Genomic DNA, 72,089 nt, shown 5'->3' on the forward strand with positions numbered 1-72,089 from the left:
TTTCCTACACATCCTGCGTGTTGAATTTTTGCAAGATCTTCCAGCACAGCGCCTTCTTTTGTCGTTTGGAATTTTATCCACTAGGTGTTCCATCCTATTATATCTAATTCCATCGACTGCTCTTTGCGCATTAGAAGATGGAGATGGACTTCTGCCCGTGCATTTGGGCGGTGACGAATATTTCTTCAAATAAACTGGGACGATAGCCTTTCAAATGTCTATTTGGGACATCTGAGAGTTGTTTGATTTTCGATACAAACACCACGCGTTATTGACTGAAACATCAAGAAGCCATGTAAACATTGCCCAGTACCATTTCCTGTTTCTAATTTGAATCCTGTACTGTCCAACGTTCTGATCCATTCGATCACTAACACCCATTTTTTTGTTATATTCTGCAAGTACTGCTGGTCTACTAACTTGTATGTGTTTTTTTTTCTTTTGCGAATAACGTCTAACATTTGTTATTGGATTGATACCATATCTATTGGAAGCAATGCAAACTACGGAATTATCGACCCACTTGGCTACTAGCACAGCATCTGTCTTACTAATAGCACTTTCATAGTATCCCCTTTCCAATTTTGTGAAGATCTTTTTTAGCCAATAAAGGACAGCTCCTAGGTAAACGATTTTCTCTTATAGACCCCGTGCCTCCGTATCCTTTCAAACGTAAATAAGACAATAAACTGAATGTAGTAAATAAATTGTCAAAGTATATTACTTCCTCTATAGAGTCATCTATCCCTTCGTATTCTCCAAAGGCTATATCGATCGCTTCTTGAACAGTCAGGCCTCTTTGCAAGGCCTCTGAAATAAAAAAAAACAACTTAGTAGGTACATACTGCATTTTTTTAAGTTCTATAACACTCTGTATACTAATATTTCGAAAAAAGTTACTAAAAATACCATACAATGAAAACAAAACACATAATTCATCGGTACAAAATAACTGTAGAATGTGCTTACATTACATCCTAGCGTTACAAATATGTAACAGTCAACTTTCTAACTTAGCAACTTTTTTATTTGAAAAAATATCAAAGCTTTTTTACACAAAAAATATGTATTTATATTTACTTTTACTATTTGTTTTCTAATATTAACTTTATTATACAAAATGCGATTTATATATCTCTTTATCGACGAAGTTCATTATTTGAAGCTTTATTTATTTTGTTATACTTTATCGAGGCACAGATTCACAACGAAGTTCTAATGAAATAGCAGACTTCAAACAGTGTAAACACTACAACCTTCTGACAAGAACTGACCTGTTTTCAACTGAAAATTTGCGACGTATGCGACAGAGGATCTATTTAGATGGAACCACTTTACCGTTACATAATTGTAACGCTAGGCACTAATGGGTTAAATAAAGTAGCAATGTAATAGTTATTTGCTAAGCGATTCTATTAATTAATTAATTAGTTAACAAAGAATATTGACTTAAGGAATTGATGCGTGGCAACTACGCGTTATTCCCCTCAATTCGTAGCAAAATAAGCCACGCCCGCCTCCGTATTCTGCCAAAATTAAACTTCAGTTCAGTCCGATGTCCTCTGCCGGTGCGATATGTGACTTAAGGGTCCGCATCGCGAAAAGGGAACTGAATGAAACTAACTACTTGCACGATTGCAGATCCTTCTAGCTTTCTATGCATACGTGGTATTTACTAATGGATTATTATTTTTATAAGTATATGGATACGTATTTAAAACATATTTCACCTAAAACATTGTTCTATTTCTTCTATTGTTCTATCTAATAAAAAGCTTCTATTTTTTGTGGCATTTACTTATGTAATTTATTATTCTAAATGGGAAATAAGCCACAATTTAACTTAAAAAACTCCTACTTTGAATGTCGTTGTCAAAATACAAAATATTATCTAATAAATTGAACAAAAATGTTGTATCCTTCGCTTGATTTCTTCCGTCATGACATTCTCCTTGGCGATCACTGCGATCAGGGTGCCTAAGTATGTGAATTTGTCCACCGCTTTAAAGGTAGAGTTATCAACAGTGAATTGGTGACCGATGTTTCTGGCTCTATTGTTGGGTGTTGATGCCATCGTCTTAGTTTTCTCCTCGTTTTACTTGCAGGCCTATATTTTTTGAAGCATTGGAGAAGGTGACATTTCTTCTAGCTTGCGTGTTGTGTGGGAAACTAGGTCCACGTCATCTACATATGCCACAATTTGGGATGATTTATTAAAAATATTTCCTCTCTTGTCTATTCGGGCATTTCTGACCGACTTTTCCAGAGCTATGTTGTAAATGAGACACACCAGCGCATCTCCCAGTCGAAGCCCAATTTGCGTTTCAAACGCCATTGTTCGCCCTGTATTTCGACTTTACAAACAACTTTACGCATTGTAGCCTTAACCAATCTTATCAGTTTATCAGGGATGTGGAATTCATCCATGGCTTCATACAATTTAATATTTATCCTTATTTCGTTGCATAGGTCGTCTAACTTTAAATCTAACTTTAGATTTCGTAACTATGGGTTTTTACGGGGTTGGGTAGTTAACCCAACGCCAAACCCCCTTTTCGGAGGGCCATTTCACCCGCTCTCGTCAGTTCCCGACCCAACTTTCCACCCGGGGTTGGATACCGGATCTCTAGGTTGCGTTGCTCGGTTAACAGGGGACACCAACGTGAAGGTGAGAGTCGGATTTGAGTAGAAGAGGCTAATTGGAGTAAACTGGAATCAACTCCATATTTTCGCATTTTACCCCTTTATCCCCCAAAAAAAAAATTTAACTTAAATAACAAAATAAGTACTTTTTTATAAAAATATATCCAACATAACAATAACAATTCTAAATAATTAAATTAAAATTAAAGTCATTTAAAAAAAAATATTTTTTTATAAGAAAACCAACTGAAAAATTTATTCTAAATAATCAAATTAAAATTAGTCATTTTTAAAAAAATATTTTTTTATAAGAAAACCAACTGAAAAATTTATTCTAAATAATTAAATTAAAATTAAAGGCAAAAACAATTTTAAACAAGTAAACGTTCGAACAAACCACCCTCTTGCAGTGAACAAAAACCGAATCGATTATACAATGACGATCTCATTGCATTCAGCTGATCTGGCTCTACCTCACTGCAGAGCTGAACAATTCTTTGTTGTAATTCTGCTAAAGTGGTCGCTCGTTCAAATTCATGCTGATATATTTTGGATTTTAGCATACCCCAGAAATAAAAATCTAAAGGTGCTAAGTCTGGTGATCTAGGGGGCCATTCTATGTTCCTCGAGTAGAAATTAATCGTCCTGGGAATGTTTGTTCAAAATAATTTCTGACTGCGACTGAATTGTGTGCTGGGCAACCATCCTGTTGAAACCAGACATCGTCGAAGTTGGGCGCGACGTTTCGAATTGCGGGAATAATCTGATTTTGCAATAATTCTAGGTACTTACGTCCATTCAGATTTCCCGTAATAAAAAATGGACCAATTATATGATCGCTATAAACTCCAGTCCACACATTTAATTTCTTTGGGTATTGTGTTCGCACAGCAATACTCAATCGTTTATTTTTCCTAGACCAATAGCGGACGACAGATGGATTATGACGTCTGTGGATGGTGAATGAAGATTCATCGGTAAACACAATATTTCTTAAAAAGTTATTGTGGACATTCGACTTCTCAATCATAGCTTGACAAAATTGCATACGTTTAAAATGATCGTCTGGGAAAAGTTTTTGTGTGGTTTGCACTTTATAGCACTTGTATCCATTTCGTTTTAAAATGTTCCTCACAGTTCTCTCTTTTAGGTCAACTTCGTCGGCAATTTGTCTGCTCGAACAAGGCTTTTCTTCAGCAGCTAAGCAGACTTGCATTTCGCGAGCTTCGCGTTCGACAGAAATTACTTTCGGTCGTGGTTGATTCGCAGGACGACATTTTCTACAGTTACATTTATGCAACCAAAATTTTCGAAATTTTTACTTATTGACCGAACTGTTTTTTTTTTGTCGGAATTGGCCGATTTTCAAAATCACCAATAAATAAATGTATTATTGTCAGAATAGAATGTCCCACATAATACCATTTTATCATTTGGATCTTTTCTTCTCGTTTATAAACGCTTGGCATGTTAATTATTTTTTTATTTTCAACCTTATGTGACAACAGCTTATGAACAATAGAACCTGAAATCTGAAATTCGACCTGTTGAACGCGAAAATACGAAAAATAGAAGCAAATCATAAGCCCCGCCTAGTCTTTTAGGGAAATGAGGGGAATATTGCTGTCTGTCTAGTAAAGTTTCGCTGTTGTCACTCATCAATTTGTAAAGTCAGTGTTCTGTGTTAACTAATCAAGTAATTGATGGAATTGTTTAAAAAATATTACATGACTACTTCATTTAAGTTTTGTTGAGACAATATTAATTTTCATTCGACAGTAAACTGTAACGGATTTAAATATTATTTTACATTCAATATCCGACTAATATTTTAGAAGGAATGATATAACAGAAATATAGCAACACTGTTGAACTGTCAGACTCCTTACTTGACTGGAGTGGGGAGACGATCCACAACATGAGTGGATTGTGTCTCAATCGCATTCAAACAATTAAGTATTATCTTTATTCCACACACTGAATAACCCATAGGGTAGTTAAAAAAGTGCCGAATCTGTATATTATTATTATGTATTATTTAATGAGATTAGATAAAATATTACCATACTAACGAACTATTATTTTGTTTTAGGTGCTTAACCATGGAAGAACAGGATTTAGAAGAATAATTTTAATTGATTGGTTATATTTTTAAATGTAACTGTGGAATAAAATAAAGTTTTATAAAAATAGTAGTAAGTAATTATTATTTATTTAGTGAAACCGTAACAGCTTATTTGATTTAATTGAAGGCACATGTAAATATCCTTCATCTCCTTCCAGGCAACCAAATAATGTGTGCAATAACGGTGGTTGCACGCCCACCTTTTCATTGTTATGAACCTCTCTCATTTTGTCCCTTCCTAGTTTGGCCTCTATGAATTTCTTAACTACGTACATTCGTCCGGTCGTCCCTACTTACACCTATTTGGTCCTACTTACACCATAAAGGACATCCCATAACAGTGATTCCTGATATGAATTTTCCTCTACAAAGTCATGTAAGCTTATTTGATTTAATTGAAGGCACATGTAAATATCCTTCATCTCCTTCCAGGCAACCAAATAATGTGTGCAATAACGGTGGTTGCCCGCCCACCTTTTCATTGTTATGAACCTCCCTCATTTTGTCCCTTCCTAGATTGGCCTCTATGAATTTCTTAACTGTGTACATTCGTCCGGTCGTCCGATGTTTTGCCTTGTAGACATAACCAAACTCACCATGAGCTAATTGTGTAACGTCACTGTAGATTTGGTCAATATACAGCGTGACTGATTCTGAGTCGTATGTAGTACGTTCTAAGTCGACTGAAACAAAAATCTATTCTTTTCATATATTCATATTGCCGCTTCGCAAGAACGTAGGCATAAGTCAAAAAAGACGATTTTAGAGAAGAGGCATTTGAAAATTGTATAGATATATTTATGGGCATAACTCCGAATAAGTTGCTACTTTAAAGGAATTACCTATACAATTTTGTTAGAAATATATCTAACTATAAACTGTGATAAGTAGAAAAATTTATGAATTGTAAGAAGGGTTAAATTTAGATATGCGTCTTTTTTCCTGAGAAACATTTACTTTAACTTTGTTATTAGGTCTAATAAGTTTGTATTAAAACTGTTATTTTATTAAAGCAGTTATTTTTTATATATTGTTTAACGTAATATTACCATAATTATTTTAAAAGTAAGTCTTATCCATCGCTCCAATATGCAAAACAGACTCGGTACTCTACAGAAGAGCTGGCAAAAGTCAAAAAATAAAAGACCAATTAAATGAAACTGTTTATTCTTTTATACCCTGTTTTTTAACAATACTAAAAAAATTATAAGCTTTCGTAAAATTGAACCCTTTTTAATCTTTCGTAAAATGATCGATAGTGTCCAGGAATAACATTCTTTTGAATCAAATGCAATAATCCACTTTTCTTTTTAGCAGTGATAGAAGGTTTTTGTGTATAAATATTTTTCAAGCTATAAGTTACGTTAAAAGCTAAAAGGGAAGTTCCCTAGGTTGGCTGTATATTATATAGGTAAACTCTAACATGAAGTAAAAACCACTTCTATGTAATTAGTACATTTATTAAAATTTAAAAATCCCAATGGATTGAATAAAATGTGTCCAATTTCGAACGTTTTCGGACCTATCAGTCCATCATCAGTGAATTTGAATACTTGCTAAATAGCCCCAGAACCAAACAATGGTTGAATTTATAATTCGATCTACATTATGTCAAAGTAATATTGAACAGGCTAAACGCCGATGTTAAAAGATATAACCTCCGGGAACATGGTGAAACCCTACCAGGGAACTTAAACAACCATCTAAGGCCAACGTTGACTACCAAGTATATATATAAAATGATGTTGAATAATCGAGTACAAATATAAAAATAAATAAGCAAAATTATTGGCTAATACTCGTAATAATTTATTTCACATTCACTTTACGAGTATTAGCCAATAATTTTTCTTATTTATATTTATATACAGGGTGTTAGTAAATAAGTATGAAAAATATTGAATGGGTTGCATATGTGAGTCCATATTAAATGAAGTAAAGAAACACAGACTTACTCACAATCATTTAATAATACTTTGACGACCGGTTTCGATCTCTACACTATTCAGATCATCATCAGGTCGGCGTTACAAGTAGTTAAATGCTACAATTAAAGAAAACCAGAGTTAGAACATTGTCTGGTTGTATTAAAATGCAAATAGAAACCCAAAATTTTGAAAAGTATGCAACTGTTGACATTTCAGAACAACAAACTGATACATACGTATGTACACATATGAGAAACAGATACTCAAGCATGCATACGCACATATATGCATGCGGTTTATGACTATTTGTTGAATAAGTTTAATTTTAAATTGTTAAAAAATCATTACAGTTGCTTTCCTGATGAGAACAAAAGAGTTCGAAATGGTCCATAGAAAGATGGTAATGATCTCTGAATCGAAATTAAATATAATGCCTTTTATCTACCCACGGTTTTACTCACGTATCGAGTACTAGGAAGCAGAATTGTTGATCTTTACCTCGGTGAATTGATATGTTGTGGAGTGCAACTATGTAGACTCCCCATGTCTATACATTCATCACCCTTTTCCTTGCAATTTTTAGAAGGATGGGAATAGGTATAAGAGAGAATCTGTTTCCGAACTAAGAAATCCAAAGATTTTATTATTTTTAAACATTTATTTGTTTGAAAATGGAGTCTTTTGGGTTTCGACATTTTGTTAAAAAATTATTAAAAACTGTTTTCTAAAACTTAAAAAACTATATAATTTTGGTCCACTTACATGCCGTTACAAGGGATGCTTTGTAAGTTCATCGATAACATGTTTATATGTCCGCTTACCCAGTCCCTCACCTAACTATCCTATTAGCATAAGTTGGACGTATAAACATGTTATCGATGAACTTACAAAGCATCCTTTGTAACGGCATGTAACTGGATCAAAATTATATAGTTTTTTGGGTTTTAGAAAACAGTTTTAATAATTTTTTAGCAATTTAAAATTAAACTTATTCAACAAATAGTCATAAACCGCATGCATATATGTGCGTATGCATGCTTATGAGTATCTGTTTCTCATATGTGTGCATACGTATGTATCAGTTTGTTGTTCTGAAATGTCAACAGTTGCATAGTTTTCAAAATTTTGACTTTCTATTTGCATTTGAATACAACCAGACAATGTTCTAACTCTGGCTTTCTTTAATTGTAGCATTTAGCTACTTGTAACGCCGACCAGATGATGATCTGAATAGTGTAGAGATCGAAACCGGTCGTCAAAGTATTATTAAATGATTGTGAGTAAGTCTGTGTTTCTTTACTTCAAGTATGAAAAACTTTAAGGGATAATTCTACATGAAAAAATATTGGCAGTTTGCTCGATAAACGTGTATATCCCCAAATGCTTTGTTTCCGAGATACAGGGTGTTGAAATTTTTATTTCAAACTGCCAATTTTATTATTGCTCTAAGACCGGTTGAGATATAAAAATTAAATTTGGTGGGTTTTAAGAGGTAGTTATTGCGCATTTTTTGGCAAACAAATAACAATTTTATATTCATCATTGGCGCGCCTACGGGTAATGGCCTGAACTTTTTTAAAGAAAAAAAAATGGTACGCCAATGAGATATTTCAAATTAAAAATTATTTTTGTATTCCACGTTTAATTTATGAAAAAGAACTTTTCTTGTATTTTTTTCCTATGGTGCACCGTTTTTATGTGAAAAAATAAAACATCTTCGAGCGTTATTTTCATGTCTTAATACATTATCAATAACTCTCCAATATGATAATACCAAAGTAGAACAATAACAGAAAATATTACTAAAAAGATTTGAACTAGGTGCAAAGCTACTGTAAATGTTCAAAATTACCTCCTTTAACGGTGACAGAATAATTTTATATTCACCATTGGCGCCCGTACAGGTAATGGTCTGAATTTTTTAAAGAAAAAAATAGTACGCCACTGAGAAACGTCAAATTAAAAATAATTGTTGAATTCCGCGTTCAATTTACAACAAAAAATCATTCTTGTTTAAAAATCATTTGCATTAATATATTGGAGAGTTCTTGATAATGTATTACGAAATGAAAAATGCGCACGAAGATATTTTATTTTTTTTTGCATAAAAACGGTGCACCATATGCAAAAAAGACAAGAAAGATTATTTATCATAAATTAAACGTGGAATACAAAAAGAATTTTTAATTTGAAATATCTCAGTGGCGTAAGTAGATGAACAACACGGCCATCACTATAGGTATAGGGAAAACAATGTGTTAGAGAGACAGGTATGTGATGTCACAGCTGATATAGGAAAGTATGTGTGTTAGAGAGAGAAACATGGTATCTTTGCTGCTAGTGGTCCGATTTAAACGTATGACGGCTCGTTGGAATGGGCGGGAGATAACGAATACAAAAAAACATGGCGGCATAGTGCCAAAAGGGCGCTTTCCGATGTGACGATGGAACGTGAAGCAGATGCGCGGTCGGTACCTTAAGTTTTTCGCGGATCTCGTAGATACGAAGCGCGCGGCTGGTAATTTTGGAATTTAAATAAAACAACAACATAATGCAATTTTTTTATTAAAAGAACTTAAAAGGAACACAGCACGTCAACGCGTCACGTAAAAACGTCACATCAAAACGTCACGTAGGCTTGTGAAATGTCACGTGAAAACGTCACGTCAAAGCACGTCACGTAAAACGTCACGTCAAAGCACGTGAAAACGTCACGTCAAAGCACGTCACGTAAAACGTCACGTCAAAGCACGTCACGTAAAACGTCACGTCAAAGCACGTAAAAACGTCACGTCAAAACGTCACGTGGGCTCGTGAAATGTCGCGTAGGCCTTATTGTCACGGGGAGCTCGATCGCAAGACCTGATTGCCACAGCGCGACGTGAGGTAGTAACATCATGTCTTTGAATGAGTATAGACGTAAATTAGCAGAATTTAGAGAAAAACTGACACAGTTAAGAAGTCAGGTTTTATTTTATGAGGATAAAAATAAGGTTATAAAACAAATAGAGAACCTATCACTGGGAAGCAGCATAGACTGGACACCAAAGGAATTTAGTCAGCAGCTGCGACAAGAATATTCAAGTGCTGCGGACTACTTATTTAGGGAAACTCCAACAAGGCGAATTCATCCAATTACTATTAATGATGTTATCGACGCCGGCGCCAACAACGATGAACAAAGAAAACATGAAAAGTGAAATAGATAATGTTTTTGCAATGACTTGTGTAATATTAGCTTCAGTGTTTATTTTAATTATAAAGATTATATTTAAAATTGTTAAGAGAAAATTTGAATCATCATGTAATATAAGACTTGAACAATAAATAAGGCGTTTAAATAAAAAACCCATAACTTTAAAAAATATTTATTTTGTACACAGAAAAATTACATTGGCATTATTTTATTGACAAACCAGTCACGCAGGCGATTCACATTTGTTTCTGCACATGAAAATAATCCAGCGGCATGACATGGGGGGTTTGCAGTAAAACCAAGATTTCCAGCAGCACGAGGCGTACCATCGAACTTGCAAACATCAATAATATGAGGAAAAATTCCAAAAACGTGGCGTTTCTTATCCAAATATTCTGCTTTTTGTTTCCCTCGAACGTAGATACAGTCAGCTGTATATAACAACTCGGTTTGCAGTATCTTATTTATTTCAGATAGTTCAACTTCTCCATCAGAGTACCGGATGCCTAGCAGATTCTTCTCCACGTATGATGCGGTCTTCTTATCCACATTACTTAGCGCATTGAATGGTTTCGGAGGCAAAAAGATGTAATGACTTCGTTTATAACCTATTTCAATGGAAAGTTCTTTAGGAACAAACCACCCATCCACAACGAATCCCTGAATATCTACGAATGCTATTCTCATGATGATTGCTCGTGTACTACTGACACCTCATGCATCTAATTTAGACTTTTTACAATTTCGGTGAGAGGGAAGTACTCCATTACACAGTCGTGAATAATAATACAATAGGCCTTGGTATTGTCGGGAAAACCGTTATTCGCTTCAATATCGAGTTTTACGTCAACGGTGGATGCTTTCATGCTTTCTTCTTGTTTCGAACAATCGATAACGAACAATGCACGATTCTTAAAAGCTGAGAAATCGAGTAGAGGTCGTTTTTGTTGGGAATGTATGTAGCTAGGATAAAATTCGGTATAGTTAAAATAGGCTTCATTGTAATCGGTTTTGCTAAAATCCAATTGCATTCTCTCGTTTGGCCAGTATTCTCCATTTAACGATAATCTAATACTTTGGATGTTGACATTGTCAAATAAAGTAGGATCAGCTGTAATCTTGTCGCGTTTGTTGGTTTGAAAGAAAACAATAACATAACGAGGTCTTTCAACTGATGTGCTAGTTTTAACAGCCCAAACTTCACGCCTGGCACCTCTCGTAATAGCAGGTAATTCATGTAATTCCCACTTTCTAAACGGAATAACTATAGGTTGATCTTGTTGAATAGATTTCATGAGTTCCAATTTAATATCATCATTGGGGAATATGTGCTTCACTCTAAGCTCAATATTGGTAATGTTAATCTTAGCGGTTGTAACAGTTGTAGTTTTGTCAGCGTTTTGTTTTTCTGTAATAACTATGCAATCGTTATCATTTCGAGCTCGAACTAGTCTTATTGTTTGACGACCGCACGTAATCAATGGATAATCATTAAAAATGTTGAAAACATGCTTAAGAGGCATCTGTATGCTGAATGAATGATCTGCAGCGTTTAGAATTGGATCCTTAGGGTAATTCCATCCAGCCATAACCATATAATTAGAATCTTCTTGCGTATAACATGTCATGGCACGTACAGCACTTACGATGCCAGGATCCCGCACTGTTTCCATCTCCCTTGCGCTTTCGCTGTACGTACACGAATCGAAAAGGAAGGCACCCACATTATTTGCTAGTTTGACGCCACCATTTCCAGTTATTTCGAGTGATCCTTTAATGCATAACAAGGTTTCGCTCATTGCAAAAAACGAGTCAACTTGATTAATGCTAAATTCGACAATATCATTGCAGTTGAATGATTTGATGAATGGTGCATAAGTTCGGTATTCAGCCTTTCGAATCGATTCATCAAATATTGGCTTACGATAAATATCAAATATTGGAGGCATTGTGATGTTGTTTGAACGCGCTCTCTTTCCATACATTGTAGTCATTTTTTCAGTTTAAAACCCAACGTTTGTAAAAACAATTTGTTTGCGGACGTAAGATGTTGCTGCTTAGATGGTTGCACAACTAATGGTGTTCTGTAGGTAGATTGTTTAAGATATTGCTGCTGAGATGGTTGCACAACTAATGGCGTTCTCTGGGTAGATTGTTCTATTACTAATCCCATCTGCTTTTTGATCTAAGTTCCAGCACCAATGTGCTCTCTTCTCCTCTAAAGTTCACAGGTCGTCCTTCTTGATCGACAGCCAACACAGTGATATTGGTAATTTCACGCTGTGGCACAACAGGTAAATACAACAAATTGTGAGGGGTTTCGTCAATTGCGTACCCAGGATTTGATTGTATGACAAATTCGTAGAGCGTGTGAGCAGGTCTGTTACCGTCAAAGGCTCCGGTACTAATGTTGCATTCAAAGCGTATGCTAGATACTTTAATAATCCTAACAGGTAGATCTGAAGAATGTGTCTGTCTAGGATTTAGTATTACGGGAGAAAACCCTAATATTGTACCAAGACTGTCATTTGGTTGAAATGAAATTTTAAATTGACTGAAGATTTCGCACTGCAACGTATTGTGGTTAGGTTTTAGACTAAATATCATGTCAGGTTTAGATGTATTGGCAGCCCCCAATTTCTTTTGTATGTATTCCTCAATATCGATAATTTCATAACATCCATCGGGGAAATCAAAATGTTGCACTCGGTTATTGACATCGTAGTAATAAAACTTGCAATTTTCGATGTTTGGTATACTGTTGTAAGAATGGAAAAATCGAAGAGCTATTTCGTAATCTTTTTTCGGATCTAATACGATCGGTGTGGGAGGTTGAAACGAGAATATGTTATTCGTGCTGTTTACTCTCAACAACTGCGACATGATGACTGATTCAGGTCAAGAGATTAATAGGTTTATATACAGTAAAAAAACAAATTTATTCACATTTTTTTTATTTGTTCTAAAGCAAGTTTACATAAATGACAAGATGCTTGAGAACCGGGTGGGCCATCACAATGAGTCCTCCAATCAGGTCTGTTGTAATGCACGAAGCAGGGAAGTAGTATCTGCAGGTTAAATTCTTGTCGATATTCCCCAGGCAATTTATGCCATATATATAACAATTCTATAGGTTCTACAGTTCGTATAATATAATCTAGCGGTATTAATTTTAGTTCTTCTTCACTGAATCCTTCAAAACGTTTTTTGTGAAACATATGGTCCAGAAGCAGTTCCATGCCTTTAATATGCTCCATTATATAAAAACTTTAGGCATAAATGTCCACAAATGATTTGATTGTAGGTTTGATACTGATGGTTATTATAGAAAATTTTTGTATGTGTACCTAGATATTTAACAAGTTCTTTGGTCGGCTTCAAATTACCAAATGAATCGAAATACTCTACGTCGTTGTTTATCTTTCTATATGCTACCCAATGTGTTCCGCTGTGTGATGATGCATCTAGATTAACTATTGCGCATTCACGTTTTCGAGGACCGTGTCTAGGCAGAGTGTCATTCATGAAAACACCTCGAAAATGTGGGATTTTAAGTGTTTTCGCGTAATGCGCAATCTCTAAGTCGTACAGCGGACGATTGGGTAGCTTTATTGGAAGTTTTTTTTCAGATACAAACCGAATCCGCCTCTTGGTTTCTTACGCAAGTACAGACCTGAGCCGATGTGTTCCATCGCCTTATTATGGCGCATATCCTCTTCCAATTTCTTTTGGGCGTTCTTTGCGTCAACCACAGTCTTCGCCACCCCTGCTGCACCACCGGCTAAAGCCCCCAATGCAGAAAGACCTGCAAATAGGGGTATGAGGGGTAGGAAACCTCCAGATTTTAGTGGCAACACTCGTGGAAGATCAACTGTTTTTCGTCCACCAAGTTTTTTAATTACCGATTTTGCTATTCGTACAGCTGTCAAAGCAGTATCTCTTAACGATGCTCCTCTCTTCATGGACTTTGCAATTTTAGGTACCACATCCCGATTGAAAGAATAACGTCCCTTTCTTCCACGACGACGAGGACATCCCATTCCCAACTTTCTTTTCGTTTTCATTCCACCGGTTACAAGTAAAGCAGCACTTTTTTCGCCAAAGCTAGCGTCCTTAGACTTGAATCGCTCCCAAGCCCTATCTTCCAATTCTTTATCGGCCTTGTGACGTTCTTCGAGAGATGTATGATGCGAATAAGCGATATCGTGTTGTTTACAAGCTGCGTCTAAAGGATTAATTCCCGGATCTCCGCGTGCAAGACGTTTTTTTAGTTTTGTTCCAGGTCCACAATACTGATAACCAGGAATATGAAGCTCAACTGGAAGTTTATTAATTAGAGAGTTCAAAAGACCTTCCCCTTTGAACACCAACATTGGACTGATGGTCATGCATTTGGTGACATTGGTAATATATTGTTCATATTTTTACTATGTTTAACACACGATGAGAGTCATTCAACAAGAGCAGACGTTACCAATTGATAATCTAGATATTGTACAGAAAGCAACCAACAGTAAACATGGAAAATTATTACCAAACTCATTCAGAGCCATTATTTGTGGTCCAAGTGGATGTGGAAAAACTAACGCCATGCTATCACTTTTATTTAGTCCAAATGGCGTCAAGTTTAAAAATGTCTATGTTTATTCAAAATCCCTCTTTCAACCGAAATACCAACTATTGCGAGATGCATTAGCGCAAGTCAAAGGTGTTGGGTATTTTCCATTTAAAGACAATGAAGAAATTATTGATCCCAACAAAGCTCAACCAAACTCTGTGTTTTTATTTGACGATGTCGCATGTGATGGCCAACACAAGATTCGTGAGTATTATTCCATGTGCAGACATAAAGATATCGATGCGGCTTACTTATGTCAAACATATTCAAAAATACCTAAGCAGCTAATAAGAGACAATTGTAACATGATTGTGCTGTTCAAGCAAGACGAGATAAATTTGAAACATATATTTGATGAACACGTATCGCCAGACATGTCATTTGATGAATTTAAAAAAATGTGTTCAGAATGTTGGAGAGATAGGTATGGTACTGTGGTAATTATGAAAGATTTTGCTCTCAACAATGGACGATATCGGAAAGGATTTGATAAATATATAAAATTGTAAGGTGTTTGTTTAGTCGTCAGCACAATGCCAGATGATACGGTCGCCATTGCCCTTCGCAAGAAGAAAGTTACCGAATTGGCTAGATCAATTCGCAAAAAATATTTGGCATTGAAGTTAGGTAGAACAGAGCAAGATGAGTCACTAAATAAACTTTTTAAACCAATCTCGAAGCCTCTCAAGGATATTGCTCAATCATCAAAAACGTTACATCATACTATCACTAACAAGTTTGGACATGTTAAAAAAGAAGAGGTGAAAAAGGAGGAGGATGAGGATGTATTTCTTGATGCACCCGAGGCATCTGATGAAAACATTCAAGAGCCAATCTCCGGTTCTAACGAGATTCCGATGGACGCCACAGACGAATATATCGACCACTATCCTCCAATAAGTCACAAGTACATAAAAGAATATTTGATAAAAGACGATAAAATCGATAAAAACTATGGTCCATTTTACGATAGTATTAGTGGCTGGATATTGGGAAAACGTCGAATAAACTTTGACAAAGACAATGGAGACATAGTAATAATTCGAGAACGGGATTTTGAAGAACGTAGGTTAAGTGGTACGCCAGGCCTATATCACCTTTTATTTTATGCCAACCCAAACCCAGAACAGTATAATGATGAGGATTTACAAAAGTATAAAACACTGCTGATTAACACAGAGATTCATCTGGATACCTTAGGACGCCTTAAAGGTTCCAGCGGAGAAAAATATCATTCTATTATTAAACCTCTATTCAAACCATCTGATGCAACAATGAAAAAGCATGCAACTCGTTCACAAAAAGAACTCGACCACAGAACGAAAACAGCTCGGTCAGCATCTTCATCTACGGTCAAAGGAACGGGGTTGGATGACTCTCGTTTAACATACAACGCTGCACCCTTAGAGTATATTTATTGGGATGACGTCAATGAGTTAGTTGATCGTCTTAAACTCTTGGTGGCTTCGAAAGACGCCGGCAACACATCTCACGACAACGAAATCGTGGCTATCATCAATGAACTAAAAGAAGCCAATATAATAGAGTAACTGAGAATGATGGCATCATTTCCATTATGAGTGTCGACAAATTCGGTCATCACTCTCGTAACAGTATCACCCAAAAGGCAGTACGAGTTACATTTTCACATACTCCTGCCGGAAACATTAATGCCGAAAATGTGAAAATTTGTAATGTTAAGGACCCATCAGAATATAGTGATGCTGCAACGAAAAAATACGTTGATAATCTAATAAATGAGATGCGTAGCGTATACTTTCCAATAATTAAAGCCCATGATGCGATATTAGATCAAAAATCCATTAATATAAAAGATTTAACAATCGGACTAAACGAAGTAAGAAAAGAAGTTCCACTGCTCGAGCAAAAGCTACAAAAAATAATCGCAGATGTTATGAATACACTAAAAAAGGATACGGAGAACAATATAAATAAGTTGTTGCAACAAAAAACTAATGATATACAGGATTTAGCCGTCGGACTAAACGAAGTACAAAAAGAAATTCATAAAACCACAGTTCCACATTTAGCGATCGAACTAAATCAAGTAAGAGAAGAGCTTCATAAAACCACAGTTCCACTTCTCGAGCAAAAATTGAAAAAAATAATCAAAGATGATGTGAATACACTAAAAAAGGATGCGGATAAAAGCATAAAAGAAGCTGCAGAAACACTTGCAAACCATACGATGCACGATATGAAGATGGAACAGAGGTTAAAACAAGTGGAGCAAACATTACAGGATATAGTACGTAATATTGATCTATTGCGCACACATGTTGTAGATGTAGATGCTGGTCGTTAATAAGAAAATGTCTACAGAAAAGGAACAGGTGGTGAACGAATTGCATAAACCAGCACGAAAAATCTATCCTCGTCGACGAACAATAATCAAAGGAATGGATGACTTGTGGCAAATGGATTTGGCCGAAATGCGTCCTTACGCACACCAAAATAAAAATTTTAAACTAATACTAGTCGTAATTGATTGTTTTTCAAAATATGTGTGGACACGCCCTCTAAAGACCAAGACTGGCGAGGAAATTACTCAAGCATTTTCGGATATTCTCGCCCATACTCGACGACTTCCGAAGAACCTCCAATCCGATCAGGGAACAGAATTTTATAACAGAAAATTTCAAAATTTAATGAAAAAACACGAAATTAATCATTACAGCACCTACACGATTAAAAAAGCCGCCATTTGTGAAAGAGTCATTAGAACGTTAAAAGCAAAGTTGTACAAGTATTTCAGTTTACATGGATCATACAAATGGTTAGAAGCTCTACCTGTAATTACCGAGGAATACAACAATACAAGGCACAGTAAAACGGGATACAAACCATCTCAGGTCAACAAATCCAACGAAAAAGCTATTTTAAACAAGAGTTATAGTCATTTAAAAATTGCTGGTCCAAGAAAATATAAAATTGGTGACATTGTACGTGTCTCAAAGACAAAACATTTATTTGAAAAGGCCTACACGCCCAATTGGACGACGGAATTATTTAAAATTGTAAAAGTTAAGATAACAAATCCTATAACGTATTTGCTTGAAGACATGCACGGTATACCGATTAGCGGGGGGTTTTACGAAGAAGAATTACAGAAAACATTAAACCCTGACATTTACTTGGTTGAAAAAGTACTTAGACGAAAAGGCAATAAGATGTATGTGAAATGGCTCGGTATGGACAGCAAACATAACAGCTGGATTAACGTTAATGACGTAGTTTAGGAGGATCTATCTTTTAATCCGCCGCGTAGCAATACATTTTTTGCAAAGAGGTTGTTTTTACCACAAGGAGTAGGGGAATATAAAAGAACTCATGCTTCAGTATCAATGTCAGTACAAGTGAACATGAGCTCTCAAGATAGTGGGTATTCTTCAGGTGGCTCTCAAGATAGTGGGTATTCCTCAGGTGGTTGTGAATTTAGCATCGATATGCCTAGCAACGAAGACTATAATCAAGAATTAGATAGAGCTTTGGAAAATTATGAGGCTGCCGCCAAATCAGAAGTTTTCTACCTGCTTGCAACAAAATACACGTTATCGGGCTATGAAGTACAATGTGGTATAAGCCCTGCAAGATCATTTTCGCCTGCAGTGATTTTATCTCAACAATATAAACCTACCAGAATATCACTCAGCGCATACGAATGGTATTCCTTTATTTCAATCATCACACAACAACTAATTGATTTTTTCCAATCAACTGATGACCTCATGCACCCAACTTTTCCATGCGAAGAATACTGCACTGTTACCCCGATAGTTTACGATGATTGTAAATTCATTATTGTTAAGAAGCATGGTGTGGAGTACTATATGGATGAAGAAGAAGTGAAGCAAATTGTTGAACTTAACACTAGTGTGCTATCGCCTCGTATGCAGTTGTTAGAAAATTTGAACTTTTGTGAATATTATTATAATGTTTTAGATTTTTGTAAAAATGCTGCAGATAGTTTAAACCCCTTGCAAATATTGTATGCTTTTTGTTCTATAATGTCAGATATGACAAACAATGCTCTTAGGGAGTTCATTTATTTTTATAAAATTAGGGTAATTAATGATTTGAATAAATAAAAAAAATACCAATTTAGAGTTTTTATTTTACCATAATATATATATATATATATATATATTACAAACTATTTTACAATATATATACAAGAAAGAGAGAGATAGCACGTGGATATTGTTATGCGTTTAGTACAAAAGAGAGATAGTAGCTTATGAACATAATTCGTCTCAAAAAATCAATTTTTATATATTTGCAATTTGTAGTTTTAATTCTCTTAGACAATTTACTTAGGATTGTATTCGCTATTTTTTGTAAATTGGGGGAATCCATAGGGAGCCCCGCATCTTCGACACCCGCATGACATCACTTTTTCACAGTTCTTCACAATTTGTAGTTTTAATTCTCTTATACAATTTACGTTTAAACTGGATCGTATTTGCTTGGGAATCTTAAAATTCGCGGTACATCCTTGCTTACTGTACCATCGTTCAATACCAATCACATCTTGAGGGAGAGGATGTTGCTCTCCACTTGGAAGCGTAAATGTCTTTGTATTAGCATCAACTACATCCCAATAAATTTTATTGGCTGCTATTTGTTGCAGATTAGCGGGAGTCCATAGGTCTGGTGTAACACATCTGTGAGACATTTCAACGTTCTTCTGCAATAAAAATCTATTCTAAAATACTGTAATGTCCCAATGGTAGGGTTCTAAAACTATTTGGAATTAAATATCTTTTATCGTCATAAGGACTTAGCGCAATTTTTGTTTGTTCTATACTATAGACGTTATGGCTATATGACCGAATGGAGTGTTGAGTAGCAGTTTGTTCCTTAAAATCATTTAAACAGTTTACATAATCATCGAATTTTATAACATTTTTTACTATATTATATTTAGTCCCTTTTGCTTTTTTAGTGATTCGACCAGATTGAACTTTAAAAGTATACATTTTTGATCGTAATCCCACAAATTTTGTCATAATTTCTCCTTTATTTTCATCTTTCATTACTCCTAAAACTTTTTTATTTACCCGAGGAATATTATAGATATTATCTACAGCGTAATCAGATGTATCAAATTTTGATAAATCTTGTTTTATTACTTCCTCATATGCATCATGACAGTACAGTTCATAAATAAAGCTATCGGTATCCATATACATTAAATTACATTTATCTGCACCCAATTTTGGGAGCATATAGTCGTAATGAAATTGGTACATACATAATTTTGATATATCTAAAACAGTCATGCCAATGTATAAGGGTTTATTAAAAACTAGATCTGATTTAATCAGTTCTATAGCTACTAAATTTTCATTAAATATTTTTCGGCTATGAAACCGCGCACTAGAAATTAAATTTTTGGCACCATATCGCCCATTCCATGATCGGACTAGTTTTACTATTCTATGTTTCCTTATATTCTCCATAGTCTTTCCAAATACACTATTATTGGCCAATTTGTATAAATTTCTTCCAAAATCGTTCGTAGCTGCAGCTCTAAGTCGAGTATTTAATTCGATGTAGGGTCGCAGCCACGCAGACTGCTTAAATTTCAAAATTTTATGAATCTTTTTTAAAACTAACCCATTAGCCAGCATTTGTTTTAAATTTCTATAATGAACGATATATTCTTTTTTATTATAAAGTGTTGTCATTAGTTTAGTATGATTTGAACCCAAAGCTTTGCGGTGTTCGGCAGCGAATGGAAAATCTGAGTGCAGATCATGTAATTTGCGAGGATAGTCCAAGTCAACTTGTAACATGTACCCTACGGGAGAGTCATCAGGTACAGACATAACATCAATGTCTTTGGCATCCATCCATTCGAACCCTCCGTAGGGTAAGGGTTCTCCCATAGCCCACCCATATAAATTATTGACATCAAAATACATTAAGTATTTTGAGGGCTGTGCGGGGTCATAATTAGGCATGTACTTATTATTTGCCTCCGACATTCTACCGCTACATACTGAAATTCCTCCACGAATTGCTTTCTCCATAAATAGTATCATGTCAACGTCACGCAATAACTCGAGGTTACACCCCACGTATTTCAACATACAATCCCAAGAATAACCGGGCATTGTGTAGTACCAGGCTGGATCTAACCCATAAGTTATAAAGCATTTTTTGCGGAAAGTTTCAAAAACATCTGCTAAAAGCACAATATCGGTTTTTAAGTACAAATCTGAATATTGACCTAAATTTTCAATGTTAAAGGTATCCCAAACTATTTTAGCATGAGCATACTTCTCATCTGTAAGATTCGTATCGTTTAGCTTATTATAAAATGCCTCTATTGGAGGTAAATCGGTAATGTTTAATTTTTCCCAAGAATCAATAAAATCATAGCAAAATACCCCTTTTTTAGTTATTAATTTAAATTCATCGTCACTTAACCTGCTAAATTCTCGCTTGCAAATTTTAAAGTCATTTTTATTTAATGTTGAGACCAATTCATCTAAAGAGGCTCCTAAAAATCTTAATGAATCAATAAATCGAAATTTTATATTAGTAACAGCATCGTTAAGTGTAAATGAAATGTATTTTTCTTTATTGACTGGAAGTAGACTAATATCTCCTTTTTTGCTTAACTCTGAAATTATAAAATGACTGTCGTAGCCACTCATATTGTGAAAAATAACTGGGACGACAAACAATTTTTTAAAATTTAAATTACAGGCTTGGTGGGCGAAATTTCTGAACTCCCCCGTAAAATGGTCGTGGTCTTTAACAATGATATCTGTAGGAGAAAAACATTTTTCGCATATGTGACACCTTGTGGCTTTACTGGTACTCGGGTTTTCCTGCATTGGTATAATTTTCTTAATTTTCGAATGAATACTTTGAGCTAAATTTGGTAATTCATTAGCAAACCACTCCATGCAGTCAATGCCTCTATAACTCTTAAAAAAAGACAACTTTTCATCATAGCTGCATTTTACATAGTATCCAGCACTATACGGAATATGTTTTTGATATTTTTTAGTACAACAGGATGTTTGGAGGTCTGTAACTTTTTCTAACATGCACTCAAAATCCGCATATATGACAAATGGCGTTGTTTGTTTATAAGTATAATTTTTAAAACTAACAGCATCATATTTAGGAAAAGACATTTTACAATTATTCATATCTGCACACATTTTTTCATGTTCCGACAATTTCTCTGCAGTTGAAAAATAATTTAAGCATCTATTACAAAGAAATAATTTGGCCTTTCTTTTATTTACTTGTCTAGAAACTAATTTAGACATATCCGTAATGTGGCAGTAGTGGTACTTAATTTCTGAATTATCATTATCCACTGGAGGTGCTTCATAATCGTTTAATTTAGGAAAATAGTGATTCTGAATTAAAAGAAGATTTACATGTTTGGCAACGACTGTTTTAGTTAATCTAGCTGGATATACTGTGAAAAATGACTTTTCATTATTTTCTAGTAATTCTAAAGCATATACATTGACTGATACATTGTTTATTTTTTCAAATTTTGAAATTTGATGTAACGGCATCGGTGCCTCCAGGTCTTCTGTTTTTAATACTGTACTATAAAATGGATATAAGGACGTAAGTTCTTTATTTGCTTTAGCCGGATAGAAGGCACTAACTATTGCCCAATAAAAACAAGCCTGATCTGAATTTTTTATATTAATGCAAGCACGCTTTTTTTGAATAGACTTTGGGAGTTTAATATAAGATGAACCATTTCCAATTTCATATCGATTAATATTTACTTCTAAAGATATTATTCTATTTAATGCAAAACCAGAGTCTTTTTCCTGAAACTCAGATAATTTAATATTTATTTTATCTTTAACATTTTCAAAAAACCACCGCTCTGTATCGGTAGATATGTCTAGTATAGCATTTTTTGTATTAAAATATTTAAAAGTCACAATTTCATTCTCCTCAGATTTTTTAATAAATTCTCCACAAAAACAAACATTAACTTTAACAAGTTTATCTACCTTTAAAATTTTTCTGATTTTATTTTTAAAAATAATATAACAATCATTTAGGAAATGTGCTAAGTCCTTATGCCATAAATTAACTATAATTCCAGTTTTAATTCGACTATTAAACGCGGAAACTACATTTTCCCATTTAACTCTATGTTTTAGTTTGTTGTCTAGACCCATACCTACATGTCTATTTAAAATAATCTGTTTAAAATGTTTAAAATGTCCTATATGTGTTTGCAGTTTTCTAATTGTACCTATAGGCAAATTGCGTTTTTTTATTACTTTATTGCAAATTTTGATTTGTTTCGTTAAGCGTTTCAACCAAATTTCTTTGTCTTTAGCTGTGAATTTATCAAAAACTATCTTTCTAACTCTTTTGATGAATAACAATAAATTTTCGCTTTGTTTAACAATATCCATAATGCTTACCTCTCTCTTTCAGTATTTTCAATTAGGCGATTTTGAAGGATGCTAGGGGCTGGTAGTTGCTTCCGACGTCCACCACACCTTGAAATATTATTGAATATTTGCCGCCAGCAAACTCGCCGATGATCGGTCTATAGGTCTCTGTCACTCTTCCCGGCAAAAAAACCACTTCTTCTCCTACATCCAGAAGAACGACTTGACCATATTTTGATTTGACTAGTTTGGCCTCCTTAATTGGCACCGGAATGTTGAGGGGTAGGTCCTTAAGTTTTTTGATTGGTTTCCTCTCTGCAACCAGAGATGCTTCATTAATTTTAGTTAAATCCATCTGAAATGAGGAATATTATAACTAACAGAGCAGAAAACAATAAATTGAAAAAAATATTGAAAAGATTTGTGATAAGGGAAAACAAGAATAAAGGAATGTTACAACACCCTAGATGTGAATGATTTTGCACACGCCACTATCTATGCCTAAAATATTGGTGACGTAATCTGCATCGACAGGCAAATTATAACTACCAGAGCAGAAAAAATAAATTTTACGAAGAATGACGAATAATTGACATTCAGCATGCTAACAGTAAGTCTTTTTTGTTTGTAGACAATCAGATGTCGAAATAATAACTCTCATCTGGAATAAAGGGATAAATAGCAGAGTAGAAAACATTAATTAAAAAAATCAAAGAAAAACAGAACAGATTTAACAAAGAATAATTACGAGAAAATAAAAACGAATAATTGTCATGCTGGCATGAGGTCTTGTAGACAATCAGGTGCTAAAATAATAAATCTCATCTGGAATAAAGGAATTTTATAAATAGCTGACCAAAAAACCGAACAGATTTAACAACGAATAATTACGAGAAAATAAAAAAATAATTGTCATGCTAGCATGTCTTTTTTGTAGACAATCAGGTGCTAAAATAATAAATCTCATCTGAAATGAAGGAATTTTATAAATAGCTGACCAAAAACTTGAAAAAACCGAACAGATTTAACAAATAATAATTACGAGAAAATAAAAAATAATTGTCATTCAAAATGCTGACATGAGGTCTTGTAGACAATCAGGTGCTAAAATAATAAATCTCATCTGGAATGAAGGAATTTTATAAATAGCTAACCAAAAACTTGAAAAACCGAAAAGATTTTAACAACGAATAATTACGAGAAAATAAAAAATAAATGTCATTCAAAATGTCGACAATTAGATAATTATTTAATGTCGAAATAATAAATCTCAGCTGGAATGAAGAGATTTTATAAATAGCAGAGCAGAAAACATTAAGTTTTATTCAAAATCAAACAAGAAAAATAAAAAATATTTAACAAAAAATAATTAAGAGAACACTTACCTCGCAAAACTAGTTGAACCACAACGAGCACTAACAGTAAGGAATAGACTATGGAATAGACCGTCCTGAGGTGCATTTTGAAATTTATAAGGTTGCGTGCCCCACCCTATGACGTGTTGTAGAAAGTGTGCGTGTGCAAAATTATATTCAGTTTTATCATTGTCATTGGTTTTAAAAATTCCAACATTTTCTATGCACATGATAAGAAATATAACTCAATAACAAAATGTGGGTATGATAACGAAAATTGCATAGTAATGCGATTAGACCCTCAACCGCTATTTCCTATGCGATATGTAAATTATCTGCTAACATTTATTTTCATTATTTTCAACTAAATATTTTTTAGAGTTATGGGTTTTTTATTTAAACGCCTTATTTATTGTTCAAGTCTTATATTACATGATGATTCAAATTTTCTCTTAACAATTTTAAATATAATCTTTATAATTAAAATAAACACTGAAGCTAATATTACACAAGTCATTGCAAAAACATTATCTATTTCACTTTTCATGTTTTCTTTGTTCATCGTTGTTGGCGCCGGCGTCGATAACATCATTAATAGTAATTGGATGAATTCGCCTTGTTGGAGTTTCCCTAAATAAGTAGTCCGCAGCACTTGAATATTCTTGTCGCAGCTGCTGACTAAATTCCTTTGGTGTCCAGTCTATGCTGCTTCCCAGTGATAGGTTCTCTATTTGTTTTATAACCTTATTTTTATCCTCATAAAATAAAACCTGACTTCTTAACTGTGTCAGTTTTTCTCTAAATTCTGCTAATTTACGTCTATACTCATTCAAAGACATGATGTTACTACCTCACGTCGCGCTGTGGCAATCAGGTCTTGCGATCGAGCTCCCCGTGACAATAAGGCCTACGCGACATTTCACGAGCCCACGTGACGTTTTGACGTGACGTTTTTACGTGCTTTGACGTGACGTTTTACGTGACGTGCTTTGACGTGACGTTTTACGTGACGTGCTTTGACGTGACGTTTTCACGTGCTTTGACGTGACGTTTTACGTGACGTGCTTTGACGTGACGTTTTCACGTGACATTTCACAAGCCTACGTGACGTTTTGATGTGACGTTTTTACGTGACGCGTTGACGTGCTGTGTTCCTTTTAAGTTCTTTTAATAAAAAAATTGCATTATGTTGTTGTTTTATTTAAATTCCAAAATTACCAGCCGCGCGCTTCGTATCTACGAGATCCGCGAAAAACTTAAGGTACCGACCGCGCATCTGCTTCGCGTTCCGCGAAAAATTAAGGTACCGATCGCACATCTGGTATCGCGCACCGATCGATCAGCGCTAGAACGCCGTCACATCGGAACGCGCCCCATCGGACGTCGTCACATCGGAAAGCGCCCTTTTGGCACTATGCCGCCATGTTTTTTTGTATTCGTTATCTCCCGCCCATTCCAACGAGCCGTCGTACGTTTAAATCGGACCACTAGCAGCAAAGATACCATGTTTCTCTCTCTAACACACATACTTTCCTATATCAGCTGTGACATCACATACCTCTCTCTCTAACACATTGTTTTCCCTATACCTATAGTGATGGCCGTGTTGTTCATCTACTGGCGTACTATTTTTTTTTCTATAAAAAAATTCAGACCATTACCCGTAGGCGCGCCAATGATGAATATAAAATTGTTATTTGTTTGCCAAAAGATGCGCAATAACTACCCCTTGAAACCCACCAAATTTCATTTTCATAGCTTAAAAGGTCTCAGAGCAATAAAAAAATGCGCAGTTTGAAAAAAAATTCAACACATTAAAATAAAATAAAAATGTGTACCATTTTTATTCGGTTGCGATGCGAAGGCAAACCAATCTTACTCTTTAATTAGAATACGGAGTGCAGTCCAGTTCCTTTAACCGCGATTTTCTGCTCTTATTGGAGCTTCATCAGAAGAAACGTAGGCACTGTTCTCCATACTCCAACCAAATTGCATCGAGAGGTTTTCCCACACATCGCAACCAAATGGATGATAATAGGTGGCTAGCACCATCTGGCAATTGAAAGACGAAGCAAGTTTTCAATCCTAATAGTAAATTAATAATATTGAAAAATATTAAAAATCACTAAAAGATTTTTAAATTGAAAACTTCTTGGTACATTTTCATGGTAACACCTCCAAGACTTCTATAATTTGCAAGTCATATGGATGCTGCAGTGAAGACGAGACGGAAGGAATTCTACACTTTGCAATTCACATCCCCCGTCTGCAGCCGGCAAAGTTCCAACTGAAAGATGCACCTGGTTACTCTACGGAGTAATACGAAAATAAAATAAAAATGTATACCATTTTTATTCGGTTGCGATGCGAAGGCAAACCAATCTTACTCTTTAATTAGAATGAGGAACTGGACTGCACTCCGTATTCTATTTAAAGAGTAAGATTGGTGTGCCTTCGCATCGCAACCGAATAAAAATGGTACACATTTTTATTTTATTTTCGTATTACTCCGTAGAGTAACCAGGTGCATCTTTCAGTTGGAACTTTGCCGGCTGCAGACGGAGGATGTGAATTGCAAAGTGTAGAATTCCTTCCCTCTCGTCTTCACTGCAGCATCCATATGACTTGCAAATTATAGAAGTCTTGGAGGTGTTACCATGAAAATGTACCAATAAGTTTTCAATTTAAAAATCTTTTAGTGATTTTTAATATTTTTCAATATTATTAATTTACTATTAGGATTGAAAACTTGCTTCGTCTTTCAAACTGTCATTATTTTTTCATGTAGAATTACCCCTTAAAGTTTTTCATACTTATTTACTAACACCCTGTATACAGCGTGTCTACTTGAGTTGGAAACATATGGGAAACTTTTTTATTATTAATTTTACGAAAAAAAGTTATTCTTTATAAAAAGTTCTGCATGCCCCAAAGCCTAAGATTCAATTATCAGATATCAAATTTTCTCAATATTATACGAGGTATGTCAAAAAATATGAATTTCGGCTAAGGGTAAAGTACCTTTATTTCTCTCAATATCGAAAATTCTTATTATGAAAAGTTGGTTGGAAATAAAAACCAAGCTCAAATATGTAATTACATGCTTCTAATTGGAAAAAAATATTTTCCAAATTTTTCTCAAATTTATTGATACTAACTTCGTTTTTATTCATTACACATACGATAACTCTTTTATTATTACTTTTACGAAAAAAAGGTATTCTTTATAAAAATCTCTGTATGTCCTAAGACCGAAGATTCAACCAACAGATATGACATTTTATTAATTTTATACGAGTTATGTCAAAAAATATGAATTTCACTCAAGAGTAAAGTACCTTTATTTTTCACAATATTGAAAACGGTTATTAAAAAAGTTGTTTAGAATTAAAAACTATGTGTCAATATGCAATTACATCCTTCTAATTGAAATACTGTGAAATATAAAGGTGCTATAATATTGAGCGAATTTCATATTTTTTGACACACCTCGTATAAAATTAATAAAAGTTGATATATCATGGTTGTGTCTTAGATTTTAGACCATGCAAAGTTTTTTATGAAGAATAACTTTTTTTCGTAAAATGAATAATAAACGAGTTATGATATTTGTAATAATTAAAACCGATGTTGGGTATCCATAAATTTGAGAAAAATATTTTTTTTTCAATAAGAAGCATGTAATTGCATATTTCATCTTAGTTTTTAATTCCAAACAACTTTTTATCATAAGAATTTTCGATATTGAGAGAAATAAAGGTACTTTACCCTTAGCCGAAATTCATATTTTTTGACATACCTCGTATAATATTGAGAAAATTTGATATCTGATAATTGCATCTTAGGTTTTGGGGCATGCAGAACTTTTTATAAAGAATAACTTTTTTTCGTAAAATTAATAATAAAAAAGTTTCCCATATGTTTCCAACTCAAGTAGACACGCTGTATAGATACTTTTTTCTTTTTGGGTGTAGTAGTAAAATAAAACAGGGCTTCGCTAAGGCACACTATATTTTCTAATTCCAATCTTTCGAGGGTAATTACCCCCTTTTTCAAGGTTCTACAAAGAATTTACTTGCTAAGTATTTAGAAATAGGTACAAAAGTTTTAAAAGACTTACCAGAATGTTGATTAATGCGAAAAATGAACAAACGTTAAAAGCGAACTCATAACGGTTAAAATTAGTTAAGAATATAAAGCACATGACTAGGTATAACTAAAAAAAAAAGTGTAAATGGCCATCATGGATGTCGTTACTAGTCTAAAAATTCAATCCATCCCACGAAACAGAAAGAGGAAATAGGAGATATTTAACTGTATAAATAGTTTCAAAACTACGAAAAAACTTTTGAAACATGAAATGTATCATTGACTACTATAGGGAAATTATGAATACTACCAACTGTAATACCAACTTAAAATGTGCGGGTAATTCAAAAAACATATTTATCAAAAAGAAAATAGGATTTAGCAAATAGGTTCAGAAAAAATACACTGAACAGTAACTAATTTTATCAAAAATTAAGTAATAGAAAAATTACGATAGATTACTGAGATGCAGAGTCTGACTGATCGAATGTCAAAATGTAGTTGTAGATTTTACTAAGGTTCTGAACCTCAGATCTCTTATTAAGATTGTTGTTATCACTGTTGCTGATATGTACCATCTCCAAAAAGGTTCTTTTGAACTTATTTTTCTCTCTGGCTAATATTGTAGCGTTATTGAAATCTATCTTGTGGTCTAGATTAATTGTGTATTCTGCCAGAGCACATGTAGGCTTAGTCAATTTGCAATCGCTCCTGTGTGAGGTGATACGACTACACAAGTTTCTTCCGGTTTCGTCTATGTACGTTGCTGGACATTCAGTACATTTAATGCAGTAAACCACATCTGTACTTTCTGATGTGGTTAAAGGTTGTTTAATTTTACTATAAAGCTGACGTATAGTTTTGATGATTTATTAGCTATTTGATGTTTTTGAAATCTTTGAAAATCTTAGTGAGTTCAATGGTTAGTTTAGGAATGTACGGGAGGGCATAAAAATACACACTTGTCTGCACCGAGTTATTTTTTGCTGATTGCATTGTTTGCGATATGGTGTTGGTGGTGAGGTTGTTGTTTCTATTATTAAAAGGAACATTAAAAATTAATTTATTAATCAGTCTTAGAGGATATAAATTTTCAACAAAGGTGTTACGTAAAAAATTAAGATCTTGTTGGAGATAGTCAGGATGAGACAACCTTTTGACACGTTCTTTCATTGCTAGGACTAAATTGGTTTTCATCCTAGCTGTGTGGTACGAATGGTAGCTGATGAATCTGTTACTACATATGAGTTTTCTGTACCATTGAGTCTTTACAACATTATCCTCACATCTACTATGCAGTCTCATGTCAAGGAAGGGCAAAGTACCCTTCGCCTCTTCCTCGCATGTGAACTGCAAGTGTGGGTTTTGTTGATTGAATATATCTAAACTATGTTGCATTAGGTCTGTGGGTAGTGCCAAGATTAAATCATCCACATATCTCTTAATGAATGGTATTTCAAAATTAATTTGATGAAGACAACCTTTGATCAAATTATCTAAGACATAATTACATACTATTGGAGAAATAGTGGACCCCATTGGGGTACCAAAGACTTGTTTGCAATAACTGTCATTGAAAATGAAAACATTGAAATCAAAAACAAAAGCAATGAGTTTTTTCATATTAACTAGGTTCAGAGTTGTGTGCAAAGATATGTCGCTCCAGTGTTTCTCAATACTAGCCAGAATTGTGTGTAGAGGTAAATTGGTGAACAAAGACACAACATCAAAACGTACAAGCTTATAATTATTTGGCAATTTAAAATTATTGATGAAAGAGCTGAAACCGAAAGAGTCCTGAATGCAGTAACCATAGTTGTTATTATTTGTACGTTTCTGTGAGGATATTAGTTAAGAAAGTCGCTACGGGGCCATTAGGTGTACCTATAGAGGACACTATTGGCCTCATAGTATGAATAGGTTTATGAATTTTAGGTAGAGCATAAAATCTAGGAGCAATTGCATTGTAAATTTTCAAAATTTTACCAATAGATTCGTCTATTTGGCTTTTACCAAATCAAAAACTATTTTGTTAGCCTTTTGTTGTAAAGTGTACACGGGATTGTTGTTTAACTTTTTCTAATATTTAGTGTCTGTGAGTAAATCTTCACATTTTTGTAGATAATCCCTTGTGTACATTGCCACAGTGATGTTGCCTTTATCGCTCTGAACAATCCTGATCTCAGAGTGATTTTTCAAAAAAGTTGTACGTTTGACAAAATATTTGTTTAAGAAATGATCTGATTCGTCTTTGTTAAGATAGTTTGTGATTTTATTAGTGCATTTGGACCTTAGAATGTCTTTATCGACATTCTCAATTGGTCTTAAAATATTTTCGATGTCAGCTAACAAAGAGGAAACTTTGAAATCTTTTTTGTTGGGAAGCAAAGCGAATTTTGGGCCTAAGGCCAGTAACTTTTTAACTTCCAAAGGAAACTCAATGTCTGTGAGGTTCTTAAACCAACTATCCCTGAAATCAATGCTGTCAAAGCTATCTAGTCTGAATTTGTTAAACTTATTGATCTTAGTTCTTTTGATTTGATGAAAATGATTGTTGTAAATTACTTGTTGCCTACGTTTAAATTCAACATACGTGTAATAGTTGAGTATAGATTTTGATTTGGCTTGGAGATCTTTTAACCTGTTTTCAAAATGATTAATATCAGCAAAAGTTATCTTAATTTCTATATTAAGTATATGCTTTCCAAACCTTTTACTTAGTCCTTGAGCTCGGAAATCTATCTCTCCTTTCCTGTGGTAAAGTAAATTATTGACGTTAGTGAGACTGTTCGTGATATGGCTTGGAAAACAATCTGCATTGCGACACTTGATTAAAAAAGTCTTTCTGTTTCTTAACGCTGCGAATTTGATGTTAATATTCGCCCATTCCTTCAGATACGACACAAATAAAGGTCCGTATTGGAGTCTGATGTCATCGTAAAAACCCATACTAAAAATAGTAAAGAAAAGTAGCCCAAGTTTTTTGACTAGTTTGGAAAAAATATATAGATACTTTTTTCTTTTTGGGTGTAGTAGTCAAATAAAACAGGGCTTCGCTAAGGCACATTATTTATTCTAATTCCAAGCTTTCGAGGGTAATTACCCCCTTTTTCAAGGTTCTACAAAGAATTTACTTGCTAAGTATTTAGAAATAGGTACAAAAGTTTTAAAAGACTTACCAGAATGTTAGATTAATGCGAAAAATGAACAAACGTTAAAAACGAACTCGTAACGGTTAAAATTAGTTAAGAATATAAAACACATGACTAGGTATAACTAAAAAACAAAGTGTAAATCGACATCATGGATGTCGTTACTAGTCTAAAAATTCAAGCCATCTCACGAAACAGAAAGAGGAAATAGGAGAGATTTAACTGTATAAATATTTCAAATATACAGGGTGTTTGGTAAAGAATGGGCCATAGCTTAACCTTAGATGCCTGAGCTTAAAATAGGTCGATTTAAGCTAACTTACCTTAGTACAAAAGTTGATAATAACCAAAATACAGGGTGTCAAAGTTAAACTTTTATTTTTGAATATTTCCTGACAGGCATGGGACAACAACACGAAATTTGGTAAGTGGTGCTGGTATTGTACAATCTACTAAATTATGTTAAACAAACGTTTCTGGCTACTACCAGAGGCGTACGACGGGGGAACGTGAATGGTTGACCCTTCCCAAATTCTACGCCACTACCGGAATTGCTATTTTAGTGCAATTTTTTGATTCTCCATTACTCTCTCTATAAAAAACATACTCTTTATTCGTAACGATAAAGCCCTTAGTTTTCGAGATATTTGAAGTTAAAAACGAAGGAGCATAATGCATTAATCAAAATAAGTGTACCTTTTCATTTTTAACTTCAAATATCTCGAAAACTAATAATTTTATCGTTACGAATGAAGAGTATATTATTTGCATAGAAGGTATTGGAGAATCTAAAAATTATGCTAAAATAGCAGTTTAATCAGTGGCGTAGAATTTGGGAAGGGTCAACCATTCACTTTCCCCTGTCGTGCGCCTCTGGTAGTAGCCAGAAACGATTATTTAATATAAATTAGTGGGGTGTACAGTGCCTACCCGTTCTGACAAGTATAATATGTGTATGTCAAATTATTTTAAAGTATTCTTTTTTTTTAAATAATTTATTCTTTATTTAAAACTTTAAGAACTATGTGTGCCCGGTACTATAAAACTATTTGACATATCCTTGTGATACTTGGCAGAAAGTGCAGTTACTGTACACCCTACTAAATTATGTTAAATAATCGTTTGTGGTTAGTACCAGAGGCGTACGACAGGGGAAAGTGAATGGTTGATCCTTCCCAAATTCTACGCCACTGACGAAACTGCTATTCCCCATTCGAACCATTCACGTTCCCCCGTCGTACGCCTCTGGTAGTAGCCAGAAACGTTTGTTTAACATAATTTAGTAGATTGTACAATACCAGCACCAAATTTCGTGTTGTTGTCCCATGCCTGTCAGGAAATATTCGAATATAAATAAAATAAAAGTTTAACTTTGACACCCTGTATTTCGGTTATTATTAACTTTTGTACTAAGGTAAGTTAGCTTAAATCGACCTATTTTAACCTCAAGAATCTAATGTTAAGTTATGGCCCATTCTTTACCAAACACCCTGTATGTTACATTCCATATGCATGTCAAAATAAAGAAACATATTTATTATTGTAAAAATTTATTATTTGCCAATATTGGCGAAGAAAAGTTAGTCGCAGCACAGATAATAATAAAGATATTTTGTATGTATGGTATAAAATTAGTATGAAGTTTATTATTCAAAGTTTTAAATAATTTTATTCGCTGATTTGTTCGTTCAATGTGAACTCTAGCCGCTGCAATGTCTGAGTTTTGAATTGCTTCTTCACGACTTAGTTGTTTTCGTTTTTCTAAAAATGGAGGCCTATAGAGTTTTATGTTATGAAATGAACACAATTCATCAATTAAAAATCCTTTATCCACCATAATTGCAGAGCCTGGCTTAATTTGTTCAATTACACGACTTTCTTCAAAGATTATTTTGTCTGATGCACGACCACCATATGGTCTACTTACAAAAGTGATTACTCCTGAAGGAGATACCCCTGTCATGAACTTTATGGTTTCGGATCCTTTATACTGGGAATAGAAACGTATTCTGCAGCACAAGCACTTTGGTTTATACACTTTTATTTCTGTACAATCCAGAACCATTTCAGTATCTGCAAAATTATTAAAACCAATGGGCGCACATTCTTTTGTAATTCTACACTTGAAGGCATATATATATAGCACATTGAAGCACTTCTGCCAGTATACATATCATTTGTGTAATATAAGTTTTACACAAACCTTGAGTAATACCAAACAATGGCGATAACACTGCATAACTTAAATCCAACTTCAATTTTACAAATGTTAGAATTATTCGCTGTCTTACACTTAGTCTATCACTTCTAATGTCTTTATACACTAAATCAACTGATGACACTATACCATCCAGTAATTGGAAATTCAGCAATCCTGTAAAACTGCATAACATGGTATCTGACATTATTATATCTGATAACGTAACCACTTTTGGAGTGTTGACTTGAACTTGAAAGTCTTTAAAAGACTTTACTGTTGCATCGCTTAATTGCAATTAATAGTGCATCAACACATAAAATTTCTTCCTCTGATGGTTCATTTGTTATATTGGGAACATCAACATCTAGAATACCCGGTTGTTCAGGATCACATTCTGGGTTCACTTTTTGTTTTGTGCGGTTTTTAGAACGTTCAGCTCGGGTAGAGTTAGTGGGCAGTCCTTTTGACAATATGTTAACTTTTGGTAACTTACAAGTGGGTATAGCACATCTTTTCAATCTTCTCAGTTTAGACAAGTTTTCTCCTAAAATATAAATATTTACCTGTTAATAATAGCTACTTTATATAATACATAAACATACCCTTAAAGTAATCTTCATTTTTAAAGTGTAAACTGCACACTTTCATATAAGGACTAGGCTCTTTTCCCATTTTTAGAAGGTATTTCCATACGTTTCGTTTGTTAACTAAACTGCCATTGAATAAAACTCTATCTTGTTTATCCTTTTTAGGGAAAGAATGAAACGATAAATTACTATCACGCTTTATCCAAGAATCACATTGAGGCACACAACAATAATAATTCGATCTTTTTGCCATAACTCAATAAAAACAAACACGATTTTAAGCTGTTTTAATAAGCACGGAAATGTATGGTTATGTATTAATGTCTATTGAAAGGTTTGAGTTAAATACGCGATGGCGCTGCAATCTTGAACGACATTGCCTATAACTGCAAAGATATTATGCAAAAAATTCTGTTGTATCGCAGATTTAAAATGCGTTTATCTCGAAAACAGTTGATTTTAGCAAGATGAATGTAGTATACCTTTTTTAAGTAAAAGTATTAAGAGAATAAACATTTGGATTCAAAAAGTATGTAGAGTGGGGGATAAAAAAACTGAACGTATTAAATGAGCGCTGAAAGACGTATGTGGCGCCCTCTGTGTGATACATAATTTTTGGAGGCGAATTTAGATTTCTCATCCCAAAAAACTCCGCCTACCAAATTTCGTGTTATTATCCCATGCCGATCAGGAAATAATCAAGAATAAATAAAATAAAAGTTCAACTTTGACACCCTGTATTTCCGTTATTATCAACTTTCGTACTAAGGTAAGTCAGCTTAAATCGACCTATTTTAAGCTAAGGAATCGAAGCTTAAGCATACACATGTATGTGTGTATAATAATATACCTTACCTGAAAATATTTATTCAGAGTCGTTTACTTCTTTTGGAAACTTGACGTTATGGCAATATGCTTTTTTGGTCTTAAGAAAATTTTTAGTCTGCTGATGACCCAGAATCAGCAGACGAAAGTTGATTTGTTTCATAAGTTTTCATTAGATTTATATCCGAAAATACTCTTTCCACATTCGCTGATGAATGATGCAAAACTAACAAATCTGCTTAAAACCGGTGTTCCAGCGCTATACCACATATTTTCCATATTGTTCCAGAAATCTTCAATCTTCAAGTCTTCAGTATTTACATTTTGATCAGATTCCTTACCTGTATTTCGAAGAAGCTGAAAACGATGTTAATTGTTGAGATGAATTAAGAGATTGTTGCACTTTGATTTGACGAATATATTGAAATAAAAATATTATACAAAAACATGTATGCTACACTCAAAGTCTTTAGATGAACTTTGACTGCGTTCCTTCTTCCTTCGTTGGGATGACAGAGGGGCAAAAGGAACATACATTAAAAGGCGCACACATCAGGGGCGGCGTTGCCCAATGGCTCGAACATCCTCCCCACCTTGAAAGGCCCCTTTCAATCATCTAGAGGTAGTGGACATATTTTGTTGAACCCACGTTTAATGATGCCAGTAGAAGTCTTGATTGTAGCTACTCGATTGATGTTGTCCCTTCCAGGATGTACACTGAGTATTCGGCCTAGCTGCCAATGGGTTGGATTGATGTTGTCGTCCTTTATAAGGACCAAGGCTCCATCTGTGAGAGACTCTTGATTTTTCTTCCAGCGTCCCTTGACTTGTAGCTGGGAGATGTACTCGGTTTTCCATCTTGCCCAAAAGCTTTGGCACATCTGCTGGAGAAGCTGGTATCGATTTAGTCTGGTGACCTTTATATCGGTTAGATCTTGGTCTGGAACTGCTATGATTGGTTTTCCAATAAGAAAGTGAGTGGGTGTTAAAGGACTGAAGTCATTAGGATCTGGGCTAATAGGAGAAAGAGGGCGTGAGTTTAAAATTGCCTCTATTTGAATTATTAAAGTTCATAAATAAGCGCAGTTTTTGACAAAACTCGTTTTAGATGTAATTTATATGATTTTACTCCGGCTTCCCAGAGTCCACCAAAATGAGGTGAATAGGGCGGTATAAATTGCCATTCAATTTCTAGGGAATTTGTTAGTGACCATAATTTATCTCTTAATTCATGTGCATTTAAAAGAGATGCTAATTCTCGTTGAGCACCTATAAAATTGCTTCCATTATCTGAGAATATTTTTACGGGTTTTCCTCTGCGGGACACAAACCTTCGTAAGGCTTGTAAAAATGCTTCAGATGAGAGACTTGAAATCAATTCTAGGTGTACGGCCTTGGTGCTAAAGCAAATGAAAAGACCTATGTAACATTTAGTGGTTTTGCATCCACGACCTTTTTTGTCTTTTATGAGAAATGGACCTGCATAATCAACACCCGTTATTGTAAATGGACCAGAAGGCATTACTCTAGCACTAGGAAGATTTCCCATTATAGGCTGAATGGTTTTTGCATTAAATCTAAAGCATCTTACACACTTTCAAGCGAGACTTCACACGAGAATTCAAGCAATACGGTTGGATTTTGTGTTCGAGAGAACTGGTTACGGTTAGTTACAAAAACGTTTGGTATTTGGTGTTGTGAATATGACTAAAAGTGAAAAAACGGTCCCACCAGATAGAGGAAAACAAGATGTAGAAGAGAACAACACGGAAATGATGATGACGGACGAGGAAGGTAACAGGAACAAGAGAAAAAGAGAGGAAAATAATCAGGTTAAAATACAAAATAATAACAAATCTAATAATAGCAAAATAGGGGTAAGGACACCTAATACTAATATATCTGAAAGGCCAATAAATTTTTATTCTGCTGCGGATGCCGGTCCATATTATGTATTAGTTCAGAATAACCACGGCCACATCGGGAGGCTTCACCGTATTGGATCTGCGAGGGTGATTATGGGAGCGGTCCCAGAAATTAAAAATAATATTCTAAGAATGGATGTGGTAGGTATTAACAAAATCAAAGTTGAATTAAATTCTTACAGTAGCGCTAATTTATTAATAAGGTCAGAAAAGTTGAAAGAAAAAGGATACGAGGCGTATGTACCCACATTTTTTACCCAAAAAAAAAGGAGTCATTAAACAAGTTGATATTGAATTATCAGAATCGGAATTAGGCCAGATCATTAAACCTAAATTTGGAAATAATTTTGAAGTTTTATATGTAAAACGAATGAAAAGAAAAAATGTTGAACAAGAAATCATTACACCGACAATTATTGTTACATTTAAAGGACAAATGATCCCATCACAAGTAATTATAGAAAAACTTATTTATGATGTAGAAATCTATATTCCAAGGGTCGTTCAATGCAATAAATGCCTACGGTACAACCACGTTGCTGGCCAGTGTAGAGGAAGGGTGAGATGCGTATTTTGTGGGGGTGAACATGAAGCCGATGAGTGTGACCAAAAGGAGGAACCAAAATGTGTTTTATGTGGTGGAAATCATGCAGCAAAGGATAGAAAAAACTGTAATGAATTTTCAAAACAAAAATCGGTTAAGAAAATGATGGTAACTGAAAACATTTCATACACAGAAGCTAAAGATAAATACGAAAACAGCTACGCAACCGTAGCCAAAAATAAACGAGACAGTCCATATTATACAGCGGTCATAAATAAAAAAAGGCGTATTGAAAACAATAACAATAGATCAGGTTATTCAGAAGAACATAAAAAAATTATTGAAATTCCAAGGTCATCAGCTTCAGTGGAATTTGAATAATATACAAGCATACCAAATTATAGATGCCAGGCCGAAGAGACACAAAATATAAATCAAGAAATGAAGGACTTCATGTTACACATGATTAAGAATATTTTACAAAAATACTTTCAAGTTTCACCAGATCAAAAATTGTTAGAGTCACTTAAAATAGATGTAAACCAGAGTCTTATATCGCAGTTTTCTTAGTTTTACAATATAATACTAGATCTATAGTTCATAATAAGGGAAGCATAGAAAAATTTCTGTTAGACTATAGCATAGAAGCATAGAAAAATACCTATAAAGAACCTGTTAGCAAGATAAATGAAGGCGACTCGAACGAAGTCTTCCTAGATAGAATAGCGCCAGCTTGGGGTAGGAGGATTTAGAACATATATGGAGATTAAACGATGAGAGACAAAAAAATCACAAAGAAGACACTTTGTTAAAGCAATTCACCATAATGGAATTGGAGGATAATCTAAGTTCCCGTAAAAATTCTGCTCCCGGGTTAGACGGTATATACTATAATATGCTGTCTAACTTGCCCAAAAAATGTAAATACATTTTGCTAGATATCCTTAACTCAATTTGGGAAACTCAAGATTACCCAAGCAGTTGGAAGAGGTACGTAGTGGTTCCAATCCAGAAACCAAATAAAGAACCCCATTTATCAGATTCATACAGAGGAATCTCACTAGCATCATGTGTTTTAAAAACTTTGGAACGCATGATAAAAAGAAGATTAGAATCTTGGTTAGAAATTAATAAGAAGCTCCCACAGTATCAGTTTGGCTTTCGCAGGGGACACTCCACAATGGAAAATATAGGACACTTAGTAACAGATATCAACACCTCCTTTTCAAATTCTAAATCAGTAGTTGGCCTCTTTGTAGACATAGAAAGTGCCTATGACAATGTAAACCTAAAAATTTTATTTAATCAGATGAAAAATATCGGTCTTAATATTGATTTTGCTAAACGAATTATAAAATTATACTGTAACAGAACAATTTCATTAAGAATAGGAAATAAAATAATAGGTGAAAGAAAAGTTAACATCGGTATTCCACAAGGCAGTATTTTAAGTCCCACACTATATTTGATATACACAGCCGAAATCGAAAGCAAAGTTCAAAATTATGTCAAAATATTAGAATACGCAGATGATATCATAATTTACAAAGACGAATGCGAAATCCCCTTCGGAAGCAATATGGTAGAGAAAGCGTATAGTGAATTAAAAAGCTGGTGCAATTACATAGGTTTAAATATTTCTAGTCAAAAGACAAGGCTAGTTATTTTCTCCAGAAAACGGCAGATACCGAATTCAGTAACAATCAAAGATATTACTTTTCAAGTTCAACCATCGATTAAACATCTTGGAATTATTTTAGATAGGAAGTTGCTATGGAAAGAACATATAGAACACATAGTAACAAAAACAGAAAAGGGCGTAAACGTATTAAGAGCAGTAAATGGTTGTAACTGGGGAGCAGACCCTAACATTGCTCTTCTGTTATATAAATCATACATTAGATCCATATTAGACTACGGTTCTATATTCTATTCACAAGCTGCGAAATGCCACCTTCACAAACTCGACTGTATAGTAACCAAAAGTTTAAAAAAATGCATTGGAGCCATGATGAGTACACCAAATTCTAATTTAATGATTGAATGCTGCGAACCACCTCTGGAGTTAAGAAGAAAATACTTAACCGAAAAATTTCTATGGAAAATTGTTTCTAGAAACAGTAATTTAATAAAAAAAATTCATCAACTTTTTATATCAGATCTTACCAGTACATACTGGAAAAGTAAAAAATCTTTATTAATAGTAGAAGCTTACAACCAATATTTGAGTATTAAAGAATTAGTACATACTACCGATATATTACCATATTTTGAACTAAATTCAAAAGATATTATTAACATTGAACCAATTTTCTTTAGGGATTATTCTCAATTTTCTCAACTCATTCGAAACCAATTATTTGTATCAGATGTTAATGATCAAGTACTTAACAGTTATCAGTTATATACTGATGCCTCAAAAAAAGATAATAGAGTAGCGTGTGTAGTTTGGGATCCAAATATCGAATATAAAGTAACAAAAAGATTAAATGAACATTTCTCAATATACTCCGCAGAATTGACAGCTATTTTTGAGGCATTATTATATATAGAAACTAACTGCCATCAAGAAAATTTCATTATTTTTTCTGACAGCAGAAGCGCCCTAGAAAAATTAAATAAACTCCACAATAAAACCAATTTAAATTATATTGAACTAAATATAGCCAAAAAAACTATGGAATTAACGAACAGTGGAAAAAGCATAAAACTAGCATGGATTAAAGCGCACTGCGGTTTGAAACATAATGAAATAGTCGACAACTTAGCAAAAGGGGCCCTAAATGTAAATTACATTAGTAATTATAAATGTACCCCATCAGATTTAAATATATTTTCAAAAAACCAAGTGAAGCAGGAATGGGAAAGTTGGTATAGTGAAAGTCACAAGGGAAAATTTTATAAAAACTTCCAAAGTTCTATTCCTTCTTCTACTTGGTTCAAAGAGGGCATTTTCGAAAAAGCATTCGTCAAAACGATTTGTAGATTAAGATTTAATCACACTTTGGTTCCATCACATCTTTTTAAAATTAAATTAAGGCAAGATCCCTTATGTGATTGCGGTGAAATAGGAATAACGGAACATATGATCTTAAATTGTAACACCATACAGGATAAGGTACAACATTTAAATTATGAATTTAATAAATTCAAATGTATTAAAAATCCATACAATCTTGCCCAATTGCTTATATCTAAAGATATAAAAGTATATAAAACACTGTATAAACACATTTGTAATATAGGTTTAAAATTGTAAATTATATGTATATATTTGGAAAAAAAAATAATAAAAAAATAGAATAAAAAAAGAAAAAAAAATAGGAAAAAAATAAAAAAAAAAATTAATAAAAAAATAGAAAAAAAAATTAAAAAAATAATAATAAAAAAAAAGGATAAAAAATAGAAATAAAAAAAATTTAATTATATCAATAGGTAGAACTTTTCCATCCTAAAGGTTGAATTGTGGATACTTTTGGCGCCAGTTGATTAAGAAAAAATATAATATATAAAACCAAACACTTTTGTTAACCACAATAAAAAAAAAATGAAAAAGAAATTATGAAGTGCAGCAATTCATGAGCTCAAAATATAAAAATCGGTTAGGCGAATGGATCCAGTAATCCGCAGTCATTTTTTTTTCAACGACACACACACACACATCTTACACACTTTCTGACAGTAGCACGAGCTAAGTTGCGACCGGATGTGGGCCAGCAAATATCTCTTATAGTATTCAGAAGTAATTGAGCACCACCGTGTAGTAATATAAGATGTTGTTCTTGAAACAATAGTTTTGTGAAATAATGATTTCCATTAATTAGAATGGGGTGTTTTTTATTGAAATTGTAGTCAGAATACTTGAGTCTACCGCCAACGCGCAAAATATTCTGACGGTCTAGAAATGGAGTGAGACCACATAACCTATTCTTTGATGCCAGGTACTTGTTGTTTGATAAATCTTTAATTTCGTTACAGAATGATTGATTTTGACTAACTTTGATTAATGCATTTAGGGAATACTTTAGCTCCGATAATGTCAAAACACCGGTGTTTATTTCTGTTAGCACAATTATTTACAAATCTGAAGATGTAACTCGTGACTCTACACATCTTAGAGAAATTAGAGAACCGATCAAACGGAAAGCTCAAAATATCTGGTGCATTTTGAGCTAATAGAGTTTGAGTTTTTAGCTCTGGTAGGTGGTCTACTTTGAATTGTTCATTGGGCCAAAATTGTGAATCTAGCATTATCCAAGATGGACCATGCCACCATGTTTCAGAATTTAATATTTGACTGGGAAACATGCCTCTTGAAATTAAATCTGCTGGATTTTCCTTGGTTGAAATATAGTTCCACTGGTAATTTTTCGTTAGTGATTGTATTTCCGACACACGGTTACCTGTGAAAGTTTTTAGTAAATTTGGACTGGTTCTTACCCAAGCCAGCGTTATAGTTGAATCGGACCAAAGAAAATATTGATTAAATTTTAGATTTATGGAAGTCTGAACTTTATCAACTAGGCGAGCCAAAAGCGAGGCACCACAAAGCTCTAGACGAGGAATACTGACTGTTTTTACAGGTGCAACCTTGGATTTTGCACACAACAAACTTACTTGTACCCTACCATTTTTATCGGAACTCCTAATATATACACAGGCACCATATGCACGTTCTGATGCATCACAGAACCCGTGTAACTGCAATTCTGGTGGATTGCATAATATAGCATGCCGTGATATTGACAAATTGTTCAATAGAGGAAGTTTGTTTTGCAAGCTGATCCATTTAGAATAGAGTTCTTCAGATAGATTGTCATCCCAGGATAATTTATTGCACCATAAGTTTTGCATAATAATTTTACCTATGATAGTACATGGGCTAGAGGATCAAAGATTTTTGCTATTGAGGATAAAATGGATCTCTTAGTGATTTTATGTTTAGACAAATTTGTATTGATAGGATAAAATAAACTGTCATTCGAACACGACCATATTAGCCCTAAAGTCTTGATCTTATTGTCATCGCTTGGAAACTCTAAAATGTCGAAAGCTGAATCAGAAGTTGATATATCCTTTAGAACTTGTGAGTTGTTGGAACACCATTGTCTCAGGTGAATAGATAGATAGATAGATAGATTTATTTAACTACTTTACAAAAAAAATTGTTTGTAGCAAGTCAAAATTACAAGGAATATAAAAATTACAAGGAATATAAAAATTACAAGGTATATAAAATCACAAGGTATATAAAATCACAAGGTATATAAAATAGAAATATAAAACACAACTTATAAATATGTATCACAAACAATAATATAGATTAACAAAAAAATATTTTGTGTCATGGTAAGCATTTCAGTAGATGTTCTGCAATGAGTCATATATTCTTCCGAGCAATAAAAGCAATGTTTTAACAGATACCTTTTTATGACTTTTTTGAAACTGTTACAGCTTAGCTGTTTAATATCTTTTGGTAAAATATTGTAGTAGTTATAATTAAGAGAATTTTTATCTGAAAGACGCAATCTAGAGCGATTTGTTCGTAAATAGTGAGAGTTTCGCGTATTGTGAACGTGAACATCAGACTGCTTTGTTAAATGGGACCTTTTTCTGTGAATTTCAGTCAGAACTTGATATATCAACAGAGTAGGTAGCGGCATAATTTTTAATTTGATGAAGAGAGGTCGGCAATGTTCCAGATAACTAACTCCTGCTAAAATCCGGATAGCTTTCTTTTGCATCCTGAAAATTTGAAGATCATTTGTTGAATTGCCCCATAAGATTAATCCATAGCTTAGGTGTGAGTGAAATAAAGAAAAATATGTCACCTTCAATGTCTCAAAGTTGACAACCCTTGCTAGTTGACGAATAAGAAACAATGAACTAGACAGCTTCCCCTTTACTTGTGAAATATGAGCCGACCAGTTCAATCGATTGTCTATGGTTATTCCTAATAGTTTAGCAGTCTCTTTGTCATCTGGATCGCCATGTAAACCACCTGCAGATATAATCAAGTCCTGCGTTTTTTCAGTATTGAGTTTTAGTTTGTTCGCAGCAAACCATCTGCTAGATTTATCAGAGACTTCCTCGTAAGCTATTTTTAAATCCTCATTTTTATTACCTGATATTATGTATGTCGTATCATCCGCAAATTGTACTGATTTGTACGGAGATATGAAATGAGGCAAATCGTTGACATATATAATGAATAAAAGAGGTCCCAAGACCGAACCTTGTGGGACTCCATGTTTTACGGGTCGAAAATCGGAGAGATAACCTTTAGACACTACAGCCTGGTGTCTACCACATAGGTACGAAGAGATAAGCTTAAGAGGGATACCTCTGATTCCATAATAGTTTAATTTGTGGAGCAAAATGTCATGTGAAACGCAGTCAAAAGCCTTCGACAAATCGCAGAGAGAAATTGCTATGCGATTGCCACGTTCAAGCCCCTCAATCACCTCGCTCACAATATTATATACCGCGTTTGTAGTAGAACGAGCACTTCTGAATCCATATTGCGAGTTGCTAAAATAACTTTTAGACTCAAAATAAGAATATAATTGTTGTTTGATCACCTTTTCAATCACTTTCTCGAATGTAGAAACAATGCTTATGGGTCTGTAATTGTCAGCTTTCGAGGAATCACCTTTTTTATAGATAGGTAATACCTTTGAGTACTTTAGTGCTTCTGGAAATACTCCAGTTGATAAAATTAAGTTAATAAGATGAGTGAAAGGTGTTAAAACTATTTGGTAAGTTTCTTTTAAAATCCTGCTATTAATTTCGTGAACGTCCTTACAATTGGAATTATTAAGAGATTTAATTATTTGAGAGATCTCATCTTCCACAACGGGTCGGAAACAAAAGGACTTACTCGGGGAAGGATAATTTCTGTAGCTGAAGAGGATACCGTTATTAATAGTGGGAAGGGATGTAATTATATTCTCTGCGATTGTAATAAAAAATTGATTTATTTCGTCTGGAGATAGATCTGGTTGTACCGAACTGGATCTTGTATTGCCTCTTTCGAAGTTTAATATTTTCCAGCAGTCTCTAGGTTTATTATCGGAGTTAGTAATAAAACTAGAGTAAGCCGACTTTTTGGCATTTTGTAACTGCCGATTATATTCATATTTTTGTTGTTTATATAGTTTGAAAATATCGGGATCCTTAGTGACATCTGCAATGTGTTTAATGAGAGAAAGATTAGATCTGTAAGACCTTAATTCGTCATTAAACCATTGCACGGGTGTTATTTTAGCAGTTTGTCGTACTTTTTTTAATGGAAAAAACTTTAAGTTTCAGTTAAAAAGAACATCAAGACATCGGGATCGTTATTGGTGTCATAGAAAAAGTCCATCTTTGTACTAGCTAGTGCATATTTAAGCTTCTGCAAACCAGAAGAAGTAATACACCGTTGAAGTGATTGATTAGTATCAACAACTTTAAGATCAGAATCAATAGATATAAATTGTGCTCGATGGTCAGAGAAACAAGGTTCAAATACGCCCACCCTGTAGATATTTTCAGAAAAGTTTGTCATAATGTTATCGATGCAACTACTGGACTGAGATGTGATTCTAGTATAATCGTTTATCGTTATTTCTAGACCAAAAGACATTAACAGATTTTGAATATCATAAGAAGAGTCAGATTTAATTTTAAAATTTATATTAAAATCTCCAAGTATAATCAGTTTGTCTGCTTTGTTAAGTAAGAATGCTATAACATTCTCAAAATTCACCAAGAACAAGGCACAGTCGCCATTACCTGATCTGTATACAGTTAAAACATTGGTTCTCATTGAAGGTATATAAATTGCACAAAACTCTGAAGTTTGCTCTACGTTATATTCATTTAGATTAAGAGAAGAATACATAAGATTTTCTTTTACATAAATAGCAACTCCACCTTGCTTCTTTTCAACCCTACAGAAAAAGTTAGCTAGTGAAAAGCCGGAGATGTTAATTAATTTTAGATTTTCTTCAGTTTGCAAGTGCTCTGAAAAACATATGACGTCATAGAACTTTTTATCCGCAAGAAAAGAATTGATCATATCGACTTTGTTTGATATGCACTGTAAATTGACATGAAACATGCTTACCGTGCCTTGTTGAATTAGGTTATTTTGAAAATTTGATGGAGAGTTAATGGTCGTTTCTTCATCCTTCATTTTATTTGAGTATGTGTTGGACGCTTCGTAAAAAACCTGCTTACATAAGAGCCTACGGGCCATAGTTTTGGGTCCATCGCTAAACCAAAATGTTGTTCAAAAATTGAGACTTTAAAGGATGAATATATGTTGGGATGCTTAGCCGTTAAGGACGTACATATCACTTCTGGAAAGTGTTTTTCTAACATCTTCTTAAGATTATCTGCCGTTGTATGCTGGTTTATCCTAGTAACATGAAGATGACTAAATTTTGGGACACCTCTGATTTCAGAGTTTTCATTATTGCCAATAACAATAGGTCCATTCCTTCTTTTATACCTAACAGTTTTCCATTCTTGCCCATTATTTGGAACTGGAACCGAATTATTACTCTCAGTATTTATCAAGTTCTCATCGTTTATTAAATTAATGATATCTGAACATTTTGCCTCCGTTTGTATTCTTAAAATATCAGCTGATAATTGTTTATTATTTTCGATTAAGGAAACAACTTGTTTATTTTTATTGGTACTATTTTTAAATAGAGTTTTTGTTGGGGAACTCCTTTCTTTATCAACAACTAGACTTTCATTTACAGCAACATTTTTTGCGGGTGTAGTGTTTTCGTCTTTTGGATATATTTTACTGCTAGACTGTTTCGGTCGTTCAAAATTTGGGTCTCTGTTTGAATGGTTGATTGAATTCGTATTTTGTTTTGTAGATGGCGACTGATCAGTTATTTGCATATATTTAAATAAATCTAGTTGTTCCTTTAATAAATTTATCGTAATTTGTTGATTTGATATTATTGTTTCATTCTGATTAATAATTTTCTTTAAGTACCTGATTTCAGTTTGTCGCGGATCCTCATCGTCAGCCTCACTATCCAAGGTTTTGTTTGGTGGATCACTTAACCTCACACTCTCCTCACAGCATATAACTGTCTCATCATCGATATATTTGACTGATTTTAGTTGCTTCAGGCAGCCACTATGGGATAACGTTCCACAATTTGCACATAATAGACCACTTTGTGCAACTTTATAACACTTTTTACAACACTTAACTTCCGAGTCGTAAACACGACCGTTCTTCTGAGGCGCCATGTTTGATTGAAAAACAACCGGTCTCTAATAGCTTGGATACATTGCTGCAAATCTCTTGAGCGTCTTGAATAGAATCAGCTTCGGTTAGCATATCGTCGACATAAAAGTCTTCCTTGATTAATCTTGCAACCTTTGGCTTGGAATCTTCAATATCATTTGCTAATTGTACCAAACAACGTATAGCGAGAAAACTAGCTGAAGCTTGACCGTAGGTGACAGTGTTTAACTCGTACGTTTGTAAAGGTTTTGAAGGATCTTGACGCCATATAATCCGCTGCAATGGTCGCTGTTCTGGATTTATTAGGACTTGCCGATACATTTTAGCGATATCGGCAGACACGACATAGGCATATTTTTGAAACCTCAAAAGTATAGAAAATAGGTCGTGTTGAAGAATAGGTCCTATTAGTTGAATATTATTTAAAGATATTCCATTGGTAGTAGGAGCAGATGCATCGAAAACAACGCGTAGTTTTGTAGTAACGGAAGATTCTTTTGTTACTCCATGATGAGGTATATAGTATTGACATTGACCATCATTTTGGTCTAATATAGCTGACATGTGATTGAGTTTCTCGTATTCGGTCATAAATTCAATGTATCGTGATTGCAATGTAGGATTTTTGACCAAACGTCTTTCAAGAGCATAGAATCGTTGCTCCGCGTGAATTCTTGATTCACCTAAGCTTTCTGGTCCTTGTTTTAAGGGTAGATTTACAACAAATCGCCCTTTGGTATTTCTTGTTGTACTTGTTTGGAATATTTCTTCACATAAAATCTCATCTTGTGAAAAAACCTTGTGACTCTAGTTCTTCAAGCTCCCAAAATCTAGCGAGAGCTTGAGACAGTTCTTGATTGGCACTAATACTACATGAAACCGTATTGGGACTAGCGGCTCCATGAGTTCCGGAAACAATCCATCCAAGTTTAGTTTCTTGTAGATGGGGCTTATTTTTCCCTAAGGATATTTTGTTGGCACTTAGAAGTTGCCAGAACAGATCCGCTCCAATAAGCATATCAATTGAAGAGGGTTTGAAAAACTCGGGATCTGCAAGTTTGATATTGTGGGGAAATTGCAACTCGGAGATACTAAGAAGATTAGCTGGCACATAACCCGTAATTTCTGGTAAGATATAGCAAGTCAAATTGGCCTGGAAGGTATTATATTTGGATTTGATTGATACCTGGCACTTGGTTTTGACAGAAGAAATGTTATTGGTTATGCCGAATATTGACAAATTAGTGTTTTGAGTGTGAAGATTGAGTTTTTGTTGAATGCCTTCTGTTATGAAGGAAGTTTGGGATCCGCAATCAAGGAGAGCTCTAATTGAGTGAAGATTGTTTTGATTGTCACAAATGAGAACGTATGCGGTAGATAATAAAACCTGTCCTACCGATATAGTATTAGATGCGCTGCTATTTAGTACATTTGTGCTCCCTTCACCTGAGCATTGCTCACTTAACGGAGTGTCATTTTTATCGTCATGGAGAAGTGTATTATGTTTTGATTTGCACTTCTTACATGGACCCAATTTGCACTTATGTTTAGTGTGTCCTTCTCTTAGACAATTAGGGCATATTGTTGCTGTTTGATTAACGAACTGGATTCTATCGCAGACAGAAAGTTTTAGGAAATCGTTGCATCTGTATATTGAATGTTCACCCTTACAAAATGAACAAGTATAGTGTCCAGACATGAAAACCTTTGTTGTATTCGCGGTCCAAGAAACCTGATGTGATTTATTATTGTGTGTGTTAGGTGAAATATTATTTTGTAATTTAAAGAGTCTACAAAATTAGCTCGCTCACGCAAAAATGTCAGAAATTGGTCCAAAGTAGGTGATTTGTATTACGCGTTTGTTTCTCAAAATCGCTTAGAGATGCGTTGTCTAAAATATTAACAAACAATCCCAATTTTGAATAGATTGACCTAATTGCTGTATTGCTCCCAAATGTTTTGAGATATTGTCAGCTAATTGTTGTAACTTATCATGCGAACCCTTGTGAATATATTCCAAAAGAAATAAAGCACATATGTGATCATGCAATAGTTTTTTAGTATTGTAGAATCTTTCGCACAACATATCCCATGCTACTGTAAAGTTATCCACGGTGTACCGAATGTTGCTTATAGATGCAGCAGCATTGCCTTCTAGAGCACCCCTCAAATAGAAAAACTTTTCAATATTGGTTAGGTTATTGTTCTGGTGAATAATGCTAGTAAACGAGTCACGGAACTCGAGCCACTGTTCAAAGTGTCCGCTGAACTTTTTTAGAGAAATATCTGGCAACTTTATACCACCTGATCGACCTGGTGCACATGTGGAACCGTCGTGATTTTTTAACAATAATTTTGCTGTAGCTATAATATTATAAAATTTAGTTTCAAATGAATCCAGCTCTTTGCCGAGTTCATCTAGTGCAGCATTGTCGGACAATAATTCAATATCGCTATTAATATTTTTAAATTCTATTAGTAGATATGTAGAATCATTGACTCTCTTTTAGAGTAAAAATATCTAAATCAGTTAATTTGTCTTTGTTGAGTGTATCTAAATATTTTTCAAAACTTGTCAGAGAGCGTTCGATGGTAGCTCTTTTTGTTTTAAAATTTTTAAATCTGAATCAGACATTTTAATTAGATAAAATAAATTTAATTAAATAATAAAGATTTTAATTATTAAATAAAAACCAGAAAAAATTCAAAATGAATTATATTTGATTATTTGTGTTAATTCTAATTAAATTTTATTTCAATTTCCTATTTAAATTTATTTAATTAATTTCTATTATTAACAAAGAAAAAATTTAAAATGAATTCGATTTAATAAAAAAAGAAAAGAAAAAAAGTTATTATGAATTCGCCCTGTATAAAACTGTATTATAAAACATAACATGCAACTTTATGCATCGACAATTAAAAACAGACAAAATATTTGGTAAACATCTGTGAGGGTGTAAGGAACTATATTTGAGACTCACTTTCTTTATCGCTGCGCTGCCTGGCTCGCTGGGGCACTTAAGAAGGGTCGGTGTCGATTCTAAAAATAGCTCTCGGGACGATGAGTTTAAAATCGACTATATGGCGGCCCTTAATGGTGATTTTGTGAATGTATTTTTCTAATTAATACACTTAATTAGTATATATTGCACTGGAACGCATTCGCTCGTAAGGACCATGGAACTGGTGTTAATTGTTGAGATGAATTAAGAGATTGTTGCACTTTGATTTGACGAATATATTGAAATAAAAATATTATACAAAAACATGTATGCTACACTCAAAGTCTTTAGATGAACTTTGACTGCGTTCCTTCTTCCTTCGTTGGGATGGCAGAGGGCCAAAAGGAACATACATTAAAAGGCGCACACATCAGGGGCGGCGTTGCACAATGGCTCGAACAGAAGCCACCACCCATTAACCAACAGTTGCAATTCATTTTCCGCCACGAAATTTACGAAATGTCTCACAAGTGGCACTATACTTTTCTTCTGCAATATATTATTTACGCTTATTAAATTAATGTTGATTAAAACAGGGTCGTTAATATCAGACCTTTGAGTAATTTGTTTGCCTCTTCCAAGAAAAACTCTAACTCTAACTTTTTCTAAAAATAAATCTATCGGATTAATTTAGTCCATCTAAACATATTTGGACTTTAGCTCCTAAATATAATTCTTCTGGAGGGACAGTATTATTTGAGCCGTTGGAATCAATATACAGTGGAACCTCGATTATCCGTCTCTCTATTAACCGTCACCTCTGTTAACCGTCACCTCTGTTAACCGTCAGGGTCTATACATAAGTTATATTACTACATAAGTAAAAATTTATTCATCAATTCATTTTGTTTGAGAATTGCGGTAAGCCAAACGAAATTCGTTGAAATTTACACGTGCAGTTATGCCACCACCGCATTTTTTATGTAAATATTTTTTGTTCTTATTCAGGGCTCTGGATTAAATTTCAATTTAAATAGGTAATGGTAAATAATACGGTTGAGTTCTATTTTTAGAATCGCAAGCCGAAAATAAAAACGCACGGCACAATAATTATTAGATTTGATGATTTTAGGTCAATTAAGAAATTCAGCCCTTGCAAAATGTGAAGTAACAATGAAACAAACAAAGATTTCAAAATATTTTAAATCAAATTTATTCGACTGTGCTAACATAAATCCCTCTTATGTTGTCAAATAAAACATACAAATACAATTTGAGAGTTATATGTACTATGATTTTTTTTAATGTTCTGTTAACCGTCTTTTCGATTATCCGTCATACCCTTGGTCCGGTGCCCTGACGGATAATCGAGGTTCCACTGTAATGAAGTGCACTTTTTATCAATACCTCTCGTTTTATGAAACATTCTAAAAAATATTTGTATACACCACTGAGACATTTTTATAATTGTGGAACTTCTGGTTTTTCAGATTGCATATGGCGGTTTAAATTGTTGAAAAATGGTAAAGAAAATTCTAGGGAGTGCAAATAAATCTTGGTGAATTGATCCTTTAACTTTATCAAAATATTTTCAGAGGCCAACGTCGGTCATTAAAAGAAGCATCCGTATAGAATAAAATTAATGCACTATATTGTTCTAGAATTCTAGAAACGACGGATTCAATGGAGAGCCATCTTATCCGTACAGGATATTAAAAATTTTAGTCTGCAGATGACCAACAATACTAGATGACGAAATTTTTTCTTGCATAAACTTTCATTAGGTTTATATCGGAAAATACTCTTTCCACGTTCACTAATGAATGATGCAAAACTAAAAAATCAAAAATAAATCTGCTTAAAACCGGAAACATAGGAGTTCCGTCACCATACCGCATATGTTCCATATTGTTCCAGAAGTCTTCAATACTTACATTTTAATCAGATTTATCTGTATTTTGAAGAAGTACTGTATTAAGCCGTACTGAATAGTGACCACCAGGTAATTAAATAGTTAGATCAAGGCTAGATAAAAGGTGTGGCAGACACATACAGGTATTTACAAAATCATGAAACTCACAATTGAACAGTTTTTAATGTTTATTTGTTATGTTTGTTGTAGAATGGTTACATAATACAAAAAAATAATACTAAAAATAAAGTCATATGCCTTCAAAGCTTTCAAATAGGCCTACTACAGTGAAACAAATGTGTTTTATGTAGTTGAACTATTTAATCCTGCACTTTTCCTAGACAATTTCTAGTTATTTTTTCTTTTTTAAAATATATTTTTACATTGACATATTTATAGGAAATCTTCACAATTTACTTTATTTAGGTAATCTTACAGGGGATTTTAAACAGCCTTTTAAACAGACTTTAAACAGATTTTAAACAGACCTATTTTTGTTTTAATTTTTTTCTGCTGGTTATGTTTACTTCAAACTAAGAAAATTCAAAAGTTGGGTATTAAACTATCTTACCACTTTAAAATGATTATCTGGGTGATCAGCTTTAACATGATCTGGCATTGCAACGTCAGTAATTCCCGTACAAGAGCAAATGGGACATGTGTAATGGGGGTAATTTCAAACTGGCAAGAGCTCCACACTCTTCCTCATCATCCTCTGAAACGATAAAGATAAAACATATAGTAAAAAATAAATACTACATATCCTGGAACTAAAGTGGTCTAAGTAACAAAACCACTTTTTCGAGAAAATTAAAAAAATACATTTTAATGTATAAGGCGGTTGGTACAGGAACTAAATCCAAAATGTTTGTACAAAAGTTTAATTACGGTTACCAAAAATCTTACAAACAAAAAAATTCTTACTGATAACTGAACTTCATTTTGTTAATTTTTTTTATTTAAAATGTTAATATTAAAAATTAGAATTATTAAAAATAATTAAGTAAACTAATTCATCCAAATCTTCACCTCGAAATGGTGGTAGTATGTCTTCATTATCCTCCCTATCACCTCTGCAATTGTAATGGGGTAAAGAAAGATAAAATGGATGATGCACAGGAGGTACAAATTGTAGCATTTTTTTATATCTTTCATTTTATTAAAAGATAAGGGTCTAATATCTGCGGCAACCTCCGGGGAAAAGTTCTTTAATACTTGTGCAAATTCTTGAAAAGAATTCATTTTATTTAGATCTATAGCATTATAAGGATCCGAGTAATCATCATTGAAAAACATTACCGATGTATCTTTGGAGAACTTGATTCTGCGTGTTTGAGAAATCATTACGCCAGAACCCCGCAGGGCATGAGGTGACTTAAAATTCTTCAACTTATCGAATGACACAAACTTATCCACCATGTTTTTTACACGAAATGGGTGGCGCTTTCGACAATTTGAAATTAATTCCATCCATGCTTCAGGAGTGTACACTGGGTTAAATTCTGTGCCCTACTAATAAATGAAAAATCGCCATCGTTGGGTGAATACATATGTGTGACCGATAACCAGATAATTTACATAGATATCTTGAATGTTCGGTAAAACGTTAACCATGTACATAAGAAAATGTAACAAATTCCAGTTCCGATTTTGTCCCCCACAACAGTCACTAAAGAGAACAAGTTTTGTAGCATGAGGAGGAATGTCGTTTTTAAAATAGTGATATAAACAACTTATCACTTCTTGAGAACCTCTAGCCCCTTTGGTCTCATCCGACATGTCCAGAAAAACGTTTTCTTCACCACTTTCATAAGTATGAATTTCTAAGTTTAACATGTGCATCTGCCTTAAGTAATACACCTCACCGGTATTTATGTGAGATAAGGGAAGTGTTCTTTCCAAATCAAATGTAATTAATACACCTGTACTGTCCGCCTTCACACACTCGTTTTTGTAATCTTTCAGAAGTTCCTAGCCTTTTGAGACAGAGCAATATGCTGGTCCCTTTTTATTTTTACTTCTTCTGATTTTTCTTTATTGCTTTCGGCATTTAAACTTATTTGAAATGCATCGCAAAATTTGCAAGTATCTTTTTTAGGTATATAGAAATGAATATTAAATTCGGTTATGAAGATTTTTTCATAGATACTTTTTGTAAGAACTGGTTTTCCTTCAGTAATTAATTTACATTTAAACAGTTCGAACATTTTGGAAATATTTAAAGAGGGTGCTAAATATTGACGTTTTGAGGTCCTTCCTCCATATAGTGGCTCTTAAATTTAGGAAAACTATTAATATGATCACGAATCCACTTCAATTTCTCCTCGTTTATTTTATTTCCAGGCATTTTTCTTCCCCTTTGATCGGGGAGGGGATATCACTATTTTCGGCTTTTTTTAATCTTAGTGCATAATCTAATCGATGATTACTTATTTATAATACTTTAAAAAAAATTTTACACACGTTCTGAACATTTAGTTGAAATATCCGTGAATATTGTTTACGACTCACAGATTCTGGGTGTATTTTTTTCGGGGACGTTTAGGTGCTTTAGTTCTAACTGTACCACACAACAAGATAGTTTGAGCGTTCCAATCCTGTAGTTTGTAAAATCTGTCATGTACTTCTCTCTGGACATTTTCTGGCACTCTATTACTGCATTTTAGACGACAATTACATTCTATGTAAAAAAACGTTTTAGCGGCCATAACTCCCTTTTATACTAGTGTATTCCTCTCCTGAAGCTCTACATCTCTTTCTGACGTATTTCCCCTATAAAGCCTCTTGTTTCATTTTGTTTCTTCCCTTTCTTACTTCAGTTCCGTTGATTAATGTGCTTCATAGACCACTTTAGAATTTAGAATTTTTACTTTGGTAGAAATCAATAGGTCTATGATGCATAGTGTTACATAGACCCCTTACGAATTTTAGCAAATTTCAATTTCCCCAAAAGTAAAAGTGGTACATTGGCTGCGTTCACCAGAAATAATCGGTTTAAGTTTCAACTAAACAGCTATGTTGCAGCGCTTTAAAACTACGTTTAGTCTGGTGAATGGTATTTTTCCGTTTGACACTTTCATAGTTGGTTTTTTTGTGTTCCCACCTGTTCTATGTATGAACCTAACCTAAAACGAGATTCGTTGTTTTTGTTGATTTATTATACTTATCCTTCAACGATAAATTGGACGTATCTTAAACAAATTTAATTCAAAAATGGATAATATACTACCTTTATTGATGTTTGATAATGAAATAAACAAGAAATAATTTTTGGTGCTGCTGGCTGTGCTGGACTTGGCAGAGCAGAACCATTGGATGACCCACCATAAATAAATAATAATTATCACGTAAATATGAATTATGTTGAAAATATTGTTCCTTAATACACAGATTTACAATTTCGTGAGCATATACAATTATGTATCTCCTAATTTTCAATTACTTTATAATTAAAACCATTGTAAAATAAATATTTTCAAATAATCGCGCCATTACAATATATTTCTTAAACACGTTCAATATTGAAGCGATACAAATACTACGTTCAATAAAATGGCGACCGCTTCGTCAACACGTTGAAGTTTAGCCTAAATTGACATGACGTTCACCAGAAAAATCTTAAACAGTTGCAGAGCGCTGACGTAGCGCACTGGTCTGGTGAACGCACCCATTGTTATTTTACGGACACTGACTGAGATTTAGACATAGACCACTTTAGTACTGAGATAGATTACTAGCTTTTAAAGTCAAATATAACAAAATCTCAATTTTCATACATTTGCGACATAGACCACTTTAGTTCCAGGCTAGCCATATACTTTGTTAGTCATATATTGTTATCCAACTCATTATTCAACAGTTGCAATTCATTTTCCGGTTAATATTTAAAAGTGTCACCTATTGGAAATATGATATTTAAATGGACTGTAATTTGATATTGTTATAAAACTATTCACTTACGAAGATAAACTCTAATTATATTGAATTCTATAGCTTTATTCTTAATTTTTTTTTATTAAGTAAACCGCGTCAACCATGAAAGGTTATTGGCGGGGAAGAGTTGTACATAAAATCAGATGTTTGCTTATAACAACTAATTACAATTGAGAACTTAAGCTTATTTTTATATTAGATTGTACAATTTAGTTAGTTTTAGAAACTTAGTCACTTTATCACATTTACTATAGTTCAGAGCACTTTTCAGATCACTTGGTAAATCACTTTGAAGTCGTTCCAGATGATAGAGTGGGCAACTAACAATAATGTGTTCGATTGTCAGAGGAATATCACAAACATAGCACAGTTTTTGTTGTTCTTTCTTCATTAGGTACTGGTGGGTTAACCTGGTATGTCCTATTCTCAAGCGGTGTTGTATGACTTGGTCACGTCGTTTTTGTGGCATTATCCCTATTGGTGACAAATTTGGGTTGATGCGTTGTAGTTTGTTGTCGTCAAGTTTTTTCCATCTTTCGAGCCATATTCTCATTGAAAATTCTTTGATGGTGATTTTAATGTCGGAATGAGCAATTTCTATGAGCTCTTTATCTGGTCTATTCGTATAGCAGGCTTCTTTAGCTTCCCGATCAGCTTTTTCATTACCTATTATGTCTACATGAGATGGAATCCAAACAAATTCTACCCGTTTATTCCTACTGTAAAGTTCTTCTAGATCAATTTTAATTTGACATAGTATTGGGTGGTTTGGGTAAACCCTTAATATTCCTTGTACTGCGCTTAAAGAATCTGTGAAAATGACTGCTTCCAATTTGGGCTGGTTTGATATATGTTGTAGGGCTTTAGATATGGCATATAATTCGGCGGAATATATGGAGTACTCATTAGGTAGCTGGAACTGATGTTTAGTTGTTTCGTCAACGAAAGCTGCGCCTACCGTTTCCATTTCAGAAGTTTTTGACGCATCTGTATATATTTGGTAATATCTTTTGTACTTGTCTTTAATCTCTTGAAACCGTCGTAGAATTATATGTAATGAAGTATCAGATTTAGGATACAGTAGAAGATTGGTATTACATTTGGGGAGTTTTATGGTCCAAGGAGGAGGGTAGTTTATTTCATTGGAAATAACTTTCGGAAAATTGAAACCTGTAATTCTTTTACTAAATGATGCAGAAAGAAAGGGTTTTTGTTCAAAAATTCAATGAAAATTGTTAGAAAATGTGTAGGAGTAAGCAGGGTTATCAGAATTTGCTCCAATTTTCGCTGCATATTGTAGGCTTAACCTGTGTCTTCTAATTGAAAGAGGAGGTTCTTCAGCTTCTACATACAGACTCTCTACTGGACTGGTCCTGTAGGCTCCAAGTGCAAGCCTTAATGCGGTATTTTGTATGATGTCCAATTGCTTTAATAAACTATCTTTAGCTGAACTGTAGATTATTGATGCATAATCTAGCTTGCTACGAATCTGTGTTTTATATATATTTAGTAATTGTGTGGTATCAGATCCCCAATTTTGATTGGCTAATACTTTGAGAATGTTCATATTTTGCATGCAAGATTTTTTAAGTTGTTGAATGTGGGTATTCCAAGTGAGTTTTGTATCTAATATCATTCCCAAAAATCGATGTTCTTCTACATACTGCAAATTTTGATTATATAGTGTTAATTTTGGCCAACTTGTTTGTTTGTTTCTTGAAAAACATATTGCTTTTGTTTTGTTTGTAGAAAAACGAAGACCTGTTCTCTCTGACCACTTTTCTAAAGATTTGATGGACTCTTGCAGAATAGTTGCAGCTATCTGGCTATTTTTATTGCTTACATAAAGAACAAGGTCATCTGCATATAAACCAATTTGGACAGGAGTATTAATGTTATCCACAACTTCATTCATTCCAATCAAGATTTTATTTTATTTAACTTATTGACGATTTATGTAATTTTAATAAATTGGATTGTTATTGTTTTGTTTTTTTACTATTTATAAGCTTTGTCGATAAAATTGTAAAATTTTTCATGGCAATAAAGCATATTTCTATTCTATTCTATAAGAAAAGTGTTACACTAAGTGTTGATCCTTGGGGAGTTCCGTTATCTTGGGTATACGAACTTGAAAAATGATTAGTGAGTTTAACTCTAAAATTTCTAAACAAAATTTTTGATAAAAGCTAGATTTCCGTCCACACCCCATTGTTTTAATCTTTTTAGGACATCATACTTCCACACAGTATCGTAGGCTTTTACTATATCAAAGAAGACGGCCAGTACTTGACGATTACTTGCAAATGCCTCGTGTATGACCGATTCTAGTTTAATCAAGTTGTCCGTTGTACATCTGTTTTTCCTAAATCCGCTTTGTTGTTTGCATATTAAATTATTGGATTCCAGAAAGTATTGCAGACGTTTGTTAAGTATTTTTTCTATTAGTTTGCACAAGGTGGATGTTAAAGATATAGGTCGATACGAATTTGGATCCGTCTTTATTTTATTAGGTTTTAAAATAGGAATTACAATTGCTGATTTCCAAGATTTTGGGAATTGTTTCGTATAGAATAACAGATTATAGATATCCAAAAGGTATTGTTTAGCATTTGCTGGAAGATTTATAAGGAATGCATAAGGTATTTCGTCAGGTCCTGGGCTAGAATTTTTAACGTCCTGAAGTGCTTCATTTAGTTCATTTATACTTAGTGATGAGTTTAGTGGATGATTGTTATTGGTAATGATTATTTCTTGTTCTGAGTTTCTTTTATGTTCAATAAATATAGGGTCATACATAGAGTCATTGCTGTATGTTTGAAACGAAACTGCTAAGGCATTTGTTATTTGTGCTTCATCAGTTATTTGATTTCCGTTTATATTCAGAGTTTATCTTGTAAGTATATGGAATACCTTTAATTCTGCGGATCTTGTTCCACACTTCAGATGTGGGTGTATCTTCGGTAATTGAGGATACATATTGTTTCCATGACTCACGCTTGTTCTTTTTGATTATATATCTCGCCTTAGCTCTATGTTTTTTAAAATTAACTAAGTTCTCTTCTGTATGGTGTTTTTTTAATACGTTGAAGGCATGTTTACTAAGTTTCAGTGCATCTTGACATTCAGCATTCCACCAAGGGACCGTCTGTTTACGTTTTGGCCTGCTTGTTTTACCTATAGTTTCTTCTGCAGCTTTTATAATCATTCTAGTGAATTTTTCAACGATTGAATCAATATCAGTTTCCAATGGTCCTAAGTGGGGTATAGAGTTTATGATAAAATTTTGATAACTTTCCCAATCTGCATTATTGATTTTCCACTTTTCTGGAAAGGATATTTCAGTATTTTGATCTGATGCGTAGTTTGTTATTAATATAGGCCAGTGATCGCTATCATAAGTATGATAGTACTTCCCAGTTTAAATTTGGAGCTAGCGAGCTTTCGCATATAGAGAGATCGATAGCGGAATGCTTACCAGTAATTGAGTTAAAGCGAGTTTTTTCCCCTGAGTTAAGCAAGACAAAGTCGGTTAAGCTTAAAACTCTTTCTATAGTATCACCTCTTTTATCTGTAGATAGACATCCCCATGTTGTACTATGTGCATTAAAGTCTCCTACTATTATTCTGGGTTTTGGAATTTGTTCTATTAACATTTCGAGTTGTTTGGCAGTGATTTCGGTATCTGATGGAATATATACATTACATATAGAATATTGTGTTGAAGATTTTATTTTAACTGCTACAACCTCTAATTCTGATTGTATGGGGATTTCCTCTGATTCCAAATGTGAATTAACATAAATGGATACGCCGCCACTAGCTTTACCAGCGTTTGTTCTAATTTTATGGTAGGCCTCATATTGTTTTAATGAGTATTTTTTATTTGTTGTGAAATTTGTCTCTTGTAAGCAGATAACTTGTGGATGTGTTTCTTTAATTAAAAGCTGTAGCATTTCTATATGTGTGAATACGGATTGAATGTTCCACTGAATAATAGCCATTTTGTTAACTTTTTGTTTGTTTTTTTTTATTTATTTATTTATCGTTGAAAGGAGTATTTTCCTGTGATGCGTCAGTATCTTCAGAGGTGTCATCCTGAATACTCAAATCTTGGTTTATTTTACTAAGTAGTTTTTTCTTGATTCTTGTAATTCTAGATTTAATTGCTCTTTCGTTCAACATGGGATATATTTCAGTTAGCATATGTCCCAACCCGTTTATATCCTGTGTGTATTCTAGGGCCAGTTCTACTGGGGTGGAAGAACCGTGAACGTCTTCTAAGAATGCTAGTAATTGGGTGTAATTTAGTACATATGGTGGTGATGCATCCTGGATAAATTGTTGGACTGGTTGTAATAATGACTCAATATTGGTAGTTTCTGAAGTGGATTTGTCTAATTTGATAATTTTTTTCTTTTTAATTTGCACTGGTTTTGGTTTCGTGAATTCTGTTGGTATAGTTTCTGTAGGAGTGGAGCAAGTTGGGGATGACACTTCCGAGTGAGATCGTTTCTTTTATTATCGGTATCAGTGCTGACTTGAGCATCCATTTCTTCTCGAGATTCGTCATTTACATGTGTAATTTGATTTTGTTCGGGGCTAGTAGATGGTATTTGTGAAAGAAAATTTTCCTCCGTTTGGGGCTTTTGAGTATTTTGTGGATAAGAATGATTTGAGGTACAGTCCGAGGAAACGTGACCAGTTTGGTGGCATTTGTAACAAGTTAGTTTATCGGAAAGAAAAATTCGGTAAGAAATATTTTCAAAATCAATTAGGACGGAGTCGGGTACAGTAAAATTGTCTGTAGGTGCAAAGTAAACTGTCTTCGAAAACTAAGAACATGGCTGTATTGCGGGTCTTGTATTCAAGCTCTAAGAAACGAAATCGGAGACATTAATTTAAAACCAAGATTGATTAAAGACTGTTCGATTATGTTATGGGGTATAGATGGACATACTTAGGATAGAACTAGTCTATTAGCGGGTGTAATTAGTTTACGTGCTTTGATTGTATGTTCTCCAATTTTAATTTCACCATGTTGACTTAGAAAATCATCTACGACTTGTATGCTTGAAAGGTAGATGCATATTCTTCCGTTTGACATTTTGGATGAAAACAGTACATTTTTTGGATGGACTATAGTTCCTACTGCAATGGTGTACTCTTCTGTTCTTATTCCATCTACTGCCGGTAAAATTATGGCCTGGTTTTTTGTTGGGAATTTTGTTAATGGTTGTTGCTTAGTAATGGTAGAATAAGTAATTTTTTGCTGATCGGGATTAATTGATGGACCCCTGTAGTCAGAAGTACCACCTGCCATTTTGTCAAATTTAATCTATCTTTTTTTAAATTTAAATTGAACTTTCATTTCAATAATTTTAATTTAGGTAGGTCCGACTCTGTTTATTTAAAAGTAAATAGTCGATCTAGCAATTAGCAAGATAATGCCAAGAGTTGAAACTAGTTTTTAAATAATTAATGAATACGAAATATAAATAATGTTCTTTATGTGTATATAAAAACAATGTTTGTAATCAAACTACTGCAAATTTGGAAACTGTACTTACAGCTATTAACAGACCACTGTACACTGCTTCTATATATTTCGGTTTATAATTTAAATTTACAATGTTTCTTCTCAAAACTATAAAAGTTGTGGAGCTCACACTATTTCGACTTTACTACCTGAAATTTCAGGACCGGATCCTTATTCTTAATTTAAATAGTGTGTAAATGTTTGTTCAATTTACTGACAATTGCTTACGAATATTACTTGTTCAGCGTCCAAGAGTTATGTGAAGTAAACATAAACGAGACAAAGGTTTATAGTTTGAAAATGTATAAAGGAACGAATTTTTGTTCTTTTGCATGCAGTTAATAATATTGTTTCAGTAGGCGCCATGGCTTCTGAAAACTCTATATGTTTGATGAGTACCTGTTTCAGAATAAACGTGTAGTGGCATGCATGATACTATAAATAACGGTTGCAGATTATGCAGTTAATAAACGGCAGAAAATTATTTGCATTAACAGTTTACAGTTTAGTTTACTATTTTTATTATTTGAATGTTGAATGGATTTATCTGCATTCTTTAATAAATAATGTCTAAACTTTTTTAGATAAGTTGCTAAAGGTAAAATCGTTAACTTGCTCCATTTCTTCATATTTGCAGCAGCAACGGTTGATATCTCAAACTTACAAATATCCTTCAGTAAGTACTTAAAAGTTTTAAAATTTGACTCTGCTTCAGCTGCTGTCAACATGGAATTATTTGAATTTCGTTTTAGAGTAAGCAATGTAGCGATATCACAGCATTGTGTTAAAGAAGTTTGAATGTTCATTGCATATGTAGCAGAAACAGAAACTTCTCTAACTGCATCATACCTTGCTACTTTTTTAGTAACGTCAACAGATAAATCGAAATATAATCGAAATTTTTTTCTGCTGGTTATGTTTACTTCAAACTAAGAAAATTCAAAAGTTAGGTATTAAACTATCTTACCACTTTAAAATGATTATCTGGGTGATCAGCTTTAACATGATCTGGCATTGCACCGTCAGTAATTCCCGTACAAGAGCAAATGGGACATGTGTAATGGGGGTAATTTCAAACTGGCAAGAGCTCCACACTCTTCCTCATCATCCTCTGAAACGATAAATATAAAACATATAGTAAAAAATAAATACTACATATACTTTGTGAGTCATATATTGTTATCCAACTCATTATTCAACAGTTGCAATTCATTTTCCGGTTAATATTTAAAAGTATGTCACCTATTGGAAATATGACATTTGAATGGACTGTAATTTGATATTGTTATAAAACTATTCACTTACGAAGGTAAACTCTAATTATATTGAATTCTATAGCTTTATTCTTAATTTAAATATTGTGTAAATGTTTGTTCAATTTACTGACAATTGCTTACGAATATTACTTGTTGACATGCATGATACTATAAATATCGTTTGCAGATTATGCAGTTAATAAACGGCAGAAAATTGTTTGCATTAACAGCTTACAGTTTAGTTTCCTATTTTTATTATTTGAATGTTGAATGGATTTATCTGCATTCTTCAATAAATAATTTGTAAATTTTTTTAGATAAGTTGCTAAAGGTAAAATCGTTAATTTTTTCCAAGTCTTCATATTTGCAGCAGCAACGGTTGATATCTTAAACTTCAAAATATCCTTCAGTAACTACTTAAAAGTTTTAAAATTTGACTCTGCTTCGGCTGCTGTCAACATGGAATTATTTGAATTTCGTTTTAGAGTAAGCAATGTAGCGATATCACAGCATTGTTTTAAAGAAGTATTTATGTTCATTGCATATGTAGCAGAAACAAAAACTTTTCTAACTGCATCATACCTTGCTACTTTTTTAGTACCGTCAACAGATAAATCGAAATATACTTGCTGAAGTGCATCATATAAATTTTTGACTAATGGTTGTAAAGTCTATATTTCTATTAACAATTTAGAAAGCTCTCTCATTTTTCGAGAACAAACATTGATAAGGTGTTTTTCTCTTTCGAGTTTTTAAATAGCGAGCTGCAAATTTACAAATCTACCTATAAATATTTCTTTTCCACTAAAAAATTATTATCAGCCTTTATACGAGGAAATATAATTTTCCTCATTTGAGGAGCTCCTGGTAAATATTTAACCAATACGTAGGCCGTGTCTAATTACTTATAAGCTTCTAAAAATATTTAGCAAACTTTCTAAAAAAAAAAAACGAAATGTTTATCAACACAAATTGTTCTTAGAAACTAAATCACTATAAAAGTTCACTCTTCTGCGAAAACACTTCTTAATGCTAAACTATTATCTTTACAATATACAGAGTCTTGAAAATTTATGGTCCCGTAGTCTTTTACATAAAAAAATTATTTTATTTTTAACTTAATTTTGAAATACCGGGTGTCCACTTATATTTTCCCCATTTTAACTACGTATAACTTCTAAATGGCTCAAGATAGAAATATGCGGTTTTCGCTATAAATGTTTCATTTTAGTAAAAGTTTTGTTTGAATGGATTGAATTTTTTATATCGCTTTTATTACGAAAAAAAAATGACGGATTTTTGAAAAAACGTTGTTGACTTTTGTTAATGGAATACCCAGGATATTTTTTTATAAATTAAAAGAATGATAATTCACTTATCCAGCGATATAACGTTTTTTAAAATCTGTTGTCAAATGACATGAGTAATTAATTTTTAAAATAAGAGATTCAACGTGGAAATTACATAACTAAATAACATAAAATAACTAAGCCAAATATTGATATTCTGTTATGTGATTTCCACATTACATCTCTCATTTTAAAAATTAACTATTCAGTCATTTGACAACCGATTTTAAAAAACTTTATATCGCTGAATAGGTAAATGACTCTTCTTTCAATTTACAAAAGAATATACTGGGTGTTTCATTATAAAAACGTTTTTTCAAAAATCCGTCATTTTTTTAAAGCGATATAAAAAATTCAGTCTATTCAAACAAAACTTTTACTAAAATAAAATATTTCAGCGAAAACCGCATATTTCTATTTTGAGCCTTTTAGAAGTTATTGGCAGTTAAAATGGGAGAAAATATAAGTAGACACCCGGTATAACAGTACATATACACATGTATATGTGTATAATAATATACCTTACCTGAAAATATTTATTCAGAGTCGTTTACTTCTTTAGGAAAACTGACGTTATGGCAATATGCTTTTTTGGTCTTAAGAAAATTTTTAGTCTGCAGATGACCCAGAATCAGCTGACGAAAGTTTATTTGTTTCATAAGTTTTCATTAGATTTATATCGGAAAATACTCTTTCCACATTCGCTGATGAATGATGCAAAACTAACAAATCTGCTTAAAACAGGAAACAGGTGTTCCATCGCTATACCACATATTTTCCATATTGTTCCAGAAATCTTCAATCTTCAAGTCTTCAATATTTACATTTTGATCAGATTCCATATCTGTATTTCGAAGAAGCCACCACTCATTAACCAACAGTTGCAATTCATTTTCCGCCACGAAATTTACGAAATGTCTCACAAGTGTCACTATACTTTTCTTCTGCAATATATTATTTACGCTTATTAAATTAATGTTGATTAAAACAGGGTCGTTAATATCAAACCTTTGAGTAATTTGTTTGGCTCTTCCAAGAAAAACTCTATCTTTTTCTAAAAATAAATTATCGGATTCATTTAGTCCATCTAAAGATAAGGTACATGCAGCCAATATGGCCATGCTAATACGTTTTATTTTTTTACATAATAATGTTTTCAGTTTTTCAAAACTTTTGATATGCTATAGTATAAACTACATTATTAGACAGATATTCTAAGTAATTAAAAGTCAACCGTAAGAACCGTTACAAAAATATGAGTAATATAAGATATAATATGAGTTGGCCATATTGCCAACCGGGTGTATGGCAATAAGGCCATACAAAATAATCATTATGTACAGAATAACAAAAAAATGTTATTCGGGAATAATTGAAATAAAAGGTCAAAATAATAACATAAGCTCAAAAATTAATTTATTATGACAGATCAATATAGGGTAACTGCAAAAACAAATTTTTTATTCATAAAAATGAAATTTTTATCCACAATCTGGACACATGAAAATTTCTATGACATCGTCTTTAGCGAGTCCCATGCACTCCTCATGGACGTAAGCCTTGCATTTAACACATAAGCGCATATCTGCTTGTCTATCTTCCCTGCAGAGTTTACAATACCAAGACTCATTTAAAATTTTACATTGTGGTTTTGGTGCTCTAGATATTTTTGATTTTTTTTTGATATTCGTACTTGATACTGAAATATCCTTAAGAATTTTGTTTTCTTTAGTGAACAAGTTTCTTGTGACAACTTCGGCTCTACTGTTCAGAGCAGGTTTTCTGGGTTTCTTAGCTTTGGTTAGTACCATATCTGGAGTTGGTAGCATCTCAGTAAACGAATTGTTCTCGTTCAAGGCAGGATCTTGTACAATTTCTTCGTCAGAATAAGAGTTACTAGATTCATCGTGTACACTGAAATGACTGTCTGAATCACTGCTGCTGTCATCATGGGTACAAGTTCTGGCTCTAGTACGGTTTTTCTTTTGTGATCTTACACCAGATGTGGATGGACCAGCTTCTAAAGAAATTGAGCGATCGACATTATTTTCCTTATTCTCTAATAAACCAGATGTATTAGATGGAACTGTTTCTTGAGACATTTGCTGTTGCTGTTGAGGTTCTTGGTCCTGATTTTGACTTGCAGTGCTTGGAGCAAATGCAATCTCTGGAATTGCTTCACGATTTAGAGGATATATCCCTGTTGCTCTGAAGCCTGCTTTAATATTTGACATTGTCATTGTTTTATCCCAAACAGCTGAAAATATGCCTCCAAAACGCATCTTACTAATTGAACGTTCGTCTGGATTCGTGGAAAAATATTTTACTACCTCATCGTCCCAGTAATACTCAAAAGCCCTAAATACAGCCTTATCCATTGGCTGGAGTTCGTGAGTCGTATTACTGGGCAAGCAATACAACGTTATATCAAATCTGTCAGCGGTTTAGCTGTCGTATTTGGCGAACATACTGTTTATATCTATTGCGCCATCTACTTCAAATTCAAGGTAGTTACCGAGTTATAAGGAAGTGGCCATATTGCCTGCTTGGCCATATTGGCTGCATGTACCTTATTTGGACTTTAGCTCCTAAATATAATTCTTCTAGAGGGACAATATTATTTGAGCCGTTGTGATCAATCTAATGAAGTGCACTTTTTATCAATACCTCTCTTTTTATGAAACATTCTAAAAAATATTTGTATACACCACTGAAACATTTTTATAATTGTGGAACTTCTGGTTTTTGAGATTGCATATGGCGGTTTAAATTGTTGAAAAATGGTAAAGAAAATTCTAGGAAGTGTAAATAAATCTTGGTGAATTGATCCTTTAACTTTGTCAAAATATTTTCAGAGGCCAACGTACGGTCATTAAAAGAAGCATCCGTAAAGAATAAAATTAATGCACTATATTGTTCTAGAATTCTAGAAACGACGAATTCAATGGAGAGCCATCTTATCCGTACAGGATATTAAAAATTTTAGTCTGCAAATGACCAACAATACTAGATGACGAAATTTTTTCTATCATAAACTTTCATTAGATTTATATCGGAAAATACTCTTTCCACGTTCACTAATGAATGATGCAAAACTAAAAAATCAAAAATAAATCTGCTTAAAACCGGAAACATAGGAGTTCCGTAACCATACCGCAAATGTTCCATATTGTTCCAGAAGTCTTCAATACTTACATTTTGATCAGATTTATCTGTATTTCGAAGAAGTACTGTATTAAGTGGTACTGAATAGTGTTGACCAGGTAATTAGATAGTTAGATCAAAGCTAGATAAAAGGTGTGGCAGACACATACAGGTATTTTCAAAATCATGAAACTCACAATTGAACAGTTTTTAATGTTTATTTGTTACGTTTGTTGTAGAATGGTTATATAATACAAAAAAAATAATAATAAAAATAAAGTCATATGCCTTCAAAGCTTTCAAATAGACCTACTACAGTGAAACAAATGTGTTTTATGTAGTTAAACTATTTAATCCTGCACTTTTCCTAGACAATTTCTAGCTATTTTTTCTTTTTTAAAATATATTTTTACATTGACATATTTATAGGAAATCTTCACAATTTACTTTATTTAGATAATCTTACAGGGGATTTTAAACAATGATACCTATTTTTGTTTTAATTTTTTTCTGCTGGTTATTTTTACTTTAAACTAAGAAAATTCAAAAGTTAGGTATTAAACTATCTTACCACTATAAAATGATTATCTGGGTGATCAGCTTTAACATGATCTGGCATTACAACGTCAGTAATTTCCGTACAACAGCAAATGGGACATGTGTAATGGGGGTAATTTCAAACTGACAAGAGCTCCATACTCTTCCTAAAATATATAGTAAAAAATAAATACTACATATACTTTGTTAGTCATATATTGTTATCCAACTCATTATTCAACAGTTGCAATTCATTTTCCGGTTAATATTCAAAAATATGTCACCTATTGGAAATATGATATTTGAATGGACAGTAATTTGATATTGTTATAAAACTATTCACTTACGAAGATAAACTCTAATTGTATTGAATTCTATATCTTTATTCTTAATTTGAATAGTGTGTAAATGTTTGTTCAATTTACTGAAAATTGCTTACGGATATTACTCGTTCAGCGTGCAAGAGTTATGTGAAGTAAACATAAACGAGACAAAGGTTTATAGTTTGAAAATGTATAAAGGAACGAACTTACAATTACAAGGCATCTGATTCACCGCTGCGAACTTCTAATGGCGGTGGCAGGCTTGATGTTCGACTCAATATTATTGATTTTTTGGCACTTGAATATAATCAATCGAGCTTAAAAAACCATGAAGAGGGTTGAAACACTTCAGTATTTAAGTGACTCGAAGTAATGAATGATTGCACTGCTAGTATCGTATTTATTTATCAAAAACATACAAACATGTTATTACATTTTAATACTAGTCGCCATATTGTCCTTATTCGTCTTTCTCGCCGGCCGTCGTCGAACCTCGGCACGTAACGCGCATAATGAAGGTGGTATCCAGTTGCCTTCCTTCATGCCACTTCCGGGCTTAGTTTTCGGCCGCCCACTATAGAACAGACGCCGTCTGCAACCGCCCATTCTGGGTACAGACGTTGTTATTTTCACCATATCTGGCTACCCTCACTTAGTTTAGCCCGCCGACCAATGCAGTTTCCCAGGGTGTGGCACGTGGAGCCAAGTGAGAGTTGGGTGTCTTATGAGGACCAGTTATCAAAAACCATCTTCCGTCTATGACGCTCGATGTGGTTGTTGCGATGAAAGGTACTACCTCTTTAACACAACCTTACACCCCAGGATTTTTTACTCCACTCATTTTGACATGTTTTTCCATAACTTTATAACTGGTCATAGGATTATTTGTACCGATTTTCGGAAACAAATTAATATATTTGAATGACCAACAAAATTGTTTCTTAAATTTATCAAAACACCTGTATGTTCTTGTAGGTCAGTGCTAAAGAGCACCGGATCACCTCTTCCTCATTTACCACGAATCACAATTTGTTCTTTTGAATACAGTTAGTAATATTGTTTCAGTAGGCGCCATGGCTTCTGAAAACTCTATATGTTTGATGAGTACCTGTTTCAGAATAAACGTGTAGTGGCATGCATGATACTATAAATAACGTTTGCAGACTATGTAGTTAATAAACGGCAGAAAATTGTTTGCATTAACAGCTTACAGTTTAGTTTACTATTTTTATTATTTGAATGTTGAGTGGATTTATCTGCATTCTTCAATAAATAATTTCTAAAATTTTTTAGATAAGTTGCTAAAGGTAAAATCGCTAACTTGTTCCATTTCTTCATATTTGCAGCAGCAACGGTTGATATCTCAAACTTCCAAATATCCTTCAGTAACTACTTAAAAGTTTTAAAATTTGACTCTGCTTCGGCTGCTGTCAACATGGAATTATTTGAATTTCGTTTTAGAGTAAGCAATGTAGCGATATCACAGCATTGTTTTAAAGAAGTTTGAATGTTCATTGCATATGTAGCAGAAACAAAAACTTCTAACTGCATCATACCTTGCTACTTTTTTAGTACCGTCAACAGATAAATCGAAATATACTGGCTGAAGTGCATCATATAAATTTTTGATTAATGGTTGTAAAGTCTATATTTCTATTAACAATTTAGAGAACTCTCTCATTTTTCGAGAGCAAACATTGATAAGGTGTTTTTCTCTGTGAGTTTTTAAATAGCGAGCTGCAAATTTACAAATCTACCTATAAATATTTCTTTTCCACTAAAATATTGTTATCAGCCTTCATTCGAGGAAATACAATTTTCCTCAATTGAGGAGCTCCTGGTAAATATTTAACCAATACGTTTTGTGCATCGCTTTGGTGAGAGTACTTAGTCTGTCAGTTATTCAATAATTTACATTGTTTAACAATTTTTAAAAAAATTCTATTTTCTTAATTTGCAGGACAGTTTATTTAAGGCCGTGTCTAATTACTTATAAGCTTCTAAAAATATTTAGCAAACTTTCTAAAAAAAACCGAAATGTTTATCAACACAAATTGTTCTTAGAAACTAAATCACTATAAAAGTTCACTCTTCTGCGAAAACACTTCTTAATGCTAAACTATTATCTTTACAATATACAGAGTCTTGAAAATTAATGGTCCCGTAGTCTTTTACATAAAAAAAATATTTTATTTTTAACTTAATTTTGAAATACCGGGTGTCCACTTATATTTTCCCCATTTTAACTACGTATATCTTCTAAATGGCTCAAGATAGAAATATTCGGTTTTCGCTATAAATATTTCATTTTAGTAAAAGCCTTGTTTGCATGGATTTAATTTTTTTATATCGCTTTCAATTACGAAAAAAAAAATGACGGATTTTTGAGAAAACGTTGTTGACTTTTTTTAATGGAATACCTAGTATATTTTTTTATAAATTAAAAGAATGATAATTCACCTATCCAGCGATATAAAGTTTTTTAAAATATGGTGTCAAATGACATGAGTAATTAATTTTTAAAATAAGCGATTCAACGTGGAAATTACATAACTAAATAACATAAAAATAACTACGCCAAATATTGATACTCTGTTATGTGATTTCCACATTACATCTCTAATTTTAAAAATTAACTATTCAGTCATTTGACAACAGACTTTAAAAAACTTTATATCGCTGAATAGGTGAATTACTCTTCTTTCAATTTACAAAAGAATATATTGGGTGTTTCATTATAAAAACGTTTTTTTCAAAAATCCGTAATTTTTTTAAAGCGATATAAAAAATTCAGTCCATTCAAACAAAACTTTTACTAAAATAAAACATTTCAGCGAAAACCGCATATTTCTATCTTGAGCCTTTTAGAAGTTATGGGCAGTTAAAACGGGGGAAAATATAAGTAGACACCCGGTATAACAGTACATATACACATGTATATGTGTATAATAATATACCTTACCTGAAAATATTTATTCAGAGTCGTTTACTTCTTTTGGAAAACTGACGTTATGGCAATATGCTTTTTTGGTCTTAAGAAAATTTTTAGTCTGCAGATGGATGACCCAGAATTAGCTGACGATAGTTTATTTGTTTCATAAGTTTTCATTAGATTTATATCGGAAAAAACTCTTTCCACATTCGCTGATGAATTATGCAAAACTAACAAATCTGCTTAAAACCGGACACAGGTGTTCCATCGCTGTACCACATATTTTCCATATTGTTCCAGAAATCTTCAATCTTCAAGTCTTCAATATTAACATTTTGATCAGATTCCATATCTGTATTTCGAAGAAGCCATCACCCATTAACCAACAGTTGCAATTCATTTTCCGCCACGAACTTTACGAAATGCCTCACAAGTGGCACTACACTTTTCTTCTGCAATATATTATTTACGCTTATTAAATTAATGTTGATTAAAACAGGGTCGTTAATATCAAACCTTTGAGTTTGCCTCTTCCAAGAAAAACTCTATCTTTTTCTAAAAATAAATCTATCGGATTCATTTAGTCCATCTAAAGATATGTGGACTTTAGCTCCTAAATATAATTCTTCTAGAGGGACAATATTATTTGAGCCGTTGTAATCAATCTAATGAAGTGCACTTTTTATCGATACCTCTCTTTATATGAAACATTCTAAAAAAGATTTGTATACACCACTGAGACATTTTTATAATTGTGGAACTTCTGCTTTTTCAGATTGCATATGGCGGTTTAAATTGTTGAAAAATGGTAAAGAAAATTCTAGAAAGTGTAAATAAATCTTGGTGAATTGATCCTTTAACTTTATCAAAATATTTTCAGAGGCCAACGTCTGGTCATTAAAAGAAGCATGCGGACAGAATAAAATTAATGCACTATATTGTTCTAGAATTCTAGAAACGACGGATTCAATGGAGAGCCATCTTATCCGTACAGGATATTAAAAATTTTAGTCTGCAGATGACCAACAATACTAGATGACGAAATTTTTTCTTTCATAAACTTTCATTGGGTTTATATCGGAAAATACTCTTTCCACGTTCACTAATAAATGATGCAAAACTACAAAATCAAAAATAAATCTGCTTAAAACCGGAAACATACCGCATATGTTCCATATTGTTCCAGAAGTCTTCAATACTTACATTTTGATCAGATTTATCTGTATTTCGCAGAAGTACTGTATTAAGTGGTACTGAATAGTGACCACCAGGTAATTAGATAGTTAGATCAAAGCTAGATAAAAGGTGTGGCAGACACATACAGGTATTGACAAAATCATGAAACTCACA

General features: G+C 33.4%; 2 protein-coding genes across 2 annotated transcripts; both read right to left on the minus strand.

The window, feature by feature from the left end:
- Positions 1-10,614: 10,614 nt before the first annotated feature.
- LOC126891371 (uncharacterized) lies at positions 10,615-11,877 on the minus strand. The gene has a single exon (XM_050660547.1). The coding sequence runs from the start codon at positions 11,875-11,877 to the stop codon at positions 10,615-10,617; it is 1,263 nt and encodes a 420-aa protein (XP_050516504.1).
- Positions 11,878-19,231: 7,354 nt separating this feature from the next.
- LOC114341853 (uncharacterized) lies at positions 19,232-22,951 on the minus strand. Its single transcript, XM_050660548.1, has 3 exons — positions 22,814-22,951; positions 20,189-22,348; positions 19,232-20,110 (listed from the first exon to the last, which is right to left on the minus strand). Exons 1-3 carry the CDS (start codon positions 22,949-22,951, stop codon positions 19,232-19,234), a joined length of 3,177 nt encoding a protein of 1,058 aa, XP_050516505.1.
- Between the last annotated feature and the right edge of the window lie 49,138 nt (positions 22,952-72,089).

The sequence above is a fragment of the Diabrotica virgifera genome, chromosome 9 (assembly GCF_917563875.1).
Source record: "Diabrotica virgifera virgifera chromosome 9, PGI_DIABVI_V3a".
Taxonomy (NCBI): domain Eukaryota; kingdom Metazoa; phylum Arthropoda; class Insecta; order Coleoptera; family Chrysomelidae; genus Diabrotica; species Diabrotica virgifera.

Excerpts from the sequence above, each read along its gene's own strand:
- LOC114341853 (XM_050660548.1), bottom strand. The coding sequence starts at position 22,951 with ATGGATATTGTTAAACAAAGCGAAAATTTATTGTTATTCATCAAAAGA. Across the intron at positions 22,349-22,813 it reads AAATCAAAATTTGCAATAAA|GAAAAAGACTCTGGTTTTGC; the intron begins GTAATAAAAAAA and ends TCTGAGTTTCAG. Across the intron at positions 20,111-20,188 it reads ATAATAAAAAAGAATATATC|CAGTCTGCGTGGCTGCGACC; the intron begins GTTCATTATAGA and ends TTGAAATTTAAG.
- LOC126891371 (XM_050660547.1), bottom strand. The coding sequence starts at position 11,877 with ATGTATGGAAAGAGAGCGCGTTCAAACAACATCACAATGCCTCCAATA.